Genomic DNA, 70,888 nt, shown 5'->3' with positions numbered 1-70,888 from the left:
GGCTCAGCGTCCGCATCACTGCAGACGCCGAACCAATCCGCCTGTCGATCTCCCGATCCCTCCCACCCTCACTCGTGAACAAGACCCCGAGATACTTAAACTCCTCCACTTGAGGTAGGACCTCTCCCCCGACCCGGAATTGGCGACTGGAGATCTTATGGTATGAAAATTTGTGAGAAGACATCAAAAAACAGGTTTGAAAAAATGAAAAAGACGCAAAGAGAGAAAGTGAGGCAACTGAGTGCTGGAGGAGTCGCTCTGGGAAAAATCTAAATGTATGAAAAGAAAAAAAAAACACTTTGGTTAAAATTAGAATGAATATCCGGGTGTTAGGTGGACCTTCATCCTCGTGAGTTTAGTCTGTGTGAATGTAAATTATGATCAATGACACAAAATATAGAAAAACACGATGACACATCAAGATGTCTTTTCTTGTTACATCATCCGGAACACCAATCTTTAATTAGCACGCAGCTAATTAGCCTAGCAAAGCAGACTTTACAAGTTCACTTCATCTGTGCTCTGAAGCTTTCTGCTGATGCAGCGTTTTGATGCCTCAGGTTTAAGGACACCATAGTGAACGCCAAATATGGCGGCCACACAGAAGCGGTGCGCCGCCTGCTGGGACAGCTACCCATCAGCGCCCAGTCATACAGCAGCAGCCCCTACCTCGACCTGTCGCTCTTCAGCTACGACGACAAGTGGGTGTCAGCGATGGAGAGACCCAAGACCTGCGGAGACCATCCCATCAGGTAATCCGCCCGACCGCGTCAGACCGGTCATGTGACTTCACATTTCACTTCCTGTTCAGCTGCTCTGCTGAGAAGGTGTGATGGGGGGGGGTCAGAGGACAGTTTGATGGATGGATGAGGATCGTCCCGTTCTCAATGACTGGATGAGGTTTTTCCGGGATTATTTCAGAGTCGATGGCAAATATTCATTTTTTGACAAAACAATTAGTTTATTGGTTGCCTTCAGTGTGTGAAGAGCAACAAATGCTGCAGAGAAACATCTGCTGCTGCATTAACTCAGGGATTCATGTTGAAGCTAAGTCCTTCTCATCGCAGCATCAGATGCATTTCGGGTAAAAATGGATGAAAGATGGCTTCGACCGTGATGTTTGGGTCTGATGAAGCTGCCCTCCTTCCTCCATCAGGTTTTACGCTCGTGACTCGGGTCTGCTGAAGTTTAAGATCCAGGCGGGTCTGTTGGGCCGGCCCGTGAACCACGCCGTGCGCCGCTTGGTCGCCTTCACCTTCCACCCCTTCGAACCGTTCGCCATCTCTGTCCAGAGAACCAACGCGGAGTACGTGGTCAACTTCCACATGAGGCACGTGTGTGAGTGATGATCAGGAGCACCGCTGCTGCTAGCGAGACAACAAGCGCATCCTTCTGACAGTCACAGAGACCCCCCCCCCCCTTCCTCCTCCATCATGCTGTGGTCACTCCACCTCTGCCCCGCCTCCTCCTCAAGAAGGCAGCAATTCAGTCTTTTTCATTTCCCCTCCCCATTCCCCCTTCCTCTGCAGAACAAAGAGGGAGCCGTAGGGAGGAGAGGATGGGATAAGTGTAAATGGAGATGTGGAGAGAGTGATTGATGTGCCACGGAGGTGGGAGCTGCAGGTTCACGGACCTCTTAGAAGGAGCCAGAGGTGTTTTTCTTTCTCCTGCCATGAACATTCAGGTAGAGGAGGCCGTCCTGTGGCTCCTCGTCCAGCTGCCCAACAAAAGCTCCCTCTTTAATTTTAGGTTTTTACTTTTTTTTTGTTTATTTCCGACTGTAAATATTCTAATCTAATAAAATTCTTGCCATTTTTACCAACATGAATTTATTTCTTAAAGTTTTAGCAGTTAGATCAGATCTTCATCTCATAAAGCCGTCAAACGGCATTGCTTATTGTCTTCTAGGTGTAGCAGGACTGCGAGCGGAAGGTCTCTTTAAACGGACCCTTAGATGGAGGGTTTTTCCTGTAGGAGTGTGTGCACCCTGAGAGTTACGATGATGGACACGGTGCACGTGTCCTCGTATTTAAACCGAGCGCTGATGCCGACAGTCTGTTCTGCAGTGTATAGGTTCATAACACGGCTGTTCTATGCTACATCCATCTGCTCGCCACACCAAAGGCCATCTGCTTGGTTCAAATGTAATATTAATGACGCTCGGATACAAACAAATCTGCAAATATGCAAATACGCAGGAAAAGCAGGCATTTATAAAAACACCGGGGCAAAAGGTGCAGCCGGCGGGGCAGCTGCACCGGCCAACGCTGGGCAGAAAGCAGGTGCTGGGGGATTAAGTGTTCCTCCTGCCTCTGGTTACACACCGCAGTGGTGTGTGTGTGTGTGTGTGTGTGTGTGTGTGTGTGTGTGTGTGTGTGTGTGTGTGTGTGTGTGTGTGTGTGTGTGTGTGTGTGTGTGTGTGTGTGTGTGTGTGTGTGTGTGTGTGTGTGTGTGTGTGTGTGTGTGTGTGTGTGTGTGTGTGTGTGTGTGTGTGTGTGTGTCGGGGTTAAAGCAGAAGAACGAGGTGTTTAGAAACACAACAAGACATAAAATCAGTGCCTGTTTTGTAGAGTAGAAGTGGTTTTGCAGGTCGGGGCTTATTGAGGCCGTGTGATGTCATTAAGGTGTGTTTGTGTAAGCTGGTGTGTGACAACAAGCTGTGATGATCAGCTAATTATGGGAAGTGAACCCAGCAGGAGCAGTCAGGCCCACGTGGACGCGACCACAAAGCACGTTGTGAGCCCTGTAAGCGGGTCGCTTGTGGAAAACCGTCTGGAATCGTGTCCCGGGCTGACTCCACTTCCTGCTGCGAACGGGTTCGGAACACTGCCTGTTTAGTGCAATGACAAATATGTTTCTGTATCCGTCTCATTCCTGAGAATCAGGTAAACTCGCAGTCTTCTCCCTGACCTTGGTTGCTATAGAAACGGAGCCGCTCTCAGCTTGGTAACCTAGTATTTTCTAATTGCTGTTGTCTTGGCAACAGCGCAACCAAAAAGGCCACAATCCTGAGTGTTTCCTGTTGCAGCACTTCTCCTGGAAGAGACGTCTCAAACCGTACACGCACACACGCGTCTCTGTGTCCTTGTGTGGAACCTCCATTGACTTCCATTCATTTTTGGGACTCCACTATGCCTAACCCTGACTTTAACCAATGCGGTTCTATTCCTAATCCTAATCTAAACCAAAAGTTAATTCACACCATACCTCTAAAACCACGTTTTAGTGTATTTCACCATTGTGTGCACCAGCCAGATGTCCCCACAATGTGACAAAGTTAATGTGTCCACTTAAGCAAATAAAAACAAGTACACACACACACACACACACACACAATCTGTGTGAGGTTAATGATGACATCATTGTCTTTCTGTATTTTGTCAGGTTATATAGTCGACAGCCTGGGGGTTAAAGGTGTGGCTCGTGGGCCATTTGTGGCCCTCACATCACTCATGAACAGGGGAGATGGTTTCAGACATTTTTAAATCTACGTTCAGGTTTTTACTGATGGGAAGCAAATGAATTAAAATGGAGACACAGACGTAAGTATTAGTTTTTCTATCGTCCGGTTTTGCTGATTTTATTGTCGTTTTCTGGTATCTGGGCACACAAATCTGCACTAAAGTTACTAAAAAAACAGACTTGTTAGCTCCGTTTATAAAACGTGACTAAATCCAGCAAACATGACGGATTGACCCAGATCCTGATAACAAACTCACATTTTTGTACCGGACCCAGAAACTAGAAAATCATCCGATCCAGGGAGTGTGATGGATTTATGTTAACACAAACTAAGCCCCCACAACACGGCTAAATCCTAACCCACAAGCACACCTTAAAGAGATGTTTGCCGAGTCACAAAACACCCAAACAAAAGAAATTATTGTGCAAAAACTTCATCTCTGTGCACCAGCTCATGTTCCCGCAGAAATACGGAAGGCTTCTACGTACTTTAGTCCATTTAACAAAATAAGACTTTTAGTCAGTCAGCCAAGGAGTAAATAATTAAACAAATAGCAGAAATACTAATGCAGGCTATCTGCGGGTTTAAGGGAGCCACATTTAAGACTTTTTAAGACCTTTTTAAGGCCACTTTGACCAAATTTTAAGCTATTTTAAAAGTTTTATTTAGGCTATAATTTACAGCTATTGCCTGGAACCGGTGCTAACCACGTCGCGAACGTGGGATTAGCCATCCAGTTACCATTAAACTTGCACTTCCCCATGGTGCAAGCTCCCACTAGCGTAACCAGCTAATGTGCTCATCTAAAAATAGTCCCCTTTCACAACCAACTGCATGTGTACGGTTCCGCTTACGGCAACATCGTACACAACAAATGCTGAACGCCAACTAGAAAATCACAAAAATCTTATAGAAATAAAAGAATCTTGTTTATTGGGTCTTTGGTAATTTAAGACCTTTGGAAACTGTATTTAAGGATTATTTGTCATTTTTAAGGATTTTCAAGGCCTTAAATTTGGAAAAGCAAATTTAAGACTTTTTAAGGACCCCCGGATACCCTGTTATGATTATTGTTAAGAAGCACAGGAGCACGAAGACTTGAAGAATTATCTGAGTAAACAAATAAATAATTGGTTTCAATCTTGATGGTTAAACTGAATTGAATGGTGAGGATTTTACAGTAAACACTCGGAGAAGAATGTTTTTGTATTTTTCTCTGTTTGCTTTAATTGTCGTACATCGAGAAAAAGAAGAGATGTTTTCAGGGTGATAAAAAACTGATTTCCTCTTGAGTTTTCTGAATCTGAGAGGACACGCAGCAGCAAACAGCCAAAGGAGGATCCTTCCTCACAGGATTATGTGATGAAGGAAGGTTTTGATTGGTTGTGGTTTGGTTTCTACCAAGAATCCATCAGGGGGACAAAGAAGCTTTAGAGCATATAAACTCACGCTGTAAGTGATGCTTCTGCTGTTCACTCAAGCTCAGAAAAGACAGACGGAAACAAAAATCTGAGCCAAACCAGTTCTGCTCTGATGTGCACAGGGCCGGATCTAGAGGTGGCAGAAATGTGTCACGGGTTTTTAGCAGAGGGGTGGGGTTTATGCTTGTGTTTAGATTTCATTTGTTTGTTTTTTTGCACATAAATTTACAATAATTACGTGAAAAAATTTAAGACGAACAAAAATCTAAATTGTGCCTTTTTGTGAAACATTTCCCAACATTTTTAAACTTAAATAATTTGCTATCAGATATATACAACAACAATAATAACTAATACTGATAAATATAATACTCAATGAGGAAAATGTGTATTATTGAATGGAAAGAAAAACTGAAAATTATAGTAAAATAAGAAATAAAAATTTGGGTTATGAACTTATCATAAATATGTTTTCTCATCGGCTCAGGCTACATTATCATGTTTGCAGTAATAAAGGTTGATAAAAATCCCAAAGAAAATTTAAATCATTCACAATGTGTCTTTTTCCTGCTGTTTATAAACTTTAAATTAAATATAAGTATTTTTTTGAGCCCAACCATAAAAACTTGCATGTTTTTTACATAACAGAAAATGAAAACTATATTTACACTCATTAAAAGAATCCTTAAATTTAGCGTCATGTTTGTTGAATATAGATTTTAATCCCCCTACATAAATGATTTTACTCATTTTTATTGATTTGATCATTTATAAAGTGACATACTATGTTTTCTTTTCAGACTTTTAAAAAAAACAAATTTTTTTTTAAGAAAACTTCACATTTAACCCTCAAGTTGCAGGGTGAGGATGCTGCTTGCTGGTGGAAGGAAAACAGCTGGATATCATCTGGATACAAGGTGACTTAACAAAGGTCAGCGGAGCTTTAGCAGCAGGATTTCATTATCCTCTGACATATAAAACAGCCGACAGAACGTCCACTGAAGACTGAAGGGCCGCGGTCTCATTACTCTTCAGGCGGCTGCTGCGTTTCTTCTCCTCGCGTGTTTTGCTGCCTCGCTTCGAGTTGCAGCTCAGCTGCTTAAAGGAAGTAGATCTGGACACAAAGTCCAGGAAGTGTAGAAGGTTTCTGGGCTGAAGTTCTGCTGGAGCAGGTGGTGATCAAGCTTGATTCTTCAGTAATGATGTTCTGGTTCTTCTGAAGAAACAACAGTATTTAACCTTCATCAAGTAAGACATTTGAAGTTTTAAATTTGCTTATTAAATTGCACCATTTGCATGAACGTTATCAATAATTACTTTTATGATTTAGATTTTAAGTATTTTTGATAAAAATAAGATCTCATGAACAAAATGTGGCTCCTTGAATCCGTGGATCAGAGTGTTTCCTCACGGATTAAAAATAAGATAAAACCCTGCCCCTTCCTGCTTTTATTCACTCTTAACTGCTCCCTCTTTGTTAATTTACACTCTGCTTTCTTTTAATCATTGAAAGTGACAATGCACAACAATCAGCATCATTTTGAATCCATCGTTTGCTGTAAAGGTGCCAAATTTAGTCATAAAAGGCTGATTTTCACCTGTGGATTGTCAGAGAAATAAATCACACAAACCAGCAGAAAACATTTGTGAATGTCCTGATCTGGGAAAAAAGTGACACCGTTGTTTGGTTTTTGTTTATGTTTGTTTATTCATTTAGCAGACGCTTTTATCCAAAGCGACTTACAATTTGTGCCCAGTTTTCTAGGATATGTTGTGTTCTGTGGGGGAAACCGGAGTACCCGGAGGAAACCCATGGGGAGAACACGCAACTCCACGCAGAAAGGCCGCAGCCGAGTTTCGAACCTGCAACCTTCGTGCTGCGAGGCAACAGTGCTAACCACTGCGCCACCATGCAGCCAGTTTTTAAAGTCCCTTTGGCTGAAGTCTGCTGGAATTGTGCATTAAATGGAGGCGATGATCTAACCCTTCCTCTGATGTGACAGCATGGATGTATGGTTTCTGTCTCCTCCTCCTCCTCCTAGTGGTTAATAGCCACACGTGTTCTGTTCCTCCCTGCAACAGCAGCGTCAACATTTCTTATCACCCAGCTGAACCGTTGATCCATCTGTACAGCTGACTGAGGTGCTCGTGGAGCCTCCTGGCGAGAAGCATGAAGCCACAACACCACCTCCTAATGAGCAGGGCGAGCAGGGAGGGGGGCATATATTGACAGCTAATATTTGATCGTAGGGTACGAGTGTCCTGTAACTCAAACACACAGTAAAACTCCTGTCTGGGTGAGTTATCACACACACACACACACACACACACACACACACACACACACACACACACACACACACACACACACACACACACACACACGGAGACAAATATACAGTCTGACTGTCAAAGGTTGTTTCTAACTGACTTCATTTCTGGTCCAGACACACACACAGCTGGAGGCAGACTCCTGCACACACACACACGCACACACACACACACACACACACACCACCGCCACCACCACCACACACACACATACACAGCTGGAGGCAGACTCCTGCACACATACACACACACACGCACCACCACATGCACCCACATACACCCCCACACACACACATATGTGCCCCCCCCCCCCCCCCCCCCCCCCACACACACACACACACACACACATGCACGGTGACAAATATACAGTCTGACTGTCAAAGGTTGTTTCTAACTGACTTCATTTCTGGTCCAGACACACACACAGCTGGAGGCGGACTCCTGCACACACACACACACACACACACACACATGCACACACACACACACACACCTGACTGAGCACTGGCTGGGGGGTTTCAGGTGAAGGTCTATGCTGAAGGGTTCACAGCACCAACTCGGATGACCTAAAAATACAAAGTGATGGGAGATCTTTACTAAACACGCGGCGATCTCCTGCATCCTGCTGAAGCTTCCTACAATAAAGACATCTGATCTGAAGTCAGTTTGAGGAGCTCAGAGATGTTGGAACAGCAACAGGTGGGCCGAGTTCTCCACCTGCTGGACAGAAATTAAACCTGCAGCTTCTTCCTCCAGACTGTTTCCCACTTCCTGTACTAACTAAAAGGAAAATGCTGAATGTTTTAATGGCAACATATGTTAATGGGTTAAAGCAATGTTGTTCTTCTTTTTTGTTGTAAAATACTTGATGTGATTAATTTTTTTTGTCGAATACATTAAAAGACAAACTAATTCTTAAAGGACCAAAATTATAAACCATTGTCAAAAAGCACAAGGAAGTCCTCCTTGGACAATGATAACAATTGTAGGGAAAAGGATTTTTCCATGGCATGAACACACTTTATGCTTCTTTTGATTCATTTGTGATTTTTCTTACCTGCCTGTAGTTGAAGCAGACAGAATTGTTGATCCGTTGGCTGCAGCAGGTTTACTCTAAAGCAAGAGGGATGTGGGATATTCCCCCTGTTGTCCTGTAGCCAGGGCCGTTTCTAGCATTGTGGGGGCCCTATGCAAGATAATGTTCTGGGCCCCCCTTATTTTGACAAACTGCAATTGATGATCTACAAACACACCATGAATTGTCACAAATTGCAAGCACAACTTGGTACAGTATTAAAATTAAACACTCACTCAAGAAATATAACTAGCTAATAAAAACTAGAAAGCAGTCAGAGTGCAGACCTCCACCCTGGGAGGGAAGTTCACATCACACATACCATAATAAAGGGGCTAAGTGCATGTGAACAAGTACAACACTTGATTAAAGATTCCTGTATCAAGACAGTGGTCAAGATCACAATCTTTCTGATGGTCTGAGATTTAATTATTTTACGTATAACTCTGGTTTTATTGGGCTATTAACATTTAAAAGGGGCATTATGGAAGTTTGACAGCCAAAACATGTATAGAAATAATAAATGTCTTCTTCATACATTCTCCTGCAATGCCTTGGTCCTGTAGAATGAGCCCTGGCATTTTTACTGTGATTGCCTGTTTTTCTGTAAAATCACAGAAAAAGAGAGATGCTCGGGTCGAGCAGGCTGCTTCATGCGCGTTCACGCTCAGGCATCGCCCGTAGCATTTGCTATCTGTAGCTTTAGCAGCAGAGAGAGAGGCAGTGCCACTTTGTCGCTGTTCCTAACGCCTAGTGACAAAGCTAGCTACATTTCTGAGGACCCTTAGCTACTTTCTGTAGAACTTTCTTCTAGATATTTCCTGCAAATTAGCAACAAAATAGCCTTTTTTGCTCTGAACCGTTCTTTGAACGTTGTTTCAGCTGTCATCAAGGATATAAATGTTACAGATATAAAGGACATCACTGCCAGGGTGAGTTATAACAATGACAAAGCCTGGTTTACCCCTAAACTCAAACAGCTGTGGTTAGAAAAGAGAGATGCATTTAAAAGGGGGGACAATGACTCCCACAGAGACACTAAATACAGGTTCAGCAAAGAATTGGTCAAAGCAAAACACCAGCATCATGACAAAATGCAGCAGCAAATCTCTGAAAACGACCCAACCTCTGTGTGGAAAAGTTTCAGGAACATCACCAACTACAAACCCAGAACCCCCGCCTCCACCGATAATCTGCTCTTGGCAAACAACCTAAACAATTTCGGTTTGATGAGCCATCAGGCAGGCCTTGCTCCTCATCCAGCCCCAACAATAGAGACATTGGTCAGCCACTCCCCACTAGAGCCATCACTGTGGAATTTACCTTCATCACCCTCCCCCTCACTCCCCACCCATGAGGACTTCACATCACACACCTCCACCACAAATCTACACATTCATGAAGCAGATGTAAAGAAGCAGTTCAGGTCTCTTAACACACGAAAAGCTCCAGGCCCTGATGGCGTGGCTCCTGCACTGTGCTGAAGAGCTGGCCCCAGTGTTTACGAGCATCTTCAACTCCTCACTGGAGGCATCTCATGTGCCTGCCTGCTTCAAGATCTCCACCATAGTCCCTGTCCCCAAGAAACCAAGAATCACTGGACTAAATGACTACAGACCTGTGGCATTTGATCACCTAGTTCTCCCCCACCTCAAGACCCTCACAGCCCCCCTCCTGGACCCCCTGCAGTTTGCATACAGAGCAAACAGGTCTGTAGACGACGCAATCAACATGGCTCTACAATTCATCCTGCAGCATCTGGACTCCCCAGGTACCTACGCCAGGATATTGTTCGTGGACTTCAGCTCTGCATTCAACACAATCCTGCCAGACCTCCTCCAAGACAAAATGTCCCAGATGAACGTGTCTGACCCCATCTGCAGGTGGATCACTGACTTCCTGACAGACAGGAAACAACAAGTCAGGCTGGGGAAGAATGTCTCGGACCAACGGACCATCAGCACCGGCTCACCACAGGGCTGTGTTCTTTCCCCTCTGCTCTTCTCCCTGTACACCAACAGCTGCACCTCCAAGCATGAGTCTGTCAAACTAATTAAGTTTGCTGACGACACCACCATCATCGGACTCATCTCTGATGGGGATGAGTCCGCTTACAGAATGGAGGCTGAACGGCTGGTGTCCTGGTGCAGCCACAACAACCTGGTGCTAAACACCCAGAAGACAGCGGAGGTTGTTGTGGACTTTAGGAAACACACACACCCCATCCCCCCCTTAAACCTGTCTGACATTCCCATCACGATGGTGGACTCATGTCGCTTCCTGGGCACCACCATCACCCAGGACCTCAGATGGGAGCCCACCATCACCACCATCAGAAAAAAGGCCCAGCAGAGGATGAACTTCCTGAGGCAGTTGAAGAAATTCAACCTATCACCACAGTCAATGAGGCAGTTCTACACCGCTATCATCGAGTCCATCCTCACCTCCTCCATCACCGTGTGGTCCGCTGGAGCTACCACCAGGGACAAGAAGAGGCTGCAGCGTGTCGTGCGCTCTGCAGAGAAGGTCATTGGCTGCAAACTCCCCTCCATTCAAGATCTGTACACCTCTAGGACATTGAGGCGTGCAGGTCGGATAACAGCTGACTCGTCTCACCCTGGACACAGTCTCTTCGACTCGCTCCCATCTGGCAGAAGGCTCAGATCCATTCGGACCAGAACCTCTCGCCACAAAAACAGTTTCTTCCCCTCTGCAGTTGGACTTTTGAATGAAAATCCTAGGGCAGCCCACTCAAGTTGATTGGTCCCAGTCACGTGACCCGATGCTGTGCTTGAACCATTCAACAAACACTCAGATTAATACCTACACGCATGGACGTAATTTTCACTTTAGAAGTGTGTGTGTGTGTGTGTGTGGGGGGGGGGGGGGGGGTGCATGGGGGTAGGGGGTGGGGAGGGGGGTAATCTTTACAGTATGTTCTAATGGGAAACAGGCTTCAACACAAACGGTTGTTTTCCACTTGGTCCTAGAGCTCAACCAGTGTCAATTTAATATAGCGTAATACTGTTTTTAGATGGTAAAAAGTGCAGGGGTCAAAACTTGACTTTGGAAAAAGTGGGGGGGACATGTCCCCCCTGTCCCCCCCCCCAAAATTACGTCCATGCCTACACGGAGTAGATAGCTGCTTCTCTAATTCTTGCCACTTTTTACATTAATAATTTTATCATGAGTGTTTTATTAGTTCTTATATTTGCTTATCTCTTGATTTTTTTCTATCTTACCTTCTGCACCAAAATACCGCAGCAATTTCCTAATGTTGTGACTTGGCACACATATGGCAATAAAAACTTCTGATTCTGATTTTAGCTGCACCTAGTAAGACGCCTGACTCCCATGCAGAAGACCTGGGTTTGATTCTGGATGTGAACATAGTTCATTTAGAGTTTCTTTTTTACATTAATGGTATATTTTTTTACAGTAAGATGCCCAAATTTTTATTTGAGACTCGCCGAACGGCATTGAATTCACAGATAAAAAAGATGTGGGTTCAACTTTCATTTTGGAACAATTTTTCAAGCAAGGGAAGGGAATGATCTGAGCATGCAGGAGGACTGACCCATCATAAACCTTTGTCGGCTGTGCTGAAGAGAAAGGTACAGAACCAAATTATTTAATTAGCTGCGCGTTCTCCTGTCCTCTGTCCTCCAGGACACACACACACACACACACACACACACACACACACACACACACACACACACACACACACACACACACACACACACACACACACACAAGGGACTGTCTCAGCTGTTATTTTCGTTAAGGAGTGTGCACGTACAGCATGCACACCTCATGCACGAGCCTACTATTGAAGCTGCCGTTACGCTTTTGGCCTGAGGGGGCGATCGCGAGCATAAAAATTCAAACTCCGTAAAGTCCCTTTAAAGCTGGTGTGTCGTTTATAATTGGGATTTTAAACCAAAACAGCATAACTGTAATAAAAAAGCATTTGATTTTTCTTCAGAAGTTTCTGAATAGAAAATGTAAATAATATACATGAACAAAAAATCTGAAATAGCAGAAATCGAGCATTACAACTAGGGCTGCAGCTATCGAACATTTTTGTAATCGAGTACTCTAATAAATGACCCTTTTGTGTTTGTAAACCATTATATCAAATAATAAATGTTATAAAATATGAAAGACTTCTTAAAATGAGCAAGCAATTTCCAGTTATTCTTCAAGTTTTATTCAAAATTACTTTTCAAAACTTCAGACAAAAACTAGGAGGATAACTATTGAAGCAGCGCTGCGAGCGGCTGCGGCCCAAACAGCACCAGAACCGCTCACGGTGCATGCGCAGACATGGCTCTGCAGCTGTTCCCCTATCAACACACATCCGTTTTCATTTCTAAACTTTATTTTCTCACACAATAACAAGGATTGTCGAGAAAGCATGTTTGTCGTGGTTATGTCAAATTATACTGACCACAAAACATTTATTTACTGTATTTCGTTTTCCTCATAAATACCTGTCCTCCTGCAGCAACCCCGAGGGACAACAAACATCAATAACAACACAATAAAAAGTACGACGTGTTGTGTAAAAACTAGGGATGTCCCGATCAGGTTTTTTTTTGCCCTCGAGTCCGAGTCATTTGATTTTGAGAATCTGCCGATACCGAGTCCCGATCCGATACTTTCGATACATAAAAAAAAGAAAAGAAATAAACATTTCCAGAATGTTCCTTATTTTTTAATTTAATTATCTTTTTATTTCAATTTTTAACAACAGATCACTTCTGTGAGGTAGCTTGAACAATCAAGTAATAAATAACATAAATTATTCACTTTTGGACTTTATTGCAAATATAAAAAGTCTAATATAAAAACAGATAGCACTTCAACTTAAAATACCTGGCAGGGGTCTACTTTGCCTCGGCCCCCAAAATGCTTGGGTACGCCCCTGGGCATGGGCCGGAGTTTTGAAGATGATCTGAACTGTAGTAACTACATAAAAACTACATGCTGATAAATTATTGCTTTATACGGGTACAAACGTGTAGTGGGATCAATCTACCTACATTTTCTTTTTAAGAACTTTATTTTGTTTTCTTGGTTTTTATTTTCCTGTTTTCCTGTCCTGTCTGTCTCTGACCTTCCTGCGTCTCCCAGTCCTCCAGAAAAACTCCTGCCTGCTCCCTTCTTTTTCACCTCACAAGTAACTTTTTAACCAGCAGATCAAATTGATCTACTGACCACAAAAAAATGCAGAGCGTGCGCCGCTCGGCTGCGCCAGTGACGAGCGCTGCAGAGCGAGCGCGTCCACACGTCATGCTCAAATACAGACAGAACTTACCTGAGAGAAAATGAACGGACACGAACGACTGTGTGTTAATTGTATATTTTTGGTGACGCCACTTAGAAACTTAGAAAATGTTGCTGTGGCCGTGTGCAGAACGCAGCTGGTCAGAAGCTTTGGGTAGGGATCATAAATGAGGGTTGGAATGTGGATCGCGGATACAAGAGGTGGAAATGTGTTTTCTGTGCAGGATGGCTGGGTCTACCCCTTTCCGGGTGGAGCTCGGAGTAGATCTGCTGCTTCTCCACATGGAGCCTGTTGAGGTGGCTCTGGCACAGGATGTCTCCTGAACGCCTCCCTGGTGAGGTTTTATGGGCACATCCAACCAGAAGACCCAAAGGAAGACTCAGGACACGCTGAAGGGACTATGTCTCTCGGGTTGCCAGGGAACGCCTTAGGGTTCCCCCAGAGGAGCTGGCCCAAGTGACTGGGGAGAGGGAATTCTGGGCCTGTTTATACTGCCCCCGTGACCTGACCCTGGATAAGCAGATGGATGGATCAGAAAATAACTTTTGGTAAATGGCCTGTATTTGATATAGCGCCTTCTAGAGTCCTGGAACCCCCCAAGGCACTTTACAACACAATCAGTCATTCACACATTCACACACTGGTGGGGATGAGCTACGATGTAGCCACAGCTGCCCTGGGGGCGCACTGACAGAGGCGAGGCTGCCGAGCACTGGCGCCACCGGTCCCTTCGACCACCACCAGCAGGCAAGGTGGGCTAGGTGTCTTGCCCAAGGACACAACAACAGCGACAGACTGAGCGGGGCTCGAACCTGCAACCTTCCGATTACGCGTGAGCACTCAACTCCTGCGCCACCATTGCCCCCATAGACTCCTGTTCATTTTGGGGGCAGTACGGGACCCACGTAGATGGGCGGACTTACCAAGCTTAGGCTATCCGGTTCAGCTGGGATGAGCTGATTCATTTAAAAATAAGCATATAAAGAAAAAAATAAGGTGGTAAAATTCAAAAATACAAAAGTGAACAGAATCATATAAAAGTGAAAAATAATAAACTACAGTTTTCAACGTCAGAATAGAAATATTTATGATAAACTACCGGTATGTTTAAATGGTTTCACTTAGCTGCATTTGATTGGCTGTTTGGACAGTGACGTCCCAGGTCAGCTGACAGGTTTGTTTTGCTCGCCTCGTCCTGATCAAAAACACCGACGGAGTGAGCAAGGCAGGAAGCAAGCGACGACGTCAAAACCACCAAACTCTTCTTCGTTTTAGTGACTTTTTAACCGAGCAGCTACCGAACCAGCGGCCCCGGAGACGTTAGAAAACAGTTTTAATTACGTTGAGCTGCTTTAACGTCGCCGCGACTCCGGTTTTTAGCGCCGTTAGCTGCTGACTGACGCAAAATGCCATCAGAGAAAACATTCAAACAAAGAAGGACGTTCGGTAGGTCTATCCCCTTTAAACCGCGTTTTTACTCATCTGTTCGTTTAGTTTGTGTTGTTGTGTAACCGTGGTAAATCCCAGCGGGTGTTTGAACGTGTCACGTCGCTGTTTGGGGGTTTAAATCGCTGACTTTAGCCGAGCTACTTCTGTCAGGTGGTTAAAACCAGGAGCCGAGGCCTGCCCTGGTTTCCTCAGACTGTCGCTAACGTCTCCTGTCGGGTTTAGATGTTGGACAGAAGGAAAGGAGCAGCTGGCTGGTTCCTCCTCGGCGTTGCCTTGAATCAGAGCAGCAGAAAAACAAAGAGGTGTCGAAATGCAGCTGAGCTGGGAGGAGAGCTGCAGGATTGGGGGATGGGACAGTTTCAGGGGAGAAAAGAGGAGTTCAGCCAGCTCCAAATGAAACCATGTGGACTTTATATCTGTTTGAGTTAGTTTGGTGGGGTAATTAGGCCCCATCAGTCATGCAGATGGGATTAAAGTTTGGTTTAGAGCTGGATGAGAGGCCTGCGTTGTTCTGGAAACACAGCAGTCATTGTTTACCCATTTGTGGTAATTAGGTTGTAGATATGGCAACATTTCATGTAATGAAACTATATCATCGGTTTGTTGTGATTTTTCAGATGATTGGTTAATTTATGCATTGTTTTAAATATGTTTGGGTTAGGGTTAGTTATGTCATATATATATATATATATATATATATATATATATATATATATAATGACAGATGGATGTGTATATCTATTTAAGTGCCAATGAGTTGGCCCCCCTTCCTCTGTAAACTCAACTTTTTTTGAACTTCCAGGTGAGACATTTTACTTATTTACATTTAAACTTATAAAGTTTGTTGAGCTGATACCAATTTTTTATGCAGTTTTGACCTGCCACTACTCATTTAAGATAATTCCCATTGTATCTCAAATGTGTTCAATAGACTACAATCTTTTTCACAAGTCTAATTTACAAATTAGCATTACTGGAGTAAAATGTCCACGTGAAAGATTTGTCATAGTGGTGCAAATTAGCACTAAGTATTTATTAAAAACCAAACTGGCTTGTTTTTTTCTCACCAGATAACAGAGTCAGTAGATGATGCTTCATATTGTCTATACACACACACATATTTATTTTATTTTTGTGCATTTCTACGCAGAATCTTAATTTAACGTTAATCTGATTATCTCATTACATAGCATCTTTTGAGATAAATCTAAATTGGTATCGGCCGTCTAATCGGTGTGTCTCGAGCGTTGTTTCAGAACGGAAATAAAACAAGTCTAGTGACATGACAGGTGGAGCAGACAGCCAGGGGAATTACACCACTTCAGGAAAACATCTACAGATGTGTTTACCTGTGTGTTAAACATGTTTTCCTCCCTGCTCTTGCAAATGAGTGAAAACACAAGTTTGTGTGATTGGAAACAGAAATGTGAACCTGTTGCCTGCAACTCTGGAAACGACTTTCCTGGAATGACTAAGAATAACCGACTTATGGCTCAGCTGGTCCAGGATGGCACAACAGCAGCATGTGAGGGCAGCCAGACCAGCAGGAACACTCAGATGTAGAAAGTTATGATGACTCATGATAGAAATGTGATCTGAGTACATTTCCACCTCAGGTGTAAAACTGTAGGTTAAGGCAGGCCTGTGCATGTTAAACTGTTCTGCTGACTCTTATTTCTGAGTTCACGTGTGAACGTTTACAGGTTTGACTCCTGAGGAAGAAAGTTTGTTCAGTTTGTCGTTTAATGACCTGAAAACCCTTCAGGGTGTTTCTGAAGAATTCCCAGGTTTGGACATAACAGAAAAACTCTTCAGGGACAATTCTTCCCGTTCTGAGTTTCATTTTCCTCTTTTTGTTTTGAACTTTGACTCAGACGCTGTTTGGGTTTGTATTTCTGGTCAGGAGAGACTGACACATTCAGGGCGAATCACGGGACATTTCATCAACTTTCCGCCAGAAAAAACAAACATCTGGCAGCAGCTTGTGATCAGCTGATAGAATTAGACATTCTTGACAGTCGGGACACTCCTGAGTAAACATTTAGCTTTGTGGCAGAGCCGCGGTAAGTCAGAGCTTCAGCTGACGGCTGAGTGATCGCTTGGCTTCAGTTTCCATTAAAGGAATTTCTGTTCCTTTAATTTTAGGTTTGTTCGACGCCATTTTGAGCATAACTGAAACGGGCTGACACTCCGAGTCCCAGGTTGGTTCTGTCTAGTCTCAGAGAACATTCAAAGTTCAGCGGGTGTGTTTATTTGGATCCGAACTGTTTGTGAACGGTCAGTTGGAAAAAAAAGTTTACCGGAATCTTAAGCAGTTTAAGAAACCAATTTAAAGAGCAAGTCACCCCCTACCAGAGTGTTACTCCACTCCCACTTCCTGTTTGAAAAATGCAACAAATGCTGTTGCCTAGCAGACCGAGAGGGCAGAGCCGCTAACAAACACACACACACACAGGCTCACAATAACATTGTGACATCATATGGTACCAGGTAATTAGGGCTGGGGGTAAACGATTATTTTTAAAACGATTATTCTGACGATTATTTTATCGAATAGTCGACTATTCTAATGACTATTTAGAAAATTAATCTAATGATTATTTTTCTATTGCACAATTAACAAAAACCAGAAAATCTCAAATAAATTCCTCAAAAAAATTGATAAATTCTTACTGTAAGAGAATAAACACTACAGGCCTTCCATTTTGTATAACACTGCTTTTATTGTGTTGGTTGGTTATGTTCTGGTGACATGTAGAACTTGGGAGTGCAGGCTGCTGCCTGAGAGGTGGTAGAAGATGGAGTGTCTCCATGCTGCTTTGTTTTGGTCACTTATGTGCGTGAGGCGAGTGGTCTTACGGGTTAAACCAAACTCAGGTGATATTTTACACTAAACCGAAAACCCACAACACTCTAAATGTAATAAAAGGGAGATCTACACCGCAAAAAAGATGAACTCTAAACCAAAACGTAACAGCTTATCCCAACGCAAGAAGCTGTTAGCGAAGATGCTAACAGTAGCTTTACCAACATTAAGTTCAAGTTACCAAGTTTAAATAAACCAAAAACACCCGGCAGCAAACAGACCAGCATGGAGGAGAGACTGCTAGCACCAAAACAGCTCTCCTCATGTCTGAAAGAAGCTCCTTAATGAAGGGAGAAACGCTCCCGGTGATTTTCTACATCTGCGGTAGGCACGAAGCAGCGCATCTGACCCCGGAAGTTGTTGTCCGTTGCCGGGAGACGAAGGGGCAAAACAGGAAAATAATCTAGTAGTGGACGGACGTTGTTCCGGGTCTTCGGTATTTGGCGGAGATGTTAGTGAAGGCGGAGGAGGGCGAACTAGAGGAAAAACAGGCAGATTCCTCCTCTATTTACAAACTCCTGGGGATGCAACAAGTGGGCGCGGTGCGTCGACTTCCGGATCTGATGTCGACAAATTTTTAGAATCGAGCCGTCGACTTCGTCGAGGCTTCGCTACAGCCCTACAGGTCTTAGCCAATAGCAGATTTATATTCAAATGCAGTGCAGAGTTTTTACCTGACAACGGCACAACACTGACAGTTTTAGGCAGAAAATTAAATTTTAACTAAAATGCACTAAAATGTAAAACTATTGACACACGTGTCTGCAGCACGATTAGACACATATTTATATAGTTTATCAGAAAAAAAGTGGATTTGGGGGTGACTTGCTCTTTAAGCTTCAGATGCGGCCTGGGCCGACAACAAAAACTATCATGAAGTACTGCATCGTGGTTTTTGGAGTGACTGAAAACACTTTTCAGCAGGACAAGTGGATCCTAATTTCTGACCACCGATCCATGAATCACTAGGAAAGCGTTGTTAAAGCCAGAGTGGGTTTTAGGAAAACTGAACAGGTTGTAGCCGTGGACCACCCAAACCTGTAGAACCACACGGAGTCTACATTTGTTAACCAAATCTGTGGACATGCCGGGACTTTATGCAAATAAAACAGATTTTCCCCTCAGCTCTTCCTTGTTGGTTTCATCCCGTCTCTCTTTGTCGTCCCACAGAGCAGCGAGTAGAAGATGTGAGGCTGATCCGAGAGCAGCATCCTAACAAGATTCCTGTGAGTAATGAGTATTTATTTAGAAAAGTCTGGGTTTTCAGCTGTTTCCAGACAGTTTGATAATTAAATCATCCCTTTTTCTTTTTATCTGTTTTGCTTCTAAGCTGCCAGATTTTCTCCTAATCTCTTTAAAGTGGGATTTTCCAGAGTTTTCCAGAATTCCTGAAGCAAATTTCAGCCCTCTGAGTGGAAAACAGAAAGGAGGGATGATTCAGCTCGGGAGTGTTGTAGTTTATTTGTTTATGGGTTAGCTGTCTCCTAGCAACCAACGTTAAACAAAGCGCACCTCGTGTTTCACCTGCTCGGTTTATCATTTTCAGATAAAGTGTCGGAGCTGATCTCCATCTGCCGCCCGGTCAGGCCCTCCTGTCTGCTGAGCACTTCCTGTGTTCTCTCTGGGGGTTGTAAACCGCCGTGTCATGGTGAGGGCTGAGACCAGAGGCAGATGTGCTGTGTCACTGTAACTCATCTCTATGCAGACACTTCCTGTGGGGGAGCAGCGGCCTGACCGACGGATTTCAGACTTCTTTTTTGTGTTTTGTATCTGCAGAAAGAAACAGTCATAGAAAAGTTATGGTCAAACGGTTGAGTTACAGAATTAATGCTAAGTAAAGATGGCTGCCGAGATTGGTCATTATAGTCGATTTGATCAGTTTACCATTAGAATTCCTTAAATCTGAGGTTTTAAAAGCTTTCCTTGCTTTTGCTTCTGAGCTCTGCTGACATTTGGAGCCACTTTTGTCTGAAATCAACTGGTTAAAGTCCAGGAGTTCCTCAGGGTTCCTCAGCGGGACAAGGGGATGTTGTTTAAAATGTCGGACTGGCTGATCAGGTGACATTTGGAGGAGGATTCACATGTTAATGTTTGATAAGTTTAGGAATATGTTGGAGATGAGGTTTGGAATTTGGCAGCGCTGTCCAGGTCGGTTCTGGTGTTGTTCCCGTTCCAAACTTCCTCCCACACGGCTGCAGCTCTCAGCCTCTGATGAGCACCGCGGTCATCTAAAAGCTTCCTATCATCATCATCTGATATTGTGTCTCAGACCGCTGTAGAGCCCACCAGGGTTCACATTAAACTGAAATGTGGTTCAGAGCCCTTTCCGCTGTTCTAGAGGATGGAGGTTCCTCCCATCAGCACCAACTTTTATGGTGAAACTGACAGAGCAGATTCGTCGTCGTCTTCCTCCGCTTATCCGGGTCCGGGTCGTGGGGGCAGCATCCCAACTAGGGAGCTCCAGACCGTCCTCTCCCCGGCCACCTCCACCAGCTCCTCCGGCAGGACCCCAAGGCGTTCCCGGACCAGATTGGAGATGTAACCTCTCCAACGTGTCCTGGGTCGACCCGGGGGCCTCCTGCCGGCAGGACATGCCCGAAACACCTCCCCAGGGAGGCGTCCAGGAGGCATCCTGACCAGATGCCCAAACCACCTCAACTGACTCCGTTCGATCCGGAGGAGCAGCGGTTCTACTCCGAGTCCCTCCCAAATGTCCGAGCTCCTCTCCCTATCTCTAAGGCTGAGCCCGGCCACCCTACGGAGGAAACTCATTCAGGCCGCTTGTATCCGCGATCTCGTTCTTTCGGTCATTACCCAAAGCTCATGACCATAGGTGAGGATTGGGACGTAGATCGACCGGTAAATCGAGAGCCTGGCTTTCTGGCTCAGCTCCCTCTTCACCACGACAGATCGGCTCAGCGTCCGCATCACTGCAGACGCCGAACCAATCCGCCTGTCGATCTCCCGATCCCTCCTACCCTCACTCGTGAACAAGACCCCGAGATACTTAAACTCCTCCACTTGAGGTAGGACCTCTCCCCCGACCCGGAGTTGGCTAGCCACCCTTTTCCAGTTGAGAACCGTGGTCTCAGAGCAAGATTATTGATGACAAATAAACATCCCTTATTTGGTTTGCACCTAAAGTTCTTTCCTAGTTTGACATGTTTTGCCTCAGAAGTTGTTCCCCGTTTGTCTTTGTAAGGATGTTTAAATGGAGACCAAGTAACTTTTTCATATTCCATGTTTTTCTGAGCCAGTATGTGCTAAATGAACCTTTCCAGGGTTAATGAAAAGTCACTCCACCCTCTGTGGCCTGAAAAGCACACTGAGCCTCTCCGGACCGCTCCGTGGAAATCTCACAAAGTCACGCTTTCCGGCAATCCATGTTTGCACCTCTGAACAGACGAGCTATAGCTGCTTAGCGTTTAATGTAACGTTTTTATCATGGCGGAGCCTCAGAAGAAACTTAAGAAAACATTTATCTGATGAAGCTAAAAGAATGAATGGAGGACGAAGAGCCTGTGTGTAATCACCCAGCGTTCTGCGTTTGGGATGGCCGACACGCTACACGCTTTCCCCGTGGTCACATGATTCCTCCCATTACATTTAAGTGGCAAGCCAACATGCTACAGCTGGAGTTTCCAGGAGGTTTTAGATCGTGAACACAGCTGATATGTTGCTCCTGCAGAAACTAATGAAGGCTGAGGAGACATTTCTTCAGTTAGATTAAAGGTGTGGAACACAGAAACCCCATTTATAAATTTTATTCTGGTTATAATTGCTCACTGTGTTTCATGCAGGCTGAACTTGATGATAGTCTCCTACACCTAGGGTTGTCACGGTATGAAAATGTAACCTCACGGTTATTGTGACCAAAATTATCACGGTTTTCGGTATTATCGCGGTATTTTTTAAACGGTGTTGCATATGTTCAGAAAGCATTGATAGGCCTGTTCTACACAAACTGAAATAGTTTAGAAAAGGTTTAACCGTGTTTATTAAACCTAAAATAACACAAAGCCTTAGCAAAAGTGCAACTTTTCACAAGTAAAGGAACAAATAGCTTCTTTTTCTGGAACGTGTTACAGTAGTCAGTGCAGGTTTAAATGACACAAATCCAAACATTCAAAACATAAACAATATGTAAACAAATCAAAGAAACACCACTTGTTTTCTCATATACTTGTTTTCTTCATTATCAAAATGAAAATCTAAAACTCCAGTCCACACTTGACTTGAGCACTGTACAAGTCAACCTTAAAAAAATATGTATTTAAAATAAATAGCCACTTTAAACAAATTACTAAAATAACTACTACACTATGTAATCAAATCCAAATGTTCAAGTATAAATGGCATTGAATAAGTAAACAAATCAATGACAAGGAACTAATTGTATATTTCTCTTCATCATCAACAAATAAGATGCTTCATCCAGCAACAGGGTGTCCGTGACACGGTTTAAATGCTGGCAGAGGACGCTGCGGCTGCAGTATATAGTGACTCGTTGCATTCTCCCTCAATCAAAAGTCCTCACGTCATGCATTTAAGCTAAAATGCTAATGTTAACTTACCTTGCACTGGCTGTAGAGACGTGGGTGATGGTCACGCAGATGTGCCATTAGATTTGAAGTGTTGCTGCCTTCTGCAGACACTTGCTTCCTGCACGTTCTGCAAACGGGATAGCCGTCTTCTATTAACTGTCCCTCAGCATTTTTCAGAAATCCAAAATATGCCCATACTTCCGATTTAGTCTTCTTTGAGGGCTGATGGATGTCCTGGGCGCTGCCGTCTCCTCCTTCGGCCATTATTTCAGCTTCAAAGTTTTGGTGCCGTTGCAAACTAAAAAGTGCGTGTGCGCGCCGCGGGAACTTCAGCTGAAGCGACGGTGGCTGGTAAGGGTCATCGCGCCGAAACCGCGGCCACGGTAAACCCACCGAGATAATATAGTTTTTTTAAAAACTGGACGGTTATTTTTATTGTCAACTTTTTTACCGGGGTTTACCGCTATACCGGTTACCGTGACAACCCTACCTACACCTATCTCCTGCATTAGCTTCTGATGGAAAATAGACGGTGAAACTCTAGGATTAGGAAACCTGACAGATCTACGTCACACTGTCACTTCTCATCCATCTTGGCTCATGAATAGGAAGGCTGTTGTTTTTTTTTAATGTCTAGGAATCAGCAGAGGCAGTGCCAGCTAGTAGAAGCTAACGTTAGCATTAGCAACACCGCCACACAGCAGAACTCCTTCACACTTGTGTTATTTGTGGAGGTAAAACATCCATGTTGCAAGTCAGTGGTTGAGTCGCATTGCAGTTAGCCAACCCGGGGCGAGATGTCCACATGTCAACTCCAAAACCTGCCGTCTGCAACTCCGCTGTGATGTGGGCAACTTTAGTTCCAACAAATGATGCACTGGTGTATTTTTATCCACCTGAGAACAACTTACAGGGCGTCCTACTATAGAGTCCACTGCAAATGTGTTGATTAAACAAGTGTTCCACTCCTTTAAGGTGTTTAAAAGCCGAACGCTCTGCGAGGAGGAGTGTTTCACTTTCGGTTTTACGACAGTGGATGAAAGTGGACTCTAGGGGGCGCTAAAAGCAAGCCCAAACTGCAAAGAGTTCCTTCAGGGTATCTGCGGGCCCTTAAAAAGTCTTAGCTTTTCCAAATTTAAGGCCTTAAAAATCCTTAAAAATTACAAATAGTCCTTAAATACAGTTTCCAGAGGTTTTAAATGACCAAAGACCCAATAAACAAGATTCTTTTATTTCTATAAAATTTTTGTGAATTTCTAGTTGGTGTTCAGCATTTTTGTGTACGATGTTGCCGTACGCGGAACCGTACACATTCAGTTGGTTGTGAAAGGGGGCTACTTTTAGATGAGCACGTTAGCTGGTTAAGCTAGTGGGAGCTTGCGCCATGGGGAAGTGCAAGTTTAATGGTAACTGGATGGCTAATCCCACGATCGCGGCGTGGTTAACACCGGTTCCAGGCAATAGCTGGAAATTATAGCTTAAATTTAATTTAAAAAAATAAATGACCCGCATTTGTATAGCGCCTGTCAGAGTAAGGACTCCAAAGCGCTTTACACTACAGTGTATCATTCATCCATTCACACACACGGATTCACACACTGATGGTGATGAGCTACGATGTAGCCACAGCTGCCCTGGGGTGCACTGACAGAGGCGCCACCGGTACCTCCGACCACCACCAGCAGGCAAGGTGGGTTAAGTGTGATGCCCAAGGACACAACAGCAGAATGTCCGGAGCCGGGACCAAACCTGCAACCTTCCGATTACTGGACTACCCGCTCAACCTGTTGAGCTACTGCTGCCTTGCTTAAATAGCTTAAATTTGGTCAAAGTGGCCTTAAAAAAGGTCTTAAAAAGTCTTAAATTTGGCTCCCTTAAACCTGCAGATACCCTGTCCTTTAAATCCTGTTTGGAGACAGAAAATAAAATTTTAAATAGTTTCTTTAGTTTCACAAAAGGTACCTAGACTTTAAAAATGGCCCCAAAGTACTAAAGAATCTGGCATCTTCCTCATCTTTTAATAATTTAGAAAAAATCTTTTATATTTAGAAGTTTTTGTGAAGCGCCCCGTGAGTTTTATCTTGAGAGGCGCTATAGAAACGATCGTTTTCTTTCTTTTTTTCCCAGGAGTGGATGTCACAAGATGTTCACCCTGAGGTCAGAGGTCAGTGCTCAGAAAAATGACTAAAAATGCCGAAAGCAAGAGTTCCACCCCAAAGGTTTAAGGTGATGTTGGGTTATTAAAGTCTCACCTGAGCAAATCACAAGATTTCTGGGACTCATTTAGTCATTTTTACTGGAAAAGTTCAGATCATCTTTAAACTTGAGCGGTCTTCAGGTTTTTATTCCTTTGTCGACGTGTTCCACATTCCTGACTGACATCTTTGCTCGGATGACCTTAGTCATTTATTTTGTCTTGCAGCGTTTAAGCCACTTCCTTTAAAGAATAAAACAGCTTCCTCTGATGTCGGCTGATCCTGTCGCCGGTCCTCTCAGCCTCCCGCCCTTCTGAGAAAAAAAAAAGACTTTTTCAAAATGTAGAGCAGAAAATCTGATTCTGTGGATCGTAGACGCTGTTCTCAGATCAGTTTTACATGTCGGGGCTAGGGATGCACCGATACTGGTATCGGTATTGGTGCAGATACCGATACGATACTGGTATCTGTATCGGTAAAAGTTGACCGATACCAGGAACTGATACCAATGCAGTTGCTTGAAAATGGCTTCACTGTAACTTGTCATTTCTGTTCACCTAATATTTTAGTTTTGTGATGATTTCCATTCATATATTTCACTTTTTTTATCTACCTCACAGTCTTTTCCTGTTGAAAGCAGAGAAGAAAATAAAATCTGTATTCCAAATCATTGCATTTTTTTGTGTAGTAGAAGAATCGGTATCAGTAATCGGCATCGGCGAGTACTCAGATCCAAGTATCGGTATCGTATCGGTTAGGAAAAAGGTGGTATTGTTGCATCCCTAGACGGGGCTTCAGGCTCAAAAACGGCTCAGCGGGTGAAGCGTTAAACTGCACTTAGACACTGATGGCTGAGGGTGTAAGTGGGGTGGTGCGGTGGCATCAGCTGGCATAGGTCAGATGATGCCCGCACTGCCCGCTCACCACAACCATGGAATACACCTCATGATCACACAACACTATATTGGAGCAGGCGGAGGGAGACTAGGGGTCTTAGCCACCTCTGTTGTCACTGGGCCTCCTGGGGCTGGAGGCTAGGAGGGAGATCTGGCCGTCTGGTTGGGGTCTGGGGTGGTGGGCTGGCTGTGCTCAGCGTTGGGCGGGGGAGCCTGCTCAGCAGCACCCCAGCAGAAAGGGTCAAACTCTGGTAACCGGTGATGGTTGTACCCCATGTGCAGCAGTACCGGGACCAGAGTGAATAGGGTGTGTATGGGGAGCATGAGTGGGTGTCCGGCGTGCATTTTTGTAATTCTTGGGTTGTATGTGTATGTGTGAGCATGAGGGAGGGAGTGTGTGACTGTGTTTGTGTATGACTGTATATGTCAGGTGGGGCCTTTGACTCCTCCCCTCTCCTGGAACTTCTCTTGATGATATAGATCTTTGTCCCCCCTCCCCCTGCCACACCTGGTGTGGGGGCTTGTGCCATGGTCTGCCTGAGTGTTCGTGGCAACCGGGTCTGGGGGTTTAAGATTTTGGCATCTGCCTGATAGATCCCGGTGGCTGCCTGGTGGGGTCTGGGTCCCTGGGCTCTGCTGGGTCCCCGGCGGGGGTGGTCGCCCCTGGGTCCCGGGCTCGGCCGGCTAGGGGGTGGGAGGCTGCGGGCGGGTGGGCCTGTGGGCTTGCCGCTGATATCTCCGGGGACTCTGCCGGCAGCTGGTTGTGGCCCCCTGGGGCGATCCTCTGTGCCTCTCGAGGGGGGCGGGGGCCTTCCTGGTTGCAGTCTCCTTGGGGTTCCTGTGTTCTGGGGCAGCGCCTGGATCTCTGGGACTTGGAGCTCCCTCCGTCTCCTGCGCATCTTTGGGGGGCGGATCTGTGGTCCCTCACACTCTCTGTTGGACGCTCCTATAGAAAAGCCTTACATAAACAAGCGCGTGTACACACACAGGTGCTCACATGGTGCTCTCAAAAGTATGGGCTTGGGCACGTTAAACACACGTCTTAAGACTATGGTGGGCACTTAATGCACTGTGATTTATTATCGTGATTCTTCAGTTAAGCAATGTTGATTATATATTTTTTTCATCAAGTTGACGCAGTGATAGCTAGATCTTGTTGTATTGTGGTTGTGTCCCTTTTTTTTGTGTCCTTTTGCTTTTTTTTGTCTTTTTCTGCAGGTCTAGAAGCAGACTCTTGTTCATTGTTTATTTTTGTCCCCCCCCCCCCCCCCCCCCCCCACACACACACCTTTTCTTTTCCTTTCTCTTTCACCTCTGTCTCCGTGTCTGGTCGGAATTACAAAGCATTCAGCAACAATAACAAAGTTTTAAGTATCAGGCGTGACATTAAAAGCAAACGCTTTGATGCTCCACCTGAGAATAAATCTGTAAGGCTTGTCACCAGCATTCAGACATCAATTCTGCTTGCTTCACAGCCAGACAGGACACGGTAAAAAAAAAAAAAAAAGTAATCGGTATCGGCGAGTATGCTGATCCAAGTATCGGTATCGTATCGGTTAGGAAAAAAGTGGTATCGTTGCATCCCTAGACGGGGCTTCAGGCTCAAAAACGGCTCAGCGGGTGAAGCGTTCATGGAGCTGAGTGGCAACAAAGCTTGATAATTATTAATGTTGTTGTTATCCTTTAGGTGATCATTGAGAGATATAAAGGAGAAAAGCAGCTTCCCATCCTGGATAAGACGAAGTTCCTGGTGCCGGATCACGTAAACATGAGTGAACTCATTAAGATCATCAGGTACTCCTCGTCCTCCTTCTCCTCCTTCTCCTCCACTACAGCTGATGTTTAGCTTCACTTGGGTGTTTTCTCTAAAAGACTGAAGTTTGTGAATTAATGATCATAACTGCACAAATGTAACTTTTAAAAGAAGAAAATGTAAAGTTTTCTAGAGCTGCTTTAACTAAATCATCATTTGACTGTTCGGTATCGGCCGGTCAGAGCTGTAGAAAGGTTGGTGCTGGGTTATTTCCTCAGAAATGGAAGGAGCCGTCAGCTGTTTCTCTCCTCGTCCACCAGGAGGCGCCTCCAGCTGAACTCCAACCAGGCCTTCTTCCTGCTGGTTAATGGACACAGCATGGTGTCCGTGTCGGCGGCCATCTCTGAGGTGTACGAACGCGAGCGGGACCAGGACGGTTTCCTCTACATGGTCTACGCTTCCCAGGAGACTTTCGGCGCTGCCCCGTGAACGGTCTTCCAGCTCTCTTCCATCTGGCCCGGCGATTGGACACCTGTAGTTTCTAGTCTTCCCCTCCCACAGTTCCCATCATGTACCTCTTTAGTCTGGTAGTGCAGGTCCAAAAAGGCTCGAGCTTTTAATCGTGGTTTAGCTCAACTGTAAAACTCCCAGAACCTCCGATTTTAGAGAACGCCGTCAGCGACTCGGTGTTGTCCTCTCCGGTTGGCGGCTGTTACTTCAGTGTTGTTCCTCCCGTGTAAATACGTTTCCGTTCCCTGCTGCTCATCCATCAGATCATCGGAGACTAGAGAGTAGAGGGTCCGGATCCAGGTTCTGTTTTTATTAGAGATTTTTATTGGAGTAGATTTTTAACATCTGCTGCGTCTCACCATTCCCTTCCCGGTCCTGCTCCGGCATTTTTAATTTTTCCTTCCTGCCTCCAAGCCTGAAGCATCTTCCCTGTAACGGATGTCTGAAAGTCGCTTTGCTCTCAGAACACAAGATTGTAGTTTACAGAAAATCTATAGAAGTCTTTATGAAGCGATGCCTTGGCGGTCAGACGACGGTGACTTAAAACACCGTGGTGAGTGAAACCCAGTGGGAGCTGGGTCTGGTGTCGCGTCCTCTTCCTCGCATCGTTCCCGAGTTCTCCCCAGCGGACCGAGCGGATCTGTCCGGGTTCGGGGGGTCGTGTGACTGCTCTGTGGCTTTTTAAGGGCTGCTGCCCGTCTGAAAGCAGATCTTCACCACCACCACCACTTCCTGTGCTGTTGTGCTCCTCCTCTTCATCACCGCCATCATAACACATTGAAGTTTAGCTGCTTTATATTAAGGTATTATCGTTTCGGTTCTTTTATTTCATGTGATTTTACGTCTTTAATGTCTGCAGTTTGGAAAGGTGATGCCATTGCTTTTACACACACACACACACACACACACACACACACACACACACACACAGCCTACTTTATGTATTTATGTTGGTATTTTGTAAACAATAAATAGACATGACAAAAATGACTTCATTGCTTTTAATCCTTATTTTACTAAATGTTACATTTTGTGGTAAAAATTCTTAAAATATACTAAAGTAAAATGTTATTTAAAAAAAATGCTGCAGAATTAATCATCTTTCCTGATTTCAGACATCTGTGGCTTTGGCAAAAGCTGAATTATTTGTTTGTATACCAAATATATAAGTTAACTGTCTTTATGTCCCATTCTTATGCAAACACGCGATTAGCATCTTTTTAACACAATGTCTTAAGTAGCTAAACGTCCATGTGCCGAGTGCTCTGATTTCATTAATTTAATGTTCAGATTTTAGAAAATAGTTCAGTAAAATACTGTTTTCATGACGGATTAATCCGAGACCAGTGCTCGGCAGCCTCGCCTCTGTCAGTGCGCCCCAGGGCAGCTGTAGCTACATCGTAGCTCACCACCAGTGTGTGAATGGCTGTGTTGTAAAGCGCCTTGGGGGGTTCCAGGACTCTAGAAGGCGCTATATCGAATATAGGCCATCCTCAAATTATGGTTATTCTGATATTTAGAGCTAGACTAATTGAAATAGTCAGGACCTTTTTACTTAAACATCATTTATTTAATTTAATTGAGTTTCTTTAAATTCAAGTTTCATGTAGAAACTGTTTAAGTGATCAGATAAATCTGAAGGTGAAAATGCAGAATCTGTTTAACTGGGATGTAATGAAGCATAAAGTTGTGGGTTTGTGTGAGATTAAGACTTTCAGAAGTATTTTGAAGTGTTGTAAAGCACCTTGGGGGGTTGTAGAATCCTAGAAAGTGCTATAGCAACACAGACCCTTCACCAATCAACTGAAACGAGACCTAGGTATGTCTAAATTTTACGTCATTTGTATTAAAAACAAAGGTCAAGAAGAGGTCAATGATGTCACTGGATGATTTTATTTTTCAGAACCATCAGAAAAATATTCCAAGTTGTAAAAGAACATTCAGTCATTTGCTCAAATATTTTAAAAGTAAGAAAGTCGACTTTTTCTACGGCACAGCGACATGCACGCCGGCCCGCTACCTGCACAGATCCAATAAAAGAACACGCTTCTGCAAAGAAGCAGTTTTATTGGAATCTGCCAAAAAATTTAATTATAGTAATTTTTTCTCCAGACGTCCAACAACACCAGCTGATTTATTTCAGACGCACTTGACGTTACTCGTTTTAAATAGAACATCCCTCATGCCGGCGCCGTGCCCCCCAGGGGTACAGATCAGAGTCTCGCATGACGGACCAGCTGTCCCGGGTCCTGCCCAGAAACCAGGACCTGTCAGCAGTCGGGTGGAGATGAAACCAGGAGCTGGTTAGCCATTCAGAGGTCCTTCAGACAGCATGGAGACAACGAGAGGAGAGAGGTGGTGTTCGTCTCGCCCAGAGAAGGGGAGTTAAACCTGAAACGCCCGTTAGACGGGAGAAGTTCCTTTGGAAAACCTGTTCTGATCCAAGCCTGAATGGATGGATGATGTCCCATTTCATGATCCACCCAGAAGAACGTAAAACCAGCAGAGAAGCTTCCGTCGAGCTACGCTGTTGGTGAAAACACATTTCCTGCTTTCTTTAGAGTTTGTGTGTGAGGGAATCTGAAGTTCCCCGCGTCCTCCTCACGTCCCCGCTGGCTCGAGCAGGAACACGAGGAGCATCCCTGCTCGTTAATCCCCTGAGTCTTTAGTCTGGGAGTGAGAGGCGAACTTCAGTCGAAACGTTCCTGAAAGGGCAGCAGAGAAATCAAGTCACTCATAAAAATAAAAGGTGTGACGGCGTCTTCCAGAACCCACAAATATATAATAAATATGAGTGTAAATGTAAAATATTAATTAAGCATAGCATTGGTGCTAATATTGCTAAATAAATAAATAAAATCTAAAACCGCGACTCACCCTGCCGCGTTGAATCCATCGGCGGCTGCTTGCAGTCCTCGGCTTGATGTCCGGCAGCGCCGCAGTTGCAACACGACGCCGCGCCTCGCTTCTGGCCTCCGTTTCCCATGAGGCTGTGTGGCTGGTAAAAGCCAAAGCTCTGCTGCTGGTCATGTGATGTGGGGCTCTGGCGGTAGAGGGGGGGCGGCGCCATCGTGGGATAGGAGAAGGGCGGGGCCCCGGGGCCACCGACACTGGACGGAGTTAAGAATGGGCTGAGGTGGAGCAGAGGACCGAGGGTGAAGATGGACGGCCCGACTGAAAACGGCTGCAGATAGCCGGCAGCTGCATACCCAGGCAACGCCCCGTAGGCGCCACAGTTCCCATGGCAACCACAGGAACTGCAAACACATGTGGAAGGGCTGTGAGCAGAGCTCTGATCCAATGGGGAGGCAGAGGGCACGGAAGGGGCGGGGCAGGAGGTGGGCTGGTAGTAGGCGTTACCAGGGACGGCTGCCATAGGGACAGTGTTGGCGGTTGCCATGGGAACGTAACCACTGGCACCGCCAGAGCTTCCGGGCTTTGAAACTGTGCAGGAAGGGGAGAAAGGAGGAGGGTAGGAGCAGTATCCTGATGGAGAGGAGGAGAGGTGGAAGAGGAGAGGAGGCTGGGAGACGTGGTGGAGGCTGTTGGAAGTGGAGGTCAGAGCAGAACTCGTCTCCACCATCAGACCTCCTGCTTGGACTCGACAGGTGGATTCCTGCGGTCCGGAGGAGCCGTCTACATTCTGACCGGTGAACTGGTTCTCCAGCCTCGCTGCCACCCCTACCCCCACCCCAGGACCCGAACCAAAACCTCCTCCAACCGGAATGGCAACCAGCGGCTTAGTCCTGTCCTCTGTGCTCAGCGGGGGGGGCCTGGGCTTCCGTGGGGCGGAGACGATACGTGCCGGGTTTGAGATGGACTGGGGATAACCGGGCTGCGGGTGGAAGGGAAGAGCAAAGGGGGGGTGGGAGGAGCCGGAAGGAGGGAGAGGAGGAGCTGGGTCGGTCTGGACTGGGAGGACTTGGGCCGTGGGACGACCGGAACCAGTGGGACAGCTGGAGTTCAGGATGAACAGGCAGGGCCGGCTCTTCTCCGTAGCACCTGCAGCTGCGCCTGGAGCGGACAAACCTGATAAGGAACCCAGCAAGTCAGAAAACTTCCTAAAAGCTGAAGGAACCGGAAAACCTTTAACTCACATCTGAGAACGTCTCTGTTCCTGTCGAAGGCGTTGTCGCAGCAGAGCAAGGTCCGGGGCGAGCAGGAGGAGCTGGAGTAGCCGGAGGATGAGCTGCTGTCTGTGGATGCTGGGTGGTGCGGCGAGACACTGTCCACGTCCACTCGCAGCTCTCCTGCTAAACAAACAAACAAACAAACATTCTCCAGCTCTGTTTCCAAATAAGCAAGAAGACATTCTGGGAATTTAAGGCATTCGTGTTCAGCTTTTGGTTTCAGCCGTCACACGTTGGGAGGATAAAACAACATTAGCTGGTTTAGCACTTTGATGTCGTTTTACTCAAAGTTTCTTGCTGCAGTTTTTCACCCTCTGATATTTTAGGTGGGATCAGACCGGAGCTTTAAAAAATGTGGTTCCAGCTTTTATCCGACCTGATTTCAGGTTGACTGATCCAGCTGATCTGTGTCTCGGACAAACTCTTTCCTATCAGCTTTCAGTTGCGCTCTGTAGTTCATTAGACTGCAGTACGGGTTTTGTGATGCTTTTTATCTTTTAAAGCAGGACCCAGATCCTTAGAGATAGGGTGAGAAGCTCGGTCATCCGGGAGGGGCTCGAACTAGATCCGCTGCTCCTCCACATCAAGAGGAGCCAGTTAAGGTGGCTCGGGCATCTAGTTAGGATGCCTCCTGGACGCCTCCCTGGTGAGGTTTTCTGGCACTACCTACCAGGTGGAGACCTAAAGAAGACCCAGGACACGCTGGAGGGACTATGTCTCTCAGCTGGTCAGGGATTCCCCCGCAGGAGCTGGCCCAAGTGGCTGGGGAGAGGGAAGTCTGGGCCTCCCTGCTAAGGCTGCTGCCCCTGCGACCCGACCCGATAAGCAGAGGAGACTGAATGGACGGCATGTCACAGGCAACCATGACAACCTAGACAGAAATCCACACTCCGAGACATTTATACAAACTTACCGATGGCAGAGAGGGGGTTAGCAGGGGGGCCCATGTAACTGGAGGGCATCACCCTGGCGACGCTGCTGCAGGGATGCTTCTCCATCTTCATCTCTCTGCTGAAAAAGCACCAAAAACAAACATGTTTGATGTTTATTTCCAGAAACAAAACACCAGCTGATCTTTAGGTCAAGCTTCAACATTTAAATAAAAAAGCTCTACATCAGGCACAACCAAAGCGTGGCTCAGGGGCCACTTGTGACCCTGGTATGAATTCTGCGAGGCCCTCAGACTAGTGGTGTTTTGTTTAGGGTGTTTGAGAATTTTATAATATAGTTTTTTTTAGTATGATTAATATAGGTCTGTTTTTGAAAAATCACACCATAAAATATATATATTTTTTTACAATATTTAGTAAAAAATGTTGTTGTGGTTCCACAGGAACTTTTAACTCAACAGTTTTGGCCCTCTTGAGCCCCATTCCCATCTGTACCGGGTCGGGCCGGGCCGGGTAGCGTAGGTTGTTTACATATCTGGGTGGCCTGGTATTTTTCCGGGCCAACCAAGGCTCATTCTCAGCCCTCTTCTCGAGGGGGTCTGCTTCAGGCCGACCAGGGCCAACACACCCACTGCTGACAGCAAGTTCACACCTTCCATTAGAGCAAGCCTCTGATTGGTGGGTAGAATCAGCCCACATGGGCTTAAGGCATGCTCAATTCATTACCATTCATTTTCATGCTGATTACCCAGAAGCTGAAAGTGTCTCTGACTGCATTCCTTGCATACCTAAGCAAGGATGTGTGGAAACAACCGGGCCAGGCTGGGGCCGACTGGAGCTACCCGGCCTGGGCCGACCTGGTACAGATGGGAATGGCCCGTTGGAAAGTTTGGGACACCTGTTGTAAATATCCTTTTTGCCCACCAGGGGGAGACACTATTCACCCACTAGTTCACCGTCATTGTGCGCGTGTGTGTGTGTGTGTGGCTGTATTTTCCTGCATCTCTTTTCTTTTTGTTTCCCCACATTTTGCAGCTTGAGGACATCTTATCTCCCCCACCGACCATCAGCCGGTTAACCATTGACGACTCACAGCCGGTTAGAGCCGGTTTATCATCACTAATCAGCAGCTGATCTGTCCGCCTCAATAGGAAAGCTTTACCCAAACGGTTGTTCTTTAAGGAAATTAAGCAAATCCGTCTCCAAATGAACCCAATGACTTCCTAGAGATTAAGTAATCTTGAAGTGCCGCTGAACTGTGACACTAAACTGTGGGAATTTAGTCGATTTATGTGCAGGCTGAGATTTGAGCTCGTTTCTGCTAAGAATCGTGAGACGGACCAGATGTTCTGGTGATGCTCCTCAGCTGGTTTTAGGGTTACAGGTTTTCTGGACTCACTCTGCTGATTTCTGGAGCTCTAGTTGAGTCTTGAGTTTCTTCTTTGCTCCCTGGGTCAGGTCGTACTTGTTCAGGTCCTCCTCCGTCAGCGCTAAAAACTGAATCACGCAGAAAGAACAGGCTTGAAAACTGGTGAAAAAAAGTCTTTTCTGGGGGCTTTAGTGGTGGATAATAACAGTTTCATGAAAATGAATAATTTAATTCTTTTTTTTTTATACCAAAATGAGCTAATTTCAGTTTAAAACTCTGAACTAAAATGTGGTTCCTCACTAAACTGGACCCACCTTCTCCATGGTGAGCTGCTTGAAGACGGGGTAATACTTATGAAGCCGAAGTCTGCGCAGCCAGTCCAGGATGCCGTTCTGCTCCGCAGTGTTGGGCAGAGACTGTGTCGGTGATGCTGGCTGGGACTGGGAGCGGAGTTGGGAATGGGACTGGGGGAGGAACGGCAGCTGCGTACTGGGCGACAGTGAGAGATGCTGGGAGTGCTGGGGGGACTGAGGGTATGAGTGAGGCTGACCATGGTGCAGCGGGGAGGAGGAGTCAGAGCTCCTCATGGACATGGAGAGAGGCTGGGAAGGAGGAGGAAGAGGTGGAGGAAGGAGGGAGGAGAGGTGAGGAGTAGAGCGAGTGAACGCAGAGCTGTTGGTGCTGACGACAGGCTGGACGCTGGCCACTCTGTACACCGCCCTGAGAGAGGAGGAAAAAGAGGAAATTATCATCATCGCCATGGCAACACAACTGGAAAATTAAGGGTGTTTGAACAGAAGCATCAAAAGGTGAAACTGATGCGGGTCGAGTGAGTCTGTGAGCGAGGAAAGGGTTATTTTTTCATTCCTTAAGTGGAAATAACGTTAGCTATCATCATCATCATCATCAAAGTTTGCAGTTTTCTGTTTTAAAAAAGTGAAAGGATGTGATTAAACACTACTTTAATAAGCCTAGAGGGAAATTTAGCTGTTACCTGTTTTCTCCTCTGTTCTGCAGCATGCAGCCAAGATCTGAAGGACAAGAATAAAATCCTCATCGGGTTAAAACCAGACTGATTACAACACGCTAACAGCTCAGCAGCAGCACAGCTTGTGTTCATTCACAAAGTTTTACTCCTGACCACAAGAATCAATAAGGTTGATGAACACATGAATGTGACGATGCAGCCACCCTGCACCATAAACACAGAAATCCCAATAGATCATGCATCTTCGTTCACTTCTGCTGCTCACAAGCGAAGCTAAAATAACCCATTTACAGGCGCTGCCATGTTGAGTTTTTACAAAAGGACTAAGCTTGGGATGTGGTGCTGAAAGTCTCGCCTGCTCACAAATAAAAATAAACAATTTAAATAAAAAGAAAACATGAATCAACATAAAATGTCAGAAAATTTTTTTCTTCTTAATAAGCACAATATCACGACGTAGGGGGCGGGAATTAAGAAGGTCTACTGGAACCGACCACTAGGGGGCATTCGGGGTCCTTTTAGCTGAACTCAAGCAAATAAAAGTTGCTACACAAACTGAAATAAACTGTTCAAATGAACTTTTAACCATTTCACTCAGACACATATTTAAAATGGCAGCGTGTAGTTATCAGCAGCTAGGGGGCAGAACACACATTTCTGAGTAGTTTTACATCACCGCGACTGTCAGCATGCAACCTCGGCGTGACTCCTCAGACTTTGATGGTTCTTCAGCTAATTCCATCAAGAAAATGATTGTGGTTTCTGGATCTGCTCGGGGTCCTGCGCCTGCTGATGTCATCATCATGCTACGGCAAGACCATTCACATATGTTTTGGAAAGAGTTTAGCAGTTTTGTAATAAAATTCATGTTTCCACCCATCCATCCATCCATTTTCATCCGCTTATCCGGAGTCGGGTCGCGGGGGCAGGAGCCGAAGGCGAGAGGCCCAGACTTCCCTCTCCCCAGCCACTTGGGTCAGCTCCTCCGGGGGAATCCCAAGGCGTTCCCTGGCCAGGTGAGAGACATAGTCCCTCCACCGTGTCCTGGATCTACCTGTGAGTCTCCTCCCAGTTGGACGTGCCCGGAAAACCTCACCAGGGAGGCATCCAGGAGGCATCCTGACCAGATGCCCGAGCCACCTCAACTGGCTCCTCTCGACGTGGAGGAGCAGCGGGTCTACTCCGAGCCCCTCCCGAATGACCGAGCTTCTCACCCTATCTCTAAGGGAGAGCCCAGACACTCTTCGGAGAAAACTAATTTCGGTCGCTTGTATCCGCGATCTCGTTCTTTCGGTCACTACCCAAAGCTCGTGACCACAGGTGAGGGTAGGAACGTAGATCAACCGGTAAATCGAGAGCTTCGCCTTCTGACTCAGCTCTCTCTTCACCATGACAGACCAGTACAACGCCCGCATCACTGCAGACGCACCAATCCACCTGTCGATCTCACGCTCCAGTTTTCCTTCACTCGTGAACAAGACCCCGAGATACTTAAACTCCTCCACTTGGGGCAGGACCTCATCAACGGACTCCCTAAATTCATGTTTCGTACTACCCAATTGATTTTGAACGTGGTAACGTAACCTCTGCAAGTCGTACATGCAGCCAATCTTCTAGTGTGATGTCATCAACAGGCGCTGGACCCCGAGCCATCCAGATGGAAACACGGGTGTTTCTCAATGCCAAGGAACCTTGCCTTGACGTCTTGGCCCCGCCCCGGTTGCCTAGGAGATACGTCATTGGGAGCCGCCAAGACGTGCTCCAATGTTCATGTTCTACAGAGGCGTGTGTTCTCCGTTTGTTAGCCGTTTAGCTAGCTGAGCGAGGATACACGGGAGGTGTCTTGTAGCCTAGCCTTGGTCAAAAATTACCCAGAATGCACCGCGGTATTTTCAAAAGGACGGCGGATCAGGAGCCGGCAGCTACTTCGGGGACAAATTCAAGTTTAAAAGTAAGTCAACTAATTTAAAATGTTTTTTTTAGATCCAAAGAAGTTATCTATTGTTGGTTAGTTGTTTAGCAGTTGCAGCTTCGGTGGCTAGCGGGTAGTAACTCGCTTACATATTTAATTTAATAAACATATACACAATTTAAAAAGTAAAAGGCTCGTTATTTATTTATAATGAAACTAATACGTATAAAATATAACGTTATCTTCCGTGTCACGTGACGTTACGTGACCGCCGTGGAAGCCGCGGTCACGTGATGAAAGTCTGTTCCATTTAACCGTTTTCTTTGACCAAGGAAGGACCTCGTAAGACATCGCCTGGCATATGGTGTCCCCCAAAGACGCTAGACCCCCACCCTATGTAGACCCAATTTTCATGGCTATATGTTGTGACTGGATGGCATTTCATTCATTCCCAACCACATTTTGATGGATATTTCCAGAGTTTAAAGGTAAAACACACGTAGTCTCTTTAATATCGCACTCGAATAAAAACAGGCTGCAGGATGAAAACCTGCTGCAGGTAGGTTCTCCAAACTCTTCATAAGAACATTTAAAAATGAAATCCTTTCTCGCCAAAGCTCGCCCACAGCGACCTGCCTGTGTTCAGGGTAAAATGATCCGTATCACAGTCCCGGTTTGGTAAAGGCAGAGCGGTCCGTCCCACGTTGTGGTGAGGGGAGTGTTTTCAGACGCACATTTTAGCAGAGCAGGACGCTTTCTCACTGCGGCTCCTGAGAGCTTGGATCCCGTTCAGAGGAATAAACAACAAATAAAAACTCGCACAGAGACACGCTGAAGCTGTGGCTATAAATACACACCGAGATGAAGTCACACTCTCAGATCAAGCACACACACCCACACACATGAGGTCACCTCACTCTAGGCTTCCCAACGCAAACATGCCACACCAAATTCCCACACCGGACTAAAATAGACCTGGTCGGCTCCCTCCTGCACCTCAGAAATCAGAGTGAAAATCCTGCCTGCAGCCTCAGCTCAGCTCGTCTTTCGTCTCCTTCCCCTTACCTCCTCGTCTCCGTCTCATCACAAACGCCTCAACACGAGCCCCAAATATTTACACGTCCCTCCCTGGCATCTCCGAGCAGATCCGCCTTTTAAATCATGAAGTCTCACTGGTTCCCAGAGAAAAATGACATAAATCCCTACAAAGCAAACCACTTACTGGAGCTGGAAGTGAAAGAACAAGCTGGGACAATGGAAGAGCTGGGAAGGGAAGACGGGGGAGACGAGGGACAGTTGGGAGACAGAGGCCTGTCAGGGGGGAAGAACAGCTGGACGGTGGGGTGTTGGAGGACGTGGCAGGGCAGGGCTGTGAGACACCTGAGCAGAGAGACAGACAGGGCAGCCAGGGAACAAAACAAATAAAAACAGAAAAACTGGGATTAAAAAGACGAACAGCAGGAAGCCAATTACACTGGAACACAGAGATGACCTTTGAGCCAAGAGGGACTAACCTGGGGTTGACCTCTGAAGGTGGAGGGAGGAGCTCCTCCAGTCCGTCATCAGGAAACGCTCGAGACAGCTTACAGAGAAACGACAGACATCGGTAAGGGCGATCCCGATCCGATGTTTCAGGCAGAAAACAACCGGACCCGAAGTTTTTACCTGAGACATCAGCTCGGCCACCTCCTGCTGCGTTTTGATGAACGGTGACACAAACCCATCGGACCAGCTCACCTGAGAGAGAAGAAAGGTTTTCAGAGGCCGAACCTGAAGGAAAACGCAAACGCGCCAAACCAACCTCGAACACGTATTCGTTGGCATCCTCAGACGTGTGCGTCACTCGCCTCAGCAGCACCCGCTCGATCGCAGCTGAAAGAAGCAAACAGGACGTCTTTAAAACAGCTGCTTTTGGGCCGGTGAGGGGATTTAAACTCCCTCTCACACCAGATAAACGGGTTTAAAAGACTACGGCTGAGTGCACAGGAAGGTCAAAGGTCAGTGTTTGAGAGGTGTCCTCATCGTGGGTAAACACAGCAAAATATAAACCCCAAATCCCAAAAACATCATCACCTCTGCTGCTTTTTTTATAGTAGATGCTTATTTCTGCACGCCAGAGCTGAAACACATAAAATTATAAGAAACGGGCCTAAAATATTTGAAACTAAAGTCGATTCATGAAAGAATGCATGCGACTCGGGAGACTTCACGTTTTAAACGGAGAGATGAGAGTTGGAGCTGCACGCCACTAGAAGCAGTTGTGATCATCACGTTTAGGGAGGACTGGCCCAAAAACAGGACCCAAACAAGCCTTCATGAGTTTTATCATCAGCAGCATCACCGCCGTGACGTTGTTCACCAGGTCATTTCATTTGCTGACGTGTGAAGAAACGCTGACGCACACGTTCTGCTCCTCCACCTCAGCTACATCGGTGTCGCCCGCTGAAGGAATATTTGATCTGAAAAGGTGGAAAACAAACGGGTGGGCGTGCGTTCAGACAGGTGGATCTACACGGCTCCATTCAGCTGAAGATCGGGCGTGCACGGACTCGCGGCCGGCCGAGTCGGGGACAACGGGCTGAACATCCTCCAGAACCCAGCTGGGAAGCAGCAGCTGTGGAGGTTTTCCAAACGCAAACACAGGAATGGTCGTGCTCAGCAGCGAGACGATTCAGACTTTTACTCGGACTGTGCGTCCTCATCAGTATTTGTTGGTCTTGCACCCATGAAACAGAAACTTTACTCGCCTGAATGCTCCAGCTCCCGTTTTAACCTAAAACTTTGTTTTCACGTTCCTCGTTTCACTCAGATCTGTAGGAGTTGCGTCGACTGTAACGTTTTGAACACACTAGAATGCAGCTCCACACTGACGCCCGAGGGCAGCATTCTTTCAGCTCATCTGTGGTTTCCAGCGTGCTGCATCTCGTTTCCTCCAGGGCTGCTCACCTTTACCCGTTCTCCCCTTCACCGGTGCATCCTGACTCGACCCAGCAGGCAGCGATGGAGGCAGGCGGGTTGGTGTGGGAGGTGGAGAACGAAAGTCTGGCTGAGGAGAGAGGAGCTCGCGAGGGACCGCGTGGTCTTCCGGTCCTGGAGCAGGTCCAGAACCAGGCTCTGAACCAGCTGAGACCTCCCTGCTCTGATTCTGGAGAGAAAGGGTGAAAGGTCAGGAGCACATTTTACAGACTGGCGATCAGCACATGAACCTAGACCTGACCCACTACACCAACCCCAGATCATGGCACTGCCACCACAGGCGTGTAGAGAAGGCATTAGGCATGATGGGTGGGTATGTCTTTTCCACATGATTGTTTAAGAAATGCATCAGTTGGGTTAAATATCTTGTTGCAGCTGAAAGAAAATTGCCCTGCAGTAATTATCCAATAGGAGGCACTTACCTGGCTGCTTAGCTGCATACAGGTGGAGACTGGTTTTTGTCCAGGAAGTGTATTAAATGCACTAAAATCAACAACCATCAAGCGGCGCTCAGGAAAGTACACTTTATCCAACTGAAAGGCGGGTAGGCTGGCCCGCCAGACTCATCCTCCATTTAATTCTGCACAGAGAAAGAATTAAACAGAGGAGGAGTCTGGCGGGCCAGCCTACCTGAAAGGTGCTCCAACAAAAAACAAAACACTAAAATAAAAAAAATTATTATAGAGACGTCTGAATTATTTTAATATTTATATAAAAGCTTTGTTATCAGACTAAATGTAGATTGTATCAAAGCTAGGATTGGCCAAAATAGGTTAAAAAAAACTTTTTACTTGGTGTGGGTGTTAAAGGGTTAAAGGCAGTTAGAGGGACATTATGGAAGTTTGACAGCCAAAACATGTATAGAAATAATAAATGTCTTCTTCATACATTCTCCTGCAATGCCCTGGTCCTGTAGAATGAGCCCTGGCATTTTTACTGTGATTGCCTGTTTTTCTGTAAAATCACAGAAAAAGAGAGATGCTCGGGTCGAGCAGGCTGCTTCATGCGCGTTCACGCTCAGGCATCGCCCGTAGCATTTGCTATCAGTAGCTTTAGCAGCAGAGAGAGAGGCAGTGCCACTTTGTCGCTGTTCCTAACGCCTAGTGACAAAGCTAGCTACATTTCTGAGGATCCTTAGCTACTTTCTGTAGAACTTTCTTCTAGATATTTCCTGCTAATTAGCAACAAAATAGCCATTTTTGCTCCGAACCGTTCTTTGGATTGATGTTGTTTCAGCTGTCATCAAGGATATAAATGTTACAGATACAAAGGACGTCACTGGTGCTTTAGCTCACCTAGTAAGACGTCGGACTCTCGTGCAGAAGACCTGGGTTTGATTCTGGATGTGAACATAGTTCATTTAGTTTCTTTTTTACATTAATGGTATATTTTTTTACAGTAAGATGCCCAAATTTTTATTTGAGACTCGCCGAACGGCATTGAATTCACAGATAAAAAAGATGTGGGTTCAACTTTCATTTTGGAACAATTTTTCAAGCAAGGGAAGGGAATGATCTGAGCATGTAGGAGGACTGACCCATCATAAACCTTTGTCGGCTGTGCTGAAGAGAAAGGTACAGAACCAAATTATTTAATAAGCAGCGCGTTCTCCTGTCCTCCAACACACACACACACACACACACACACACACACACACACACACACACACACACACACACACACACACACACACACACACACACACACACACACACACACACACACACACACACACACACACACACACACACACACACAGCTGTTATTTTCCTTAAGGAGTGTGCACGTACAGCATGCGCGTCTTGTGCACGAGCCTACTATTGAAGCTGCCGTTACGCTTTTGGCCTGAGGGGGCAATCACGAGCATAAAAATTCAAAAGTCCGTAAAGTCCCTTTAAGTCTTTCAGGAAAACCATTAAAACATTAAAACGAAATGACAACTCTGGAAGCATGACAGATGCGCTGGTACACATTAAGGATGTGCTAAAACACACGAATCAAGCAGACAGCAGATCTGAAAACAATTAAGTGTGCTGCTGCTGCTGCCACATCCGCCCAAACGGGCTGCAGACGGCTGGGCTGAAAGGCTTAAGATATTCTCTAGATGACAAAAGCCAAGCAGTCAAGAGGACAGCAGCTCCTCCTGAAGTTTGCCGTCATCCCGATGCTGCTTTTCATTTTATAGGCTTAAAAAACAAACATAATGAGGCGATTATGCAAGTTTCTGCAGGCCCAACTGTGCAGTAATATCTCACATGTGCTCTTTAAACCGCTGAATCGTTGCTGGATATTTCTGGTTGAGTCACAGCTGCTTTGTGTTAAATAAAGTTCAGATCCACAACATGAATCTGGAGCCAAACAGTGAGAGTCGAGCACAAAAATACAGTTTTTGGGTCCTAATGATGCTTATAATGACACTTTTATACGTGAAGAAGCCAAATGATTTAGGGGTTGTTTTACTGCCATACAGATTAAAGAGCAAGTCACCCCCAAATCTGTCTAATCGTGCTGCAGACACATGTGATCAATAGTTTTGCACTTTAGTGCATTTAGGTTAAAATTTTAACTTTCTGCCTGAAACTGTCAGTGTTGCGCCATTGTCAGGTAAAAACTCTGCACTGCATTTGAATTTAAAGCTGCCACCGCTATTGGCTAAGAGGTACCCTAGAACGTTAGCTGGTACCATATGATGTCACAATGCCGTTGTGAGCCTGATTGTGTGTGTGTGTGTGTGTGTGTGTGTGTGTGTGTGTGTGTGTGTGTGTGTGTGTGTGTGTGTTAGCGACTCCGCCCTCTCGGTCTGCCAGGTAACAGCACTTGTAGCATTTTTCAAACATGAAGTGGAAGTGAAGTAAGTTTCTTGTAGGGGGTGACTTGCTCTTTAATTACATTCATCCATGAAAGCTGTGATGCATTTCCAATAATAACAATAATATCCATCCATCCATTTTCATCCACTTATCGGGAGTCGGGTCACGGGGACAGTAGCCTAAGGCGGGAGGCCCAGACTTCCCTCTCCCCAGCCACTTGGGCCAGCTCCTCCGGGGGAATCCCAAGGCGTTCCCTGACCAGGTGAGAGACATATGGGCCATTCCCATCTGTACCGGGTCGGCCCAGGCCGGGAAGCCCCAGTCGGCCCCAGCCTGGCCCGGTTGATTCCACACATCCTTGCTTAGGTATGCAAGGAATGCAGTCAGAGACACTTTCAGCTTCTGGGTAATCAGCATGATAATGAATGATAATGAATTGAGCATGTCTTAAGCCCATGTGGGCTGATTCTACCCACCAATCAGAGGCTTGCTCTAATGGAAGGTGTGAATTTGCTGTCAGCAGTGGGTGTGTTGGCCCTGGTCGGCCTGAAGCAGACCCCCTCGAGAAGAGGGCTGAGAATGAGCCTTGGTTGGCCCGGGAAAATTCCAGGCCACCCAGATATGTAAACAACCTACGCTACCCGGCCCGACCCGATACAGGTGGGAATGGGGCTATAGTCCCTCCAGCGTGTCCTGGGTCTACCTTTAGGTCTCCTCCCGGTTGGACGTGCCCGGAAAACTTCACCAGGGAGGTGTCCAGGAGGCATCCTGACCAGATGCCTGGGCCACCTCAACTGGCTCCTCTCGATGTGGAGGAGCAGCGGGTCTACTCCGAGCCGCTCCTGAATGACCGAGCTTCTCACCCTATCTCTAAGGGAGAGCCCAGACACTTTTTGGAGAAAACTCATTTCAGCCGCTTGTATCCGCGATCTCGTTCTTTCGGTCATTACCCAAAGCTCGTGACCATAGGTGAGGGTAGGAACGTAGATCGACCGGTAAATCGAGAGCTTCGCCTTCTGACTCAGCTCTCTCTTCACTACGACAGATTGGTACAACGCCCGCATCACTGCAGATGCAGCACCAATCTGCCTATCGATCTCACGCTCCATGTTTCCCTCACTCGTGAACAAGACCCTGAGATACTTAAACTCCTCCACTTGGGGCAGGACCTCATCCCTGACCCGGAGAAGGCATTCTGCCCTTTTCTGAATCAAGACCATGGTCTCAGATTTAGAGGAGCTGATTCTCATCCCAGCTGCTTCACGCTCGGCTGTGAAACGCTCCAGCAAAAGCTGAAGATCACGTTCTGATGAAGCCAACAGGACCACATCATCTGCAAAAAGCAGAGACCTGATCCTCAGGCCACCAAAACGGATGCCCTCCACACCTTGGCTGCGCCTAGAAATCCTGTCCATAAAGGTTATGAACAGAATCAGTGATAAAGGGCAGCCTTGGGGGAGTCCAACTCTCACTGGAAAGGAGCCCGACTTACTGCTGGCAATGCGGACCAAGCTCTGACACCGGTCATACAGGGACCCAACAGCCCATATCAGAGGGCCTGTTACCCCATACTCCCGGAGTACCCCCACAGGGCCCCCCGAGGGACGCGGTCAAATGCCTTCTCCAAATCCACAAAACACATGTAGACTGGTTGGGCAAATTCCGACGCACCCTCCAGGATCCCCCTAAGGGTATAGAGCTGGTCCAGTGTTCCACGGCCAGGACGAAAACCACATTGCTCCTCCTGAATCTGAGGTTCAACAATCCGACGGACCCTCCTCTCCAGAACCCCTGAATAGACCGTACCAGGAAGGCTCAGGAGTGTGATCCCTCTGTAGTTGGAACACACCCTGCAGTCCCCCTTTTTAAATAAGGGGACCACCACCCCGGCCTGCCAGTCCAGTGGGACTGCCCCCGATGTCCACGCGATATTGCAGAGCCGCGTCAGCCAACACAGCCCCCCAACATCCAGAGCCTTAAGGAACTCCGGGCGGATCTCATCCACCCCCGGAGCAATTTGTGACTTTTCTGGCTTTAAACAAAACCTTGTTGCCGACTTCAGAGAGAGAAGGAAAGACAGCTAAAGAGAGAGCACTTATAACTTCCAGGGGATTCACTGGGGGGGGTGGGGGGGGGGGAAGACACACACACACACACACACACACACACACACACACACACACACACACACACACACACACACACACACACACACACACACACACACACACACACACACACACACACACACACACACACACACACACACACACAGTTGATTTCAGCATAGAGAAATGTGCTGACCTGCACTAACAGGAGCCAAGGGCAACAAAACACAAACGCTCCTCTGAGCCGGTACTTTCCCTTCACTGCTCACACTTTAAAGTCTGCTCTCACTGAAAACCAAGTGGAGTTTTAAACTCGTTTGTGTCCATCCTAAAACTTTTATTTTTGTCAGTCTTTGTTATTTTTCCCCATTTCCTCTCCTGTGACCCTCTGCAGGAGGATCCAACGGGTTAATGAGCCTCTTGGCTTCCTGCATCGACTGGAAATCCCCTCCTTTGATCCCTCTGCAATTCCTATTTTTTCCTCCCTTCATCCCGGCTGAAAATGCTGCACCAACACCAGCTTAGATTCATTTTTCGTCGTCGTCGTCTTCCTCCGCTTACCCGGGTCGCGGGGGCAGCATCCCAACTAGGGAGCTCCAGACCCTCCTCTCCCCAGCCACCTCCACCAGCTCCTCCGGCAGGACCCCAAGGCGTTCCCGGAACAGATTGGAGATGTAACCTCTCCAAAGTGTCCTGGGTCGACCCGGGAGCCTCCTGCCAGCAGGACATGCCCGAAACACCTCCCCAGGGAGGTGTCCAGGAGGCATCTTGACCAGATGCCCAAACCACCTCAACCGACTCCTTTCGATCCGGAGGAGCAGCGGTTCTACTCCGAGTCCCTCCCGAATGTCCGAGCTCCTCACCCTATATCTAAGGCTGAGCCCGGCCACCCTACGGAGGAAACTCATTTCGGCCGCTTGTATCCGCGATCTCGTTCTTTCGGTCATTACTCAAAGCTCATGACCATAGGTGAGGATTGGGACGTAGATCGACCGGTAAATCGAGAGCCTGGCTTTCTGGCTCAGCTCCCTCTTCACCACGACAGATCGGTTCAGCGTCCGCATCACTGCAGACGCCGAATCAATCCGCCTGTCGATCTCCCGATCCCTCCTACCCTCACTCGTGAACAACATCCCGAGAAACTTAAACTCCTCCACTTGAGGTAGGACCTCTCTCCCGACCCGGAGTTGGCAAGCCACCCTTTTCCGGTCGAGAACCATGGTCTCAGATTTGGAGGTGCTGACGCTCATCCCAGCCGCTTCACACTCGGCCGCGAACCTACCCAGCAAGAGCTGAAGGTCAGAGCTGGATGAAGCTAGGAGGACCACATCATCCGCAAAAAGCAGAGACGAGATTCTCCTTCCACCAAACTCGACACACTCCACACCACGGCTGCGCCTAGAAATTCTGTCCATAAAGGTTATGAACAGAACCGGTGTCAAAGGGCAGCCCTGGCGGAGTCCAACCCTCACCGGGAACAGGTCCAACTTATACTACCGGCTATGCGGACCAAACTCACGCTCCTCTGGTAAAGGGACTGAATGGCCCTTAACAGAAAGCCACCCACCCCATACTCCTGGAGCGTCCCCCACAGGGTGCCCCTGGGGACACGGTCAGAAGCCTTCTCCAAATCCACAAAGCACATGTGGATTGGTTGGGCAAACTCCCATGCCCCCTCCATCACCCTTGCAAGTGTATAGGTCCACAGTTCCATGGCCAGGACGAAAACCACATTGCTCCTCCTCAAACTGAGATTCAACTATCGATCGGACCCTTCTCTCCACTACTTTGGAGTAGACCTTTCCAGGGAGGCTGAGGAGTGTGATCCTTCTATAGCTGGAACACACCCTCAGGTCACCCTTCTTAAAGATGGGGACCACCACCCCAGTCTGCCACTCCCTAGGAACTGCCCCCGATGACCACGCAATGTTGCAGAGACGTGTCAGCTAAGACAGCCCTACAACATCCATAGCCTTGAGATACCCAGGACGAATCTCATCCGCCCCGGGGCTCCGCCGCTGTGTAGTTGACTACCTCAGCAACTTCTGCCCCCGAGATTGGACAGTCCATCCCCAGGTCTCCCGGCTCTGGTTCCTCCTCGGAATGTGCGTAGGTGGGATTGAGGAGCTCCTCAAAGTATTCCTTCCACCGTCCGACTATAGCCCCAGTTGACGTCAGCAGCTCCCCATCCCCACTGTAAACAGTGTGAGAGAGTTGCTGCCTTCCTCTCCTGAGGTGCCGGACAGTTTGCCAGAACCTCTTTGGAGCCGACCGATAGTCTTTCTCCATGGCTTCACCAAACTCCTCCCACGCCCGAGATTTTGCCTCGGCAACTGCCACTGCTGCACCCCGCTTGGCTATCCGGTACCTGTCTGCTGCCTCCGGAGACCCACAGACCAGCCACGCCCTGTAGGCCTCCTTCTTCAGCCTGATAAGATTCATTTTTAATTTACAGAAACATTTTCAATCATAAAGACGTTGACGAGCAGCCGAAGGAGAGATCGTAGAATCGTCGGAAGCCTTTTTATCAGGAATGATAAAATCAAGAGTACGTTTCCACCCGGACCGTTTTAGATGCGACACACTCTGAGCCTGATCACTGCTGTGTGTTTATGAAAGGCAGCCGTGCCTCCAAGCCACCAGTGTTTGCTGGGAGAGAAATTCAGATTTTTGTTTAATTTCGTATTTGTTGCTTGTTACAGTCACGTATAAACGGCCCCATAAACACAAGCAAAGTGCTAAAAGGAACTAGGAAGCCTCATCTTAGTTTCCCTGCGGTGCCCACCATTGTGGTACTTTATTTGAAATGTTTTTGTTCCGATTAAAGGCTACTGGGTTTTCTTTCTAATTCGTCGCTGCTGCATTTGGACGCGCTCTGAGGAGGGTGCATTTGCTCGCAGCCAGAAGTCACAAGATAAAATTTCCCGTCACTCTTGTTTTAAAAATAGTAATAAACATTCCATTATACCATTAACATCACCTTTTTGTTTTACTCTAATATCAGGCTAGAGTCTAGCGTTGAGCTAACTATGCTAACACTGAACTTGAAGCAGCTAGTTAACTCTAAAAAATACTTTTTCAATCACCAACAACTCAATATCACAGCGAAATAACTATGAAGTGAATAATGAGAGAAACTTCCTCTGATGAGTCGTTTAGAATTATAACAACAAGATGGCAAACTCCCCTAGCGTACTACCCTCTACCACAAAACACCCAAGAGTGCTAGCATCAGATATGGCTATGCATTTATTTACTTATCAGCTTACTGTGTATGACTCATCTTTGCTTGTAATCTAGAATGTTCTGGTGCTGAACCGTAACTGGCAACAGCCACGAAACCCACGGAATGGTAGTGAGAAAATTACCTTCTTTGCTAGAAAAATGAACTGCAGTATCCAAATTTGACCACAAGATGTCATTCATCCTTCTATCTTACATATTGCACCTTTAAATTATAAAAGAAATTCTCTTAAATGTAGTCTTTCACGTTTAATCAGAGGCTTAACCCCTTTTGTGATTAAATCACTTCCAGCATCTGTTTTAGAAGCTTCACTCTCATTGAACTTCTGTTTGTTTTCTACCTTTTGAAAGCAGGCGTAGGGCATGTCGCTGGGCTGATGAGGAGGTGGAGGCAGGTAGGTGGTGCTGGTGGCGTTGGGCGAGGAGAAGGCTGCGGGGAGCGGTGAGGGCGGAGGCGTGGACGTGTCCTGGTGGTGGTAGTGAGGAGGTTGAGGGACTTGATCTCTGCTGGGAGCCGCTGCTGCTTCACCTCCTCCTCCTCCTCCTCCTCCTCCTCCTGCTGCTCCGTTTGCCTGAGGATAAAAACTATCAGTATGAGGAAGAAGACAAAGACACCTGTAAACATGCCTGAAACAGTTTTATGTCAATACTAACTTTGTTACAGGTAACTTCTCAAGTCAAAAGAAAAACATCAGACTCTGGATGTTATTTTCTTAGCAGAACTTATAAAGTTGCACATATTTAAACACGTCTGTCACTTATAAACAATAATCTGTTTGCTTTATTGGAAATTTACTTCATTTCAAAGTCTTAAAATACCTTCAGAGTCACCAGCAGGTATTTCTCTCTTAATGCACATTTTTACTAAGCCAGACTAAGCCTAGCCTAGTTCACTAGCCTAGTGAGCCATAGTCTGGTTCACTAGGCTAACTTTTTACAGCATCCTAAAACAATAAAAGCTACACTCCCCATTTTATTGATCCACAGCTTTTGACGTGATCACACGTCTCAGAATAATTTCCTTGAAGCTGTTGGACTTTAAAGTCGTCTATGAGCTGCATTCAAAGACGCTCGCTGAAATATCCCCTACAGCTGAAACGTGTAAAACTCCAGCAGAAAACAACTCGTGACCTTTTAACCCGTGAATATAACATTTACAGATTTAGACTTTTTAAATGATTCATATTTTTAAAATGGTCTTTGTTCAATCCAATACTGAAGCCACAAGCTTTAAAAGGGTTCATCTAAGCCAAGCTGCCTGCCGCTTTTGCCTACAACTGTGTATTTACACCTGCACCCGTCCCCCCTCTCTTACTGTCCACTCCTTGTTCCCTCCTCTCCATGACTGATGTCAAGTTGTTGTTGTTATTGTTGTTGTTGTTGTTAGCCTCAAGGGCAACATGCCGATTGTCACTTGTAAGTCGCTTTGGACAAAAGCGTCTGCTAAAAACATAAACATAAACAAAATTTACCAGGTTACGGAGGTCTGTTACACTCAAAAGCAGCCCGTCATTGATAAATGAGCCGCGCTTGTATAGCGCCTCTCAGAGTAAGGACTCCAAAGCGCTTTACACTACAGTGTATCATTCATCCATTCACACACACACATTCACACACTGGTGGTGATGAGCTACGATGTAGCCACAGCTGCCCTGGGGCGCACTGACGGAGGCGAGGCTGCCGAGCACTGGCGCCACCGGTCCCTCCGACCACCACCAGCAGGCAAGGTGGGTTAGGTGTCTTGCCCAAGGACACAACGACAGCGACAGACTGAGCGGGGCTCAAACCTGCAACCTTCCGATTACGGACTGAAGCAATCAGAAGAAACTACAAATAAACAAATAAAAAACCGAAAAACAGAATCTGTTTCAGGTCGTTTCATGTATGTTCAAGATGCTTATTTAAAATTGAAGCACTTTCAAAACTTTGGATCAAATTTCAAGCATTTTCAAGGACCCAAGAAACCTGGTTGTAGTTTGGTGGCAGGAAGAAAAAACCTCTCACAATGGTAAATGGCTTGTATTTGATATAGCGCCTGCTAGAGTCCTGGAACCCCCCAAGGTGCTTTACAACACGACCAGTCATTCACCCATTCACACCCTGGTGGTGATGAGCGACACTGTAGCCCTGGGGCACCCTGACAGGGGCGTCGCCGGTCCCTCCGACCACCACCAGCAGGCAAGGTGGGTTGAGTGTCTTGCCCAGGGACACAGCAGCAGAGTTATCTGTCCGGGGCCGGGATCGAACCTGCAACCTTCTGATCACTGGACAACCCGCTCAACCTATTGAGCTACTGCTGCCCCCCATTGACCAAACCTCACCTGTAATTTGGTGCAGAAGTCACTGGTGAACTTTCCCTGAGAACAAACTCACGTTTCACCCGCAGCAACTCTTTATTTTCTTTCAATCAGACTAAAAAATAAAAACTCACTTCAGAGTGAGATTTTAAAAAGCAGCTCCTTCTTCACAGATAAGATTATTTTAGATTATTTGTATTTAATAATACTACTAGTAATAATAATAATAACAAAACTGTATTAAAGCATACGTGCAGAGTTCTAAGCGGTTGCATGGTTTAGCACCACAGTAAGTGCCACGCCTGCTAACCCTGTGAAGTCAGAGGTCAGGATTAGGGACCTGCAGGCCTGCAGCCAAAGATGCTGAACTGTGTTTAAAAGGAAGCCATCAGTTTGACCCGAGTTAAGTTTGTTTACTCCAGATTTTACGCTGAAATAATTCTGCACAATAATAAACGAGAACAACGGATTTTATTACAACTTTTTTCTTTGAAAGATTTAGGTGAAAGATTTAGGTGTTGAGGGAACATTTAGTCTGTTAACACTGCTTAACATCAAGTTGATTCAGTGAACCGGCAGCAGCTGTGGCAATTACCAATAATTATCCAACCACTGTTGCCCATGGGGCAGCAGCCTAAGCAGGGTGGCCCGGACTTCCCTCTCCCAGCCACTTGGGCCAGCTCCTCCCGGGAAATCCCAAGGCGTTCCCTGGCCAGCTTGTCCTGGGTCTTCCTTTAGGTCTTCTCCTGGTTGGACGTGCCCGTAAAACCTCACCAGGAAGGCGTCCAGGAGGAAACATAACCAGGCTCCTCCTCCCAGCCACGCTGCGGAGATTTCGGCCGCTTGAATCCCCAATCTCGACCTTCGGGAAGTGACCCAAAGCTCGTGACCATAAGTGAGGATAGGGACATAGATCGACCGATAAATCGAGAGCTTTGCCATCCGGCTGAGCTCTCTCTCACCACAACAGATCGGTACAGCGCCGCATCACTGCAGACGCAGCACCAATCTGCCTATCAATCTCGTGCTCCTATACCAATAATTGTTAGCTCTTGAGACAATGTAGCTGCATTTTTCAGTAGCAAATGAATTAAAATAATAATAATAATAATAAAGTATAATCATGACAAAAATCATAATTGCATAGCAATGTGATGTAATATTGTGCAATAATGTTACCCTTCATCTGATTTTGTCCAAATGTACTTATTTATTTATTATTTGTTTAAATTTCAGTAGTAAACTTGCTTTCCAACAGGATGTAAACTTATTTTTTTATATTTTCTGGAGACATTTTACATCTTTTAAATGTTTTGTCAGATGTGAAGCACAGATTATTATTTTTCTTTAAAAGTCGGTTTATAGTTTTCCACATTTGAGGCTAATCCTTCATTTCCAGCCTGCAGTGACGTCCTTCGCTGTAAGGATGACTTTATGAAGCTGCTTAGTTCCTCTCCAAGTGAAATCAAACTTTACAATCCAACTTTTCTGAGGATGCAGGGCAGCAGATATCTTAGAAAGTAGACATTCGTTTGATTTTGAGGGTTTCTGATGAAGTTTTGATCTAGAACACAAAACGTCTTTGACAAAATCTGTAAACTTGAGTTGTTTTGAGTCATCTGACCAAAGAGGTTAACACTGTCCTGCCACCTGTGTGTGTGTGTGTGTGTGTGTGTGTGTGTGTGTGTGTGTGTGTGTGTGTGTGTGAGAATTGAGTTTTTGTGACAGATAGCTTTGGGAATGCACTGGTTAGGGTAAGGGTAAGGCATAGTGGACTCACTAAAATGAATGGAAGTACCTATTAAGTCCTAACATGGGTACAAATACAAGAATGTGTGTGCGCGTGTTCACCTGGAGGATGTCCTGGATCTGACCCAGCTGCTGCCTCAGCACCTGCTTCTGGTGAAAGCTGAAGGCCGGGTGGTTGGCGGCCATGGTGAACAGCAGCAGGAACTGCTCCTCCGTCCTCCCGTCGTTTAACGCCAACCCGTAGTTGTTGATCACCGTGTGGATGTGGGTCAGGGTCCGGTACAGGACCCCCGCAGCCTCCCGGCTGTCCGAACCCAGCAGGGCCAGGGACACCAGCAACTTGCTGCGGACCACCTCGTCCGTGATGTTGGTGAGACCCGACAGGTCTGCGGGGTTGTTGGCTTTGATCTCCGCATCCCGCAAGGAGTGATAGTCCTTGCGGGCCAAGTCCTCCAGGCAGGACCCGAGGAAGCGGAGCTCGATAGGGACGCAGAGGTCCAGCAGGCCGCACAGGAACTCCACTCTCTGGGCGGAGGTGAGGCAGGAGAACCAGCAGTAGACCCCCTCTCTTTGGACGCAGCTCCGGCTCTCCACCATCCTCACACATCCACCCAGACCGCAACAATAAAATCAGAGTTTCCGCGCGGAGGAAACTTTACGTCCAGGTGAGCGCGCGCCTGCCTGCGTGTGCGTGCGTGCGTGAAAGCGTCGCTGCTGAACTTTTAGAAACTTTCTCCAACGCAGCCGCGTGTGTTTGTGGGGTTTTGTCAGAAGGAGGCAGCAGACGTTCAGGAGGCCCTTTTCCTCGCCGACGTCGCTTCACCGAGCGCTCTGGCTTTTGTCTTCCCGCCGCGGAGCTCCTGCTCCTCCGTCCTCATGGTCGCGCAACACCCATACGGAGAAGCGAGCAGCACGAGCCGGGAGGAGCTGGGGGAGTAAAGTTTATAAACACACCCGGGGAGCTCCCTGTAGCTAACGCTCTCGAAGACCGGGAATCACATTATAACATTTCTGAGACGTTACCTCATCAAACGCTGCAGTGGAGGAAACCAAAGCCCGACTGTGGAAGTTTGATTCACCGTCCGGGAGCGAAGTGTGAGCGGACGGTGGCTAAAACCTCCCTCCATTCAGCTCTGACTCCAGAAACCCAGAGAAAACAGCTGGGTTTGACATTATCCAGACTTTGGCAACAAGCCAAACCCACCGTAGACAACGCTGCCTTCTGATTGGCTGAGAGGCTTGTCTGTTAACAGAAGCCTGCCTTCTGATTGGTCCAGACGGATTCCGCCACCCTCCTGCTCCACATCTTTCCCCAGTGAAGTTATTGAGTTTTTAAAGTGCCAGAAGCTGGTTCTGTTGATGTTCTAATGACGTCTTTTAGTGAAACTTGTTTTATTTACCATCAATCACCGATTATGACTTTACAAACGTTCTTGTTCTGGGTTAGAAAAATGGCAGATTACAGTTTTTGGATTAGTGCTTCAGGATCTAGATGTCAAACTCAAATTCATACTGGGCCGAAATGAAAATCTGGGACGGAGTCGAGGGCCAAACTTAATGTTTTTTGAAAAAGTAACGTCAAATATGACCATTTTCTTTTTCAACATATAAGCAATTTTGAACCTTTTAATTTGGAAACAAACTTATTTTTGCATTAACACTGGAAGTGGAATAACCAAATTACACACGAGCAAGTCAGTTTTAAATAAAACGCATCAGTGGTATTCATTACTTGTGGCACGTTCAGCATTTTTAAAATCTATTCAGGATTTATGTTTTCTTGTTGTTTATTCTCATTTTTTTCTCTTATAATAAGTGTCAACGCTGCTGTGGCATCTAGCTTTCCCCACTGAGGAACAATAAAGGGATTTTCTATTCTATTCATCTATCTGCAGCCTTTCCTGTTTTACTGTAGGTTAAGTCTTTTCTCACGGGCCAACAACAAAATAAAAATATAATTTTATCTTAAATGAAAATGCAATATCTCACCTGTTAACTTTCATGTTTTGGAGCAGAAAAAGAGCATAAAACCAAAATATTTAAAGCTCAGTTTGCTCCACTGATTATGTGATTCTCACCTGTTCCAGCCAGATACCTGCATCATGGGGCTGATCTGAGCTGAGGAGGAGACTCCTGTTGTTTTGTTCATCTTCATCATAATAATGACAACATTAGATGACAACAGGTGCTCACATAGGTTTGTGCTGCTGAACATGTCTGAGCAGCTTGACCACGTTGTTGTGTGTCGGGGAGGAAAAATAAAAAAGACAGCAGCCACAGAGTCATGCTGGTTTGAGCGTGTCGCTGCTCGCTGGAGTGACATCAGCTCTGTCTGGAAGTTAGTTGGAGAACTTTCTCTTTCAGTTGTGAACACATTACTGAGCGGTTAAAATCTCCGTTTCTGGGCTTCAACGTCGGCAAATAGCTGAGTAAACTTGTTTAGTTTGTCCACACCGGCAGCAGACGCTGGAAAAAACACAAAGGAGGGGGCCTCTCGGCTCCGTGCTAACGCCGCAAAGCATCATGGGAGTTGTAGTATTTGCAGTAAAATCGGCCAGCGGGTCAGTTTGAATATATTTTTGATATTTATCTTGCGGGCAACATAAAAATGCTCCCCTAGCCTGACGACCGTGCGGTTGGAACTCCCGTCGTCTCTTTGGATCCATCCCGTGTTCCATGTCTCCCTGGTTAAGCCCGTCGTTTCCAGCCCTCTGTGCCCGGTTCCGGCTCCGCCTCAGCTCAGGGGGGCTGGTATACAAGGTTCGGCGCATCCTCGACTCCCGCCCCCGTGGTCGGGGTCTTCAATATTTGGTGGACTGGGAGGGATACGGCCCGGAAGAACGCTCCTGGATTCCCCGGTCCTACATCGAGGACCCCTCTCTCATCTCGAACTTCGAGGCCTCCAGATCCGGTGCTGGGATGCCAGGGGGCGTCCGTTGAAGGGGGGGGGGGGGGGGGGGCACTGTCATGTTCCTGGGCAGAGGTGAGTCACACCATCTCCTCTCACCAGAGTCTGAGTTAATTCTCCACAGGTGAGGAGCAGAGGGAGCAACAGCTGCAGGCGATTCCCAAATCAGGAACGCGGGTTTAAAAGGAGGATGGAGACACTTCACTTTGCCGGATGATTGCACCAGTTTAGGATCATCTCATCATCTACTCACCCTCGCTGTCTTTGTTTTCTGGAATATACTCATCACGTCCCATCCTCCTCCGCCATTCCTGTTTGGCTTTCCCTCTGCTACCTCACCCCTCCTGGATCTCTCACCCTCTGCCCAGCGTCCTCCCCGGCTTCCCCTCCTCTCCTGATTATCCTGAGCACCTCAGAGACTCGAGCCGTATTGCTCATTCCCACAGGACTTCCCTGAGCTGTTTCAGTTACCGTTATTATAATAAAGACATTTTACTTTACTGCTATGGACTACGTGTGATGATTCTGCATGTCTTGGGTTAGGCACTTACCTCGAGTCATGACACAGGACCAGCTCTACTCCTTGTTGGGAGCATAACTCAGAGGCCTTCTGAAAGGAGCCTCTCTCCTTGTTGGACACCAAGTATGTCTGGCCAACCTTCCTCACAAAGTCAAAGGTAACAGCTGGGAAATGGGAGAAATGGTGCAGGGAATTAGAAAAAAATATACATTGTGTGCATTAATTACTTTTTATTCATTTGTTTTGTTCTTAGTACTCAGCTATACTGTAGTCCTGTCATTAGGATGTGTACTCAGCCAGACAGTAGCTGACCTTTGCATGGATTCAACGACATTCTCAAGAACTTATTTGGTCCTCTATCTCAACAAGGCATGGTTGACCACAGTGGTTCTGATTATGCAGAAAAGGCAAGGTTGTGACGGTCTATCGTTGTGACAGAGGCTCATCTCTAACGCCGGGTCCATGGGTTAGTCGGTGTTAGTGGTGGGTGTTATGGAATAAAGAAGTAATTCTATGATAGTTCTATGTTTTTTGTTAGTGCTTGACTTTACACGTTTTGCACAAAAGAGGGCAGTGTTACGTCAAAAGTAATCGGTATGGTCATCTTGCCTCCTGGTAGAGAGATTTGATTAGTGTAAACCAGACCGATGGTTCCTTTGCTTTGCTTCAGTTTGTTTGCTCAGTGTTTGGCAACCACAGAGATGCTTCTGGTATGTATCTTTACTTATTAAACAAAAAATAAATAAAGTTATAAAATAAATGTAAGCTTATTTGTGCTGCATCTCCAAGGGGAATTAAAGTTTTAAAAAGTGTACAACTAAAGTCTATTATGTCTAATCTGTCTGCTAATGTCTGTAAATGTGCTAATTATATGAATTTGTTTGCTTAAGGTTATCAACCTAACCTAACCACCAGTAAAGAAAAAAAAACGAAACTAGACTAAATGAGTGGAGTTGTCCAACATCCTCTGCTGGGGGCCACGCCCAGAGTTTGGGCAACGAGAAGATAACTCGACAGTGGGACTTATGGCTCTTTGAAAGGAGCCATAGATTACTCAGTCATTTAACTCAACGAGCCGTTAAAAAGAATCAGCCCTTTGAATGAAGCAGAGCCGTGAAAGCAGGGTTGGACGGGGTTTACTGGGAGACCGGATGAACTGTTCTCTACAAGGGCTCGGCTCTCATTGTTGGCTCTGAAAACTCGTTTAAAAGATTTGACTTGTTTGTGAATGTCACATCACTAGTTGTCGCAGGGCTAGCCATGCAATGCTAGCCTAGTGAACTGGACCAAATTCTTGTCTTGCAAGGTTTGGTCTAGGAACGAAGCATTGGAACCTCTGCAGACTCTAGTAGCATTTTGGCTGGCCAATCACAGCTCTCTATAGAGGTTTCAAAAACATAGAGAGCTGTGACTGGTCCACAATTACAGCACTCTATCTGCTTTATGGACCAATCACAGCACTCTATGTGCTTTGTAGGTGTAGCATCACAACATGGCCTGATTGTAAGACTCCCAGGTCAGATCCACCTTGCCCTGGCTACTGCTCCAATCTCCGATAGTCCTTCACAGGAGACTTAAAGTCTACTACCGCTCCTTCAATCTGCAGCTGTCTGCTTGTCTGACTGCTATTCCATCCACAGCAAGACGAGGATGTTTCACGATTTAAAAGAATCGTTTAAATAAACTCTTTTTACTACTAATCATCAAGGTTCATTATAACCGTGTTTAATTACTGAAATGAATTATTATTCTTAGGTTAATTATTATTTATGATTATCAGTAATGTTAACTATGGCAAGTAATCATGTGTACTTATACACAGAAACACAGGTCACAGTAACTAGGTTAAAGGTAATTTGCACTCACATGATCTTTTCCCATAACACCAGAACCTTCTGTCCTCAGGGAGGCGTGTTTCTGAGGGTTTGTTAATACCGTCCTTCTACATGTCAGAACCTGGTACGCTGGAATATGGAAGTAGCCATCTTATAAAACAGAACTCTCGTCATTTGCGAGTGAGTTCTAGAGAAGTTGGGACGGCCGCCCACACTCTAACCAACACAGCAATTTCTGCCATGCTGGCAGAGTTGCTCCTACACAACAAAACGACACCTGCTGAACAAGCTGATGCTACGAGATGAATGCTTTTTTATTAAGAACAACTTAGCTTATTCGCAAACCAAATTCTTTTTCACCCAGAACGCGTCCTCTCTTTCAAGATACACGTTCTGAGACATTGCATTCAACAGCAAACAAAACACACTTCACCTTAGATTCATCCAAACACGGGGTTGCTTTTTAATACCAAAGCTTTTATAAATTGTCTTTTATAAATTGGCATGTTTAAATTGTTTAGTAATAAATTACTTAACCTTTCTAAACTTGACTTTTTCTTGAAATGAACACAGAGTGGTTGTATATTGATCACTGAACAAGCAAAGATCTTTAGATCTTCTGAATTAACAAATAACTTTTGCTATTAAATTAAATCTTTAAATAAATATTATAATCTTTTGATTAAACATAGACCAGGCAAGTTGGTGTATGAATTTCTATCTATTATATGGCACAGTGGTTAGAGCTGTTGCCTTGCAGCGAGAAGGTCCTGGGTTTGATTCCCGGCCTGGGATCTTTCTGCATGGAGTTTGAATGTCCTCCCTGTGGGTTCTCTCCAGGTACTTCGGCTTCCTCCCACAGTCCAAAAACATGACTGTTAGGCTGACTGGTCTGTCAAAATTGTCCTTAGGTGTGAGTGTGTGTGTGTGTGTGTTTGTCCTGTGTGTCTATGTGTTGCCCTGCGATGGACTGGCTCTCTGTCCAGGGTGTACCCCGCCTGATTGCCCGTTGACCGCTGGAGATAGGCACCAGCCCCCCCGCGAACATACATGGACAAAGCGGGTTCAGAAAATGGATGGATGGATCTCTCTCTCTCTCTCTCTCTCTCTCTCTCTCTCTCTCTCTCTCTCTCTCTCTCTCTCTCTCTCTCTCATATATATATATATATATATATATATATATATATATATATATATATATAGTCTAGGCTGGTCAGGCTAGACTGGACTAGAGATTAGACTTTACAGCAGCCCTGATGATCATTTATGAAATGTCTTGTTCACTTTCACCTCTGGCTTATGTTGTCTTTGGTTCAAGACATGATATTATTATTGGTGTATATATACATGACATATAGGAAAACATCAATACATACTGGCCTAAGTCTGTCTGTCTTTCTACTAAAGGAGAGACAGGCAGAGAGAGAGAGAGAGAGAGAGAGAGAGAGAGAGAGAGAGAGAGAGAGAGAGAGAGAGAGAGAGATTATTATATATAATGACAGCTGGATGTCTTTTTTCATTGCATCTATTTAAAATAAGACATTTTACTATTAGGAGTTAGATTATAGGTGTTTAAAATGAAAGTTTCTACTAGTCAGAATTCAGTTTAGCTATTGTGTTTATCTGGAACATTAATTTTCACTAAGAACAACCGATCGGATCAGAACCACATAACCAGTCTGTCTAATCAAATCCATGCTGTTGTTCTTTTTAAAACACAGAAACATTTTCGTTACCTGTTTTGTAGCTACGTTTCGTCTGCGGCTGCAGACTTCCTCAGGCTGACGCTGATGGTGGCGTTACTTCCTTCTCCGTTTATATATATAAATAAATGTTTATATAAACAGGAAAAAGAGTTCACAAAAGTAAAAGAAAAACACATAAAGAAGTTAAACAAACTCATAAACAAGAAAAAGAAGGAGGAAATACAAGATAACTCCACACCAAACTCATGGGTATGTAATATTTCACAATATGAACTAACAGAAGCAGAAGAGAGCTTATTAAAGAAAGGTTTAAACTTTGCAGTCACACCCAAAGAAATACCATATGATGAATTTATTGTAGCAACAGAACTAGCATGTCAACAGATCACAGATGAGGGAAAGAAAGCAGAACTTAGAAATAACTTAGATGGGATATTAAAAAACAGCCAAATTCAACACAGCAAAAAGAAGAACAATCAGCCATGACAGCTTTATCCAAAAATGAACAGATAATTATTCTACCGGCAGACAAAGGACGAACCGCAGTTGTTATGGACAGAGAAAAATATAAACGGATGAAACAGATGCTAGAGGACCAAAATACATACAAAATACTTAAAAAAGACCCAACAGAAAACATTAAGAAAAACATGAAAAAATTACTGAAGCCACTACAAGAAAAAGGCAAAATAACAGAAAAAATGTATAAACACTGGATTCCTACGGCAAACATAACACCAAGAATATATGGAACGCCAAAAATACATAAACAAAACACCCCACTTAGACCAATAGTGGACAGCATAGGTACACCAACATACAACATGGCAAAAGATATCAGCAAAATCATCAGCCCGTTATTAGGGAACACAGATCAACACTGCAAAAACAGCATAGAACTTGCAAAAGAACTAAAGGAGATTACAACAGAAGACAACGACATACTCATCTCACACAACGTCACATCTCTGTTCACAAAAACACCAACCCAAAAAACCATAGACATAGTAGTTAACAGAATCAGACAGGACAAGACTTTACACAAAAGAACAAACCTCACAGCAGACGACATAGCACAACTGATAGGACTGGTAGCTAACTCCACTTACTTCACAAATGACAACACAATATACAAACAACTGGAAGGCTTCGGCATGGGTAACCCGTTATCAGCCACCCTGTGCGAGTTTTTCATGGAAGACCTGGAACAAAAAGCCATAGCCACCGCCCCCCCAAACTGTAAAATAAAACTATGGAAACGCTACGTAGACGACATACTGGAAATCATACCAAAAGGACAAACAGAAACACTAACACAACACTTGAATAACATTGACGACACAGGCAGCATAAAATTCACTTATGAGTCAGAAACAGAAGGCAGCATAGCATTTATGGATATGAAAATCACCAGACAGACCGACGGGACCCTAAACATAAACACATACAGGAAACCAACACACACAGACCAATATTTATTATGGACATCAGAACACCCCACCATACACAAAATGTCAGTAATCAGAACACTATATCACCGTGCAAACATAATAACAGAAGAGAGAGACCGTAAACAAGAGGACAAACACATACAACACGCTTTAAAGACCTGCGCATACCCGACATGGGCAATAAACAAAGGAAAACAACAAACAAAAACGGAAAGAAAAGAACAACCTAAGCAAAGAACCAGAAACCCAGAAAGACAAGAACCAAAACCAGTGATAACCCTACCATACATCAGAGGCATAACAGAAAAAATAAGAGCAACAATGAAAAAACACAACATAAACACACCAACTAAACCATACACAACAGTTAGAAACAGACTAGTGCACCCAAAAGACAAAATATCAGCTGGACTTAAATGTGGAGTCATCTACGAAATCCCATGCAAACTCTGCAATAAAACATACGTAGGAGAAACCGGACGCCAACTCAACACACAAACAACAGAACATAGAAAGGAGTGTGAGAAAGAGGCAAGTCGAAAACACACGAGAGCAGCAAAAGAAGAAGCAGAAAGTACAATAAAAAAGTCAGCCGTAACAGATCACTGCATAAGAGAAAACCATATAATGGACTCAGTGGCGGTTCTACATGGAATTACTCCCCGGGCGAGGCCCCCTTTGAGCCCTTTTACAGAACAAATCACGTAAAAAATAATCAGTGCAGCCATTTGCAATAAATAAACAGGATAGTTAGTGGTGACTGGGGACTTTTCTCCTGCTTGTAGAGTTGTTTTATTTATTATTATGTGAACATGATCAACATGTGTTTGTTGTTGTTCAGGCAGGCTGCAGCGAGCATTTAACAAATCCTAGTTTGAATCAGTAAAAAAAGATTCAAGGAATTTTTTCGAACCATTTGAATATTCGTTTCAATATTTCAGCCCTATTAGCTCTGTTAGCTCTTAGCTGACCGAATTTAACCGTTAAAACCCCAGTTAACTGGTTCAAAAAATTGAAAACATGCATCATGAGAGCGTACATACCTTTATCTTTCTCCTCTTTTTTTTCTTTTTCTTTCCTGAATGGGGCACCTGGTGGTTTTAGCCTTTTTATGTTCATCTCTTCTGTTTGGCTGTTGACTCAATAAGTTTCCTTTAGTCAGGACTAAACAATTTGACCATGATGGGGGGTGGGGGGGTGGGGGGTGGGGGGTGACCACAAAATCGTTTTGTTTTTCCTTTTTTTATTTGGTCATTTCACACAATTCAGAAAAACCTGAAAGAATGATAGGCCTGTGTTTATGATATAATGAATGAAATGGGCGTTAAATGGAAGAACATCAAGATGTGATTGACTTTAGCCATGTTAATACAGTTGATTCAGCCCCTACCCGCTCATTTCATTTGGGAAAGACCCAGAGGTGAATTCCCCTGCCGCACCCCTCCCCTTCCTCTTCTTCTTACACACACGGAGCACCTGAACCCTCTCAGTCAGCAGGAGGGCCTGCAGCTGCAGGGGGCGCCAACTTGCGGTTTCCAATCCAGACTCTGTGATATATGACAGATAATAGAAAACCTCGGTGCGGCGCAGATTTCTTTCTTTTTTATTTTTTACTCAGCGCTTGTGCACCCCTTTTTGTGTCATGAAAAAATTCCGCCCCGGGCAACTGCCAGGTCTGCCCGTGCCTAAAACCGCTACTGAATGGACTGGGACAACACAAGGATCGTAAACACCGAACAACAAAAATACAAAAGTTGGATTAAAGAAGCAATTGAGATAAGGAGACGTGGACGTGGGACCATGCACAGGGATGATGGAGTTTACACGTTGGACCGCGCATGGGACTGCATCGTCGGAGAGGGGAGAGCGGGCAGCAGAGGGCGACAACGTCCTCTGCTGCCCGCGGATAAACGGAGAAGGAAGTGACGCCACCATCAGCGTCAGCCTGAGGAAGTCTGCAGCCGCAGAAGAAACGTAGCGACAAAACAGGTAACGAAACTGTTTCTGTGTTTTAAAAAGAACGACAGCATGGAATTAGAACTACGACACAGCAAGAACACACCTAAGCTGTCTAATCAATGTTTGAACACAGCCAGAGAGCCTAGCTGATGAATAACACTGACTAGCTGCACTAAAACATGTCCTGTGGGACTTTCAACTTACCTAATGCTCCTTTTGAGAGAAATCTCCTGATGGCCATGTCTGTGCGGGGGATCAGACATGGAAAATACCTTTGGTTCAGCCTTTTTTACATTTTTTTTACCGACGTGTGGGCCGAAAAACCAATTGGTTGAGCACGGAAAAATACAAGGCTACCTAGATATGAACGCTTTAAAAGCTACCCAGTCTGGTCCGTGGTGGCCCAGAAGTGAAAGCTCCAATAGTTTGCTGGTCTAAGTCTGTCCCTGGAACAGTTGGATGCTGTTTGAAAGGCCGGTGTTCTGAGAAAACGTCCTACTATGGCAAAACGTCCTACCCGTGGGTTAATTTTACGGTGTTTTACATGACACAAACCCTAACCCTTACCCAAAAAATCAAGTATCAACGTCAATAATAAGTACTAATACTTACTACTTATCTATTTTCCTGCAAATATGACAACGGAGTAGCATTCCCTTTTTGTGTTGTGCGCATGCGCGCACATGCTCAGGAACAACGGGCAGGACGGTTTACGGGGAAATTCCCAGAACACCGGCATTAAACACAGTAACTTGAAAGGTGTGTGCTGGTGAAGGTTCAGTTGACGAGAGTAGACTAAAGAGCTCCCAGTCCTTATGATGTTGTTGGACGTCACCTCCAAGAGGGGGACTGGATCAGACTTTGTTTGAACTTTCATTGGGTTTACATGACACAGACATAAATTCAGTCTTTAATGTGTCAATTGTGTTTATTTTCTGCAGGAACTTTAAAGCTACATTAAGAAAATCACTGATATGAAAGCAGTCAGATAAAAGTTGCTAAATAATCTTTTTGGCCTTTTTAAGCAACAACATGTCAGATTACATCTTTCTATATCTGACAGACGATGTAGGCGTTCAGAGAACAGTCTCGTGACACTCTCCAGTAGCCCTTATCAGACACCACGATGCAGCTTTCTTGCTGGATGGGTTCATCTGGCTGTCCTTCTGCCCATTTGGAAAACTTCAGACGTTCACTCTCTAACCCTTCTCTGTTGATCCAGGCTGTTTGATCAGCTTCACCAATCAGCAGAGTCAGCTTGTTGTTCTCCTCTTCACTCTGGGGAAGGACCAGCTCGGCTCCTTGTTGGGAGCAGAACTCAGAGGCCTTCTGAAAGGAACCTCTCTCCTTGTTGGACACCAAGTATTTATGACCAACCTTCCTCACAAAGTGAAAGGTAACAGCTGGAAAATGGGAGAAATGGTGCAGGGAATCAGAAAAAAATATACACTGTGTGCATTTATTACTTTGTATGTATTTGAGTTACTCTTGGTACATGGATATAGATCTGTCTTTAGGCTCCCGTCACACAGGATGAACATCTTAGAATGGTGTAAAAGAAACCAGCCAGAAAATGTGCTTATTATACTTGTTGATGTTCTCACTCCCTGTGAATATTCTGCTACAGTTTATTACATAGTTCATTTTTTTATTTGGTGAATTAATTCAATTTCAGTCTTAAGTATATTTTGAGTTTTTATTTTCACTTCACAGTATTTTATTCTTTAGACTTTGTTCACGTCACTCTTAATTGATACTGCTTTGTTGCTGTTACACTAACATTTCCCCACTGAGGGACAATAAAGAAATTTGTTCTTCTATTCTATTCTATTCGAATCTAATTCTATTCTATTAGTGTTTTTTTTTCCTCCAGAAAAGCCACTCCTGATATTTTAGGCTGATAAACTGGGTGGGACTATCAAGCACAGTCCACCGTTGGTTCAGATCATATCTCAAAGCCAGAGGTTATGTTGTCTCTATTGGTGATCACAGATCAAAGCTGATCATCATGACATGTGGGGTCCCCCAAAAGCTCAGTTCTTGGACCACTGTTCTTCAATCTCTACCATTATTATGATTGGGCCATTTATGTGTAATACTAAGTGTTTCTGGGTGTCTGAATGTGGATTTGTCACCAAGAGTTGTTTTGTTTTTTATATGTTGTGTATGTGATAAGGGAGGAACTGCCCGCAGCAGCCCAGGTCCCACCAGCACCAGTCAGTGGCCACGCCCACCACAGGAGCAGATAGCCTTCAATGGATGGACATCAATAAGCCTGCCCAGAGGGCAGAAGGTAGAAGGGGGGCCAGCCAAAGTATGTCAGGGCACCAGCCTCCAGTCAAAGGAAGCGCATTTGGGGACGCCAACACACTGTCACCCCCACCAATACAGGCAAGCCCAGAATGAGACAACCCAAAGGCCCACCTGAACCTCTGTGAGGGACAGCCAGCATGAGGCGACCAAGCCTACCCAGCCACACACCCCAGCTGGACTCCCAATCCACAGGGATGGTGAGGATGGTAGTTTGAGAGGACACCCTTGGCCGCAAAACTTGAGGGGCCAAGCAGTGGAGGGCCCACCCCATTCCTGGAACAGCTCCCACAACAGTAGGCAGCCCCAGATGCCCAAGATCCCAGGCCACCAGCTACCATACCCCAACCCTGTGGTTACCCAGCCCCACCCATCCAATACTGAAACGACCACAAGGCCCCCACAGGCTCATTTTGTAACTCATCCATTTAAGTGAATTTATGAATAATTAGGAACATGTCCTTTTCATTGACTGGTAAAAGATGAGATGCATGATGTGGCCATGATGGTGGGAAACGCCCAGTCGTCTTCAGTTCAGTTCTGCAGAAACCTAAAGGTAACGGCATGGACGGTTTGTTCAACTTACAGTCTATGGTCCTGACCTGTTTCGACCCTTCCCAAACCCCTCAATGGAACCGGAGCTTTTGTAGAATCATATAAAAGCAACTGGTTCTTTTTATAGTTTAAGATGTTTATCATCTCTGGCCAAAACCAACAATAAACTCAGGAGATTGTTTCCAGTTAAACTTTTCACTTCACTTTCAAGCATCGCATCAAAAATGGCACTCCATACTAAAGACCCTTCCGAAGGAGGGACTAGAGAGTGATTTGAGAAAGCTCATTGGATGAGTTGGAAAATGATTTTGAAAACCTTTAGTTAGAACCTACTAGGATTTATTGAGCTGTAATAAGTCAGCATTCACTAATAATCACTGATTCACATACATACCCAATTCTAGCTTTGTGGTCATCTTCATTAACAATTCAACATCCTGTCCAACAGAACCAAAGAGATCTGGATGAAGTAGAATATGTTCAGTATCAAAGTTCACTTAACAGGCCATTTTTTTTCATCTTTCTATTAAGCATTTCTGCTGCTGCATGATGAGTTACAGAAACGTAGACATTTCCCATCATTCCCTGAACCCATTTAAGAGGCTTGCTGAATAATTACCTCGTCCACACATCATAGCAGGTCCAGGTGGTCCCACTGGCCCCGACATTCCTCATTTTCCAACATGTGTCCAAAAAAAGAATCATAATCAGCTTCATTTGGCAGGCAGGGTTATGTGTTTTAATACATATGACTGCTCCTCAGAAACCCATTATATAATTATTGTCAAATTGAAAACACACACACACACACACACACACACACACACACACACACACACACACACACACACACACACACACACACACACACACACACACACACTAAACCAGCTCATTGAATTTCATGTCTTAAAAGTCTGAGATTGAGCTAAAGATTAATTTGTTCAGCTTGTCTTTATTCATGAAGAGTAGTTTCTTGAGGTTTAGAAGAACCACACAATGGGCCGATGTATCTGCATGTGTGCACATGAAGTCATGATTCAACCTAAGAGTCTGCTCTAGAAGATGTGTGTTGATAAAAGTAATGCAACCCCTATAATGTGTCACACCCTGTCCTGTCTCCCCATTCTGTTCAGTCATGTGTCTCTGTTGATTGCTCCCACCTGCCTCTCGTTTTCCAATCACCCAAGCTCTCATGTATTTAAACCCTCTCAGTTCTGTGTGTTTGGTCGGTTCATTGTTTCAAAGTCCTGCGTGTTCCTTATTAAATCCTCATTTTAAATGTGCCTGCCTGCCTGCCTGCCTGCCTGCTTCTTCCCCTGCAATTGGATCCTCACCTCCGCTTCACTCACCAGCACGCGTGACATAATCTTCAACAGTTACCAATAGTTCGACTTTCACAGAATCATGCTATCACTCCATCTCTAGTCACTATTAATATTGCATTTTTTAAATGTCCGCTCTCTGCTGAACAAACCTTTTATTATGAATGACTTAATTTTAGACCACAATCTTGAGTTTACTTTTAACAGAGACTTGGCTAAGTGCAGATGCCGCTGTTGTTCTTACAGAAGTTTCCCCTCCAAATTTTGACATTACTTATTCTACACAGAGCAGCAAAAGGGAAGACAGTTCTGCAACACTTAACACAAAACCTGTTTCATTTGATAATTTTAGCATTTTTTTTATATAATACAGCTTATTTTTTTTGGCCTCCAAAAAGCAGCACAAATTTTAAAGAATTTTCAGTTTTCATCAACGTTGCACAACTTCTTTGGACAGATAATTTTAACTGGTGATTTGAACTTACATGTGGACAACCCTTTAGACCCTTTATCAACTGAATTTTAATATTTTTTACTGTTCGGCTGTGAAGCAATCAGAATTGGTCAGAATTGGTGGTCTAGCTGGTCCAATTCAGTGTTAGATTATTAGTATGACTATAGAGTGCTGACCTGTGTCACATTAATCAGAGCTTTAATCTTTAATCACGCCATTGGATCGATCAGTTTCTTCCTTCCTTGAGGGAGAAACGCAGATTATGTCAGGTTTTCTGTCCACTTTGCAACATGAATATCAGATAAAAACACAAGCTTTAATCTGGCTTCAGTTTGAGCTCCAGTCGAACTTTCACAGTCCTAAAACTGATGTTCGAGGGAGAGGGGGCGTGTCCTGCTCACTGACTGAGGCCTAGTCCACACGTAGCCGGGTTTTTTTTAAACGAATCTCCGCCCCTACAAAAACTTGCATCCACACCACCTTGTTTAAAAAAACTGTCCACACGTACCCGGATAAATACGTTGTTAAGGACATGCCAGACCTGTAGGAGGCAGTACTTCCCCCGTTCTTAACCTCGTCCTTCGTCTGTGGTCTTCCGCAAGGAGCAGTAATTCCGCTTGCAAAAACAAACGAGCAAAAAGCGCTTGGACAATTGATAAAGCGAGCGCAGCTCTGAGGGCATCCATGCTGTCGGCTAGTGTAAACACAGGTCGCACACGTGATGTCAGCATTTTTTTTGTCGCGGAAAGTGACGTTGCGGACCTTAAAACTCCGGTTTTGTCTGTCCACACGCAGACACCCTAAACGGAGAAAACCCAGATCTTCACTTTGGCCGGAGTTTTTAAAAAGATCCGTTTTCGTGTGAAAAAACTCCGTTTTCGTGTGGATGACAGGCCAAAACGTAGAAAAATATCTACGTTTCGGCAGACCCCCGGCTACGTGTGGACAGGACCTGAGAAGAGCCTAGGCAGAAAATTCACCCGTTCCATTCATTTCGTAAACCGTTGGATGAAATTACACAAACTGACTGAGCTCTAGTTGAGGCTCTTGCAATTGTTTGTGTATGTGTGCGTGCGTGCGTGCCTGTGTGTGTATGTGTTTGGGGGAGGGTACATTGGAACTTTGTCCCCCCCAGTTTGAAAATCCTATCTGTGCCCTTGGACTGGAGCTCATACTGAAGCCAGATTAAAGCTTGTGTTTTTATCTGATAGTCATGTTCCAAAGTGGACAGAAAACCTGACATAATCTGCGTTTCTCCCTCAAGGAAGGAAGGAACTGGTCGATCTAATGATGTGATTAAAGATTAAAGCTCTTGTTAAAGTGACACGGGTCAGTAATCTATGGTCATACTAATAATCGAACACTGAGGTTCTGATTTGGAAAAAGTTGTGTTGTGACAGATTTAATACAGAAAAGCTCTGATCACCATCTGATTACACTATAAATATTCTTTTTATCTAAAACTTTATTTTCCTGATTGGAGCTTTTGATACTGTTCTTTATGTTCTGAACATGGAACACTTCAGGAAACCTGAACTGAACAATTCAGACACACTCTGTTTAAACACACATGAAAAATGAGCTATGAAGTTTCACTGTTACCTCGTACTCCAGGTCGTCCAACTGGTCCTGGTATTCCTGGTATTCCTGGAGGTCCAGCTAACCCTCGTGGTCCTGGAGGTCCAGCTGGTCCTTGCTGTACTAAAGAAGAATCCACATGGACCTGACTGTAGACGGTGGAAGCCATCAGGCCAAAAACACACGAGAGAAGACAGAGCTTCATCTTCTCAAAAGTATTGATTGACCAAATCTCTGTAGAAATATAAGAAAACATTTCAGTTCAGAACTAATCAGCATAACAGTTGTTCAAAAAACTTGACGAAAAATAAATAGTTCCTTGTTACAAATGATGTTTCCTGTCATTTCTACTTCTTCACCCGTTTATCTGATAGAGGTTAGAAGTGAAACATTTAAAAACTCTAAAGAGGACAGGAGTCCAATTTATTTAATGATAAAAAGAAACTCACCACAGGAACAAAATTATTTCATTTGTATCTCAGGTGTTACTACCAAACACAAGTGAAGATGAAAATGTCCTGAGATCATATTTATCAGAGATCCAGCTCAGAGCAAGAAAACGTCACATAAAGAGAGCCAAAACACTTCCTGTGGTCTGAGAAAAAACATTCTTATCACCTTTAAAATAGGACTGGGCTATCTTCTGGTCTCTAGCTGTGAGAAAATACGTTTAAAAACTAAAGCCTTGGTTCCACCGAGGCGTCCGGGACAGGCCAGAGTGGTTGGGGACACGGTTTTGTTGCCACTGTTTACTACAGAGTGTATCGCCAGGAAATTTCATTGGGGCAGCCAGATGAGCCCAGTGAACATTTTGGGGTGGCGCACCAAATTGGTCTCTGTGGTAACGTTGGGAAAACTTACCCTGTGACTACTCATTAAATGGTCCTTTATTCCTTTTCATTAAAAAATGGTCCTATGAAAGACCTGGAGCTCATGATCTCTAAAAGGATGGAGACCCTTGCTTTAGAACCAAGTACCACACAAAACAACAAAACCCCGCCTTACTATGCTGGATCAAACATAAAGAACAGAATACAAGCACAAAAAAGTTTCTGTTTGATACCTAATCATTATACAATCTAATAAAACAACAAAGTAAAACATTCACACAAAAGTATTAACAAGTACCTGTACATTCTCAAAAGAGGACATAACCATACAACACTAAAATCCTGCACCAAGCCCCTCAAACAATGTCGAATCCTCTCCAGATGAACTCAAAAGCTCCATATGTTGGCGGAAAAGAGTCCTTCCACTTGGACAATGTGAGTCTCTTGGCCAACTTGAGCACAAAGCAGTCATGTTCTCTTTAATCCTACAAAGCTTCCATTGTGACCACGCCAAACAATGTGGTCAAAGGGTCTACAGCGGCCCCACAAATCTTGGAGGGTGCATCCAAAATAGACCACCAACATCCCTGTAGAGTCGAACACGTCCAGAACACGAGAGCAGAGTATAAAGTCGGCTTAGAACTCTCTTAGATGTTCGGCAGTCAAAGATCTCATCAAGATGAGTCGGAGATGGGCACAAGGGAAAACATTCAGATTTAGATTTAACAAAGTGTCTTAGATGTAGGCATCTAAATAACTGTGAGTTGTAAATATGAAATTTGACCAGCAACTGTTCAGAAGAGGCTAGTCTACCATCAGCATATAGCATGTGGAGGTATACAATAATCCAGTAAAACCAAAAGACTGTCTCCACTGATTCCTCAATGGTTTGGACAACAATGGGATTGGCCGATTATGAAAAATGTGGAAAGGGCAGTCGAGAGCAGAGGATTGTCATGTTTAGATTAATTTTCCTGACCCAAGACACGCAGAATCAAGACACAAGAGATCAAGGTAAGAAAATGTATTAAATGACTTGAATGACTAAAATTGCATCGTTCAAAGGAGGCAACGTTTTTGCGGCTCAAAGGCAGGGTCTGGAAAACAAAGACTCATTTAGCTGGTTGACTTCAGACTTTACTGTTTCTGTAGTACTGAGAGATTCAAGGAGAGGTGGTCCAGCCTGATG

General features: G+C 45.4%; 4 protein-coding genes across 7 annotated transcripts in view; 2 read left to right on the top strand and 2 right to left on the bottom strand.

Annotated features, from left to right (window-relative positions):
* The window catches only part of det1 (DET1 partner of COP1 E3 ubiquitin ligase), a 10,560-nt gene extending 9,112 nt beyond the window's left edge, over positions 1-1,448 (top strand). For both annotated transcript variants that reach the window (XM_054733381.2, XM_054733379.2), the window contains 2 exons: positions 561-752; positions 1,157-1,448. In XM_054733381.2, coding sequence (XP_054589356.1) covers positions 561-752; positions 1,157-1,346 — 382 coding nt within the window. In that variant the 3' untranslated portion in view covers positions 1,347-1,448. The remainder of the gene's footprint in view (positions 1-560; positions 753-1,156) is intronic.
* A 13,303-nt stretch (positions 1,449-14,751) lies between these two features.
* On the top strand, positions 14,752-28,786 carry map1lc3b (microtubule-associated protein 1 light chain 3 beta). The gene is made up of 4 exons (XM_015965204.3): positions 14,752-15,029; positions 19,069-19,124; positions 27,221-27,327; positions 27,607-28,786. Exons 1-4 carry the CDS (start codon positions 14,990-14,992, stop codon positions 27,773-27,775), a joined length of 372 nt encoding a protein of 123 aa, XP_015820690.1. The 5' UTR covers positions 14,752-14,989; the 3' UTR covers positions 27,776-28,786.
* An 884-nt stretch (positions 28,787-29,670) lies between these two features.
* zcchc14 (zinc finger, CCHC domain containing 14) lies at positions 29,671-55,161 on the bottom strand. Of its 3 annotated transcripts, XM_015965201.3 has the most exons (14): positions 52,371-55,159; positions 48,564-48,794; positions 40,032-40,230; positions 38,887-38,957; positions 38,751-38,822; positions 38,600-38,667; positions 38,308-38,465; positions 35,180-35,216; positions 34,500-34,905; positions 34,216-34,313; positions 32,840-32,937; positions 31,894-32,049; positions 30,674-31,825; positions 29,671-30,501 (listed from the first exon to the last, which is right to left on the bottom strand). In XM_015965201.3, the coding sequence occupies exons 1-14, from the start codon at positions 52,863-52,865 to the stop codon at positions 30,446-30,448; spliced, it is 3,297 nt and encodes a 1,098-aa protein (XP_015820687.3). In that variant the 5' UTR covers positions 52,866-55,159; the 3' UTR covers positions 29,671-30,445. The 3 variants fall into 3 exon arrangements, with proteins under 3 accessions (XP_015820687.3, XP_070406621.1, XP_070406622.1); XM_070550520.1 differs by having other exon boundaries at positions 38,600-38,957; positions 52,371-55,161; XM_070550521.1 differs by having other exon boundaries at positions 30,674-31,810; positions 38,600-38,957; positions 52,371-55,161.
* An 8,395-nt stretch (positions 55,162-63,556) lies between these two features.
* LOC107389188 (mannose-binding protein C) lies at positions 63,557-69,074 on the bottom strand. The gene is made up of 4 exons (XM_015965199.3): positions 68,894-69,074; positions 66,132-66,182; positions 65,907-65,972; positions 63,557-64,050 (listed from the first exon to the last, which is right to left on the bottom strand). The coding sequence occupies exons 1-4, from the start codon at positions 69,072-69,074 to the stop codon at positions 63,698-63,700; spliced, it is 651 nt and encodes a 216-aa protein (XP_015820685.2). The 3' UTR covers positions 63,557-63,697.
* Positions 69,075-70,888: the final 1,814 nt, after the last annotated feature.

The sequence above is a fragment of the Nothobranchius furzeri genome, chromosome 4, assembly GCF_043380555.1.
Source record: "Nothobranchius furzeri strain GRZ-AD chromosome 4, NfurGRZ-RIMD1, whole genome shotgun sequence".
Lineage (NCBI taxonomy): Eukaryota > Metazoa > Chordata > Actinopteri > Cyprinodontiformes > Nothobranchiidae > Nothobranchius > Nothobranchius furzeri.
This window is presented reverse-complemented; position numbering and strand designations above follow the sequence as displayed.

Excerpts from the sequence above, each read along its gene's own strand:
- map1lc3b (XM_015965204.3), top strand. The coding sequence starts at position 14,990 with ATGCCATCAGAGAAAACATTCAAACAAAGAAGGACGTTCG. Across the intron at positions 19,125-27,220 it reads AGCATCCTAACAAGATTCCT|GTGATCATTGAGAGATATAA; the intron begins GTGAGTAATGAG and ends GTTATCCTTTAG. Across the intron at positions 27,328-27,606 it reads GAACTCATTAAGATCATCAG|GAGGCGCCTCCAGCTGAACT; the intron begins GTACTCCTCGTC and ends CTCGTCCACCAG.
- zcchc14 (XM_070550520.1), bottom strand. The coding sequence starts at position 52,865 with ATGGTGGAGAGCCGGAGCTGCGTCCAAAGAGAGGGGGTCTACTGCTGG. Across the intron at positions 40,231-48,563 it reads CCTACGCCTGCTTTCAAAAG|AATCAGAGCAGGGAGGTCTC; the intron begins GTAGAAAACAAA and ends CTTTCTCTCCAG. Across the intron at positions 34,314-34,499 it reads AGCAGCTCACCATGGAGAAG|TTTTTAGCGCTGACGGAGGA; the intron begins GTGGGTCCAGTT and ends TGCGTGATTCAG.
- LOC107389188 (XM_015965199.3), bottom strand. The coding sequence starts at position 69,074 with ATGAAGCTCTGTCTTCTCTCGTGTGTTTTTGGCCTGATGGCTTCCACC. Across the intron at positions 65,973-66,131 it reads TGCTATGATGTGTGGACGAG|ATCTCTTTGGTTCTGTTGGA; the intron begins GTAATTATTCAG and ends TACTTCATCCAG. Across the intron at positions 64,051-65,906 it reads GACCACAAAGCTAGAATTGG|CTGTTACCTTTCACTTTGTG; the intron begins GTATGTATGTGA and ends CCCATTTTCCAG.